General features: G+C 42.7%; 1 protein-coding gene across 1 annotated transcript; it reads left to right on the top strand.

Annotated features, from left to right (window-relative positions):
* The first annotated feature begins 25,882 nt into the window (after window positions 1–25,882).
* Window positions 25,883–70,114, top strand: LOC128491659 (cAMP-specific 3',5'-cyclic phosphodiesterase 4C-like). Its single transcript, XM_053463978.1, has 2 exons — window positions 25,883–25,933; window positions 69,594–70,114. The coding sequence occupies exons 1-2, from the start codon at window positions 25,895–25,897 to the stop codon at window positions 69,813–69,815; spliced, it is 261 nt and encodes an 86-aa protein (XP_053319953.1). The 5' UTR covers window positions 25,883–25,894; the 3' UTR covers window positions 69,816–70,114.
* Window positions 70,115–72,089: the final 1,975 nt, after the last annotated feature.

Below are 72,089 nucleotides of genomic sequence, written 5' to 3'. Positions count from 1 at the left end.
AGAAGGTGCAGTTGGCAATTCTCTCCAGCGGCAGTTATATTTTTTGGGAGAGGCAGAGGGCAGGCGGGTGAGTACTGCTCTTTTATTACATTGTTTTGGGGAGTACCAATTTGTGGCTGGCAGTGGTGGTCCAGATATACAGACTGACTTCAGAGTCAAACAGTGTGGGGTCTTATCAGACGCCAGTCTCCCCCAGAAAAAGGAGATATGTGATGGAGTGTGTGACGGAACCGTCCATCACTGGGGCCCATGGAGAGGACTGAAAGCAAGCCTGCTACCTACAGATTATGGACCCTGTCTCCCTGCCTTTTTGCCAGCCCCCTGCATCCACAACTCCAGGAGCGACGGAGCTGTGCTGTTGGACTGAACTGGATGCAGGTTTGGGTCTGGCCCCAGTTCAGTCTTCTTTTTAAAAGGGGAGATATGTGACAGAATGACCTGTCATACAGGGGCCCAAGGTACTCGAGATGGCTCGAGCCTGGCTGCCAAACAGGCAGGAACTCCATTGTGTAAAGTAATCCCATTAACAGGATGGCTACCAGGGGGAGATTCAGTAGCTAAAGGGGATTAAAGGTTGGGTGGAATACATGTATCTGCTAATTTATGTTAATGAAGGTCTGTGGCTATATCAGTCTATGTTTTACTACAATAAACTGTTCATTCCTGCTGTACTCAGTTCAAGGTAGTTGTGTCTACTTATTGGGTACACATAGCAGGGTTCCAAGGTGCGCATGCTGACTGGTGCTGGAAGTGATTCCGGGGACAACAGGAGGATACATGTGGTTGATCTCTGGGAGTTACTACAGCTCTCTTGGTGAACCCGTTACACAGGCTTTTTATTTTTTTCCTAAATTAACCCCTTGGCTGCTAAGCCATTTCACACCCTGGTGCTAAGCTAGTTTTCGGCATTTTGGTGCATCTCACGTTTAAACGTGTTTCAAGTAAATTTCTTGGGAATAAACTATACAAACCATATATTGTTTTTTTCAGCACACCCAGCAGATTCCAAATATACCATTTTTATATGTGTATGTCTCATTAGGTTTGCAAAATACAACCAAAAATGGAAAAAAGTGTAATTTTTCACTTCCAACTCAATAAAAACTAGTTTGTAATGTTATTTTTCTAAACTCTAATATCAAAACCTGTGTTGCTAAATATTTGTAGTAGGTAACCGGTCTGAAATAAACAGACATTGAGAACAGTAGACTGTGTTTTTCTAATATTTTATTGCTAAAAGTTAAATTTATTAGACTATCACAAAATTCATCTTAAAATTTAATGCATGGCTGCGTCAATTAAACAGCTCTAGCTGCCCGGGATGTTAAAATATGCCAACAAAACTATATATTTTTAGAAACTACACCCCCAGCCGCAGCAAATGAGGTCTTATTTGTATTTGTATCACAAATCTGACTTGCACAACAAATAAGTGAATATCACACAAATAAAAATAAAAAATAAATAAAATTAAAAGCGACAAGTTCATTTATGTCTTCCGCACTCCAGGTTTGTCCTAGAAACACATGCAGCCCCTCATTTGATGCGCCAAGGGGTGTAGTTTCTGAAAATATATACTTCATGTACCATAATTCAACTTCCCAGCTCTCTAGAGCTGTCTAAATGCAGGCATCACCCCTAAATGTTTTAAGACAATTTTTTAACAAGATTCTCCAATCTGCCATATCTGAAGTTAAAGTAGTCTAGACATCTGGGAAGTTAAATTAGGGTACATAAAGTACACATTTCAAGAAACTACACCCCTTGGAGCTTCAAATGAGGGGTTACATGTATTTCTAGGACAAAAGTTAAGTTCACAGATAATAATGGAATATGTCGCTTTGGCTAGAAAATATGTTTTTTCTAACCATAGCGACATGTTCATTTGTGTCCTGCGCACTCCAGGTTTGTCCTAGAAACACACGCAGCCCCTCATTTGATGCGCCGAGGGGTGTAGTTTTTGAAAATATGTACTTTTTGTGCCATAATGTAACTTCTTACGTGAGCAGTAATGCCACGTCAAGGCTTCAACCCTAATTACTGACCATTCACACGCTTTTCATATCTCCATTCACTCGCAGAAGCACACACCATACTTTCCATACATTCACTCGCAGAAGCACACACACCATTCTTTCCCCTAACAATCCCAAAGAGATGATCGTAAAGGGAGAAAAAAATCACTTTTACAGCAAAAATAAGTTTTGCAGTAAAAATGCAAGGGGCTCCAGGGATGACATGGTTAACTTACGTACTACAGGCTATACGGCTGATTTTTGCAGTTCATCTGGATTTCAAAAATTGGCTTCCTCTACCACTGGCTAAATTTAACCCCATGATCAAAGGGATCATGGGGTTAAAATTTAGTATCGGCCATTTTTAAAAAGGGAATGTGACTTTTTATAGCTGTATGATCGCTGTGGTAACATTGGCTACCACAGTGATCATTTAGCTAGAATACTTACACTTTTTTTTTTTTTAAAGTTAAACCAGTTTATGTTTAGATAATTTAATTTGGGGGTCTCTAGGCAATTTTGATCTTTATTTATCTGCCTTTAGAGACCCCCAAATCATTTTTTTTACTTTTTTTGTACATTTTTATTTTTGTAACATAATATTTTTTATTCTTTTTTTACAAGCATTATACCGTTGGAAAGGTGTGGCGATTACCTTTCCAACGGTATATGTTGGGGGTCTGTAGCTGCTCAGATGCCTAAGATACAGGCATCTAAGCAGCATGCCCCCATACCGTGAAAACTGACAATTGTCAGTTTTCAATAAAGTTGCGCGGTGACGTCATCGCGTCATTACGCGCGACGTCACCGGCCGGATCGGGTGGTCCCAGTGATGCCCTTCAAAATGAGGGGCAGATCGCCGGGGTAGGTGGTGATGGGGGTCCACAGACCCCCATCAAGGTAGGAGAGCGCTAGCGACGGCATGGTGCCGTCGTTAGCACCTGACTGGGACTGCTAGCGACGGCACCATGCCGTCGTTAGCAGTCAAGGGGTTAATATTTAGATTTTGGGGGGTCGTCTTATAATCAGGGTCGTCTTATAATCGAGCAAATACGGTATATATATCATATATATATATATATATATATATATATATAATTACACTCACTAGCCACTTTATTAGGTACACCTTGCTAGTACCATGTTGGACCCCCTTTTGCCTTCAGCACTGCCTTCATTGTTCGTGGCATACTTTCTACAAGGTGCTGGAAACATTCCTCAGAGATTTTGGTCCGTATGGACATGATGGCATCACGCAGTTGCTGCAGATTTTTCTGCTGCACATTTATGATGCAAATCTACCATTCCACCACATCCCAAATGTGCTCTATTGGATTGAGATCTGGTGACTGTGGAGGCCATTGGAGTTCAGTGAACTCATTGTCATGTTCAAGAAACCAGTTTGAGATGATGTGAGCTTTGTGACATGGTGTATTTTCCTGCTGGAAGCTGTCACACTGTGGTCCTAAAGGGATGGACATGGTCAGCAACAATACTCAGGTAGGCCATCGTGGTACTTAGGGACCCAAAGTGTGCCAAGATGTGTGCCTAAAAAGGTCCCCCACACCATTACACCACCACCACCAGCAGCTTGAACCATTGATACAAGGCAGGATGGGTCCATGCTTTCATGTTTATGCCAAAGTCTGACCCTGCCATCTGAATATCGCAGCTGGAATCGAGACTCACCAGACCAGGCAACGTTCTTCCAGTCTTCCATTGTCCAATTTTGGTGAGCCTGTGCGAATTGTAGCCTCAGTTTCCTGTTCTTAGCTGACAGGCGTGGCACCCAGTGTGATCTTCTGCTGTAGCCCATTTGCTTCAAGGTTCAACGTGTTGTGCGTTCAGAGATGGTATTCTGCATACCTTGTTTGTAATGAGTGGTTATTTGAGTTACTGTTGCCTTTCTGTCATCTTGAAGCAGTCTACCCATTCTCCTCTGACATTAACAAGTAATTTTCATTCAAGCAACTGCTGCTCACTGGATATGTTCTCCTTTTTTGGACCATTCTCTGTAAACCCTAGAGATGGTTGTGTGTGAAAATCCCAGTAGATGCGCAATTTCTGAAATATTCAGACCAGCCTGTCTGGCACCAACAACCATGCCACGTTCAAACTCACTTAAATCCCCTTTCTTCCCCATTCTGATGCTTTTTTCAGCAAGTTGTCTTGACCAAGTCTACATGCCTAAATGCATTGCGTTGCTGCCATGTGATCAAGTAATTGAACAGGTGTACCTAATGAAGTGGCAATTGAGTGTGTATATATAGTCACGCACAGCAAAGTGGGCGACACCGTAAAGTAGAACCACAAGGGTTACCAAATCTTTGTCAGAACAAGCTGAGGTCAGGATACCAGAGAACTAGCGTAAACGGAAAATAAGCCGGGGTCAAACACATAAGGAGTAAGAGAGGATAATGTGCACTGAGGACAAGCACTATGGCACATAGGCGACCATCAGAGGGCAAGGTCCACTGGTGAATAAAGAGCTTAAATCGGAACTGGAAAGATTGGGAGTGAAATTCGGATTTGGTGCCGAAATTCCAGTCCGAAACATCACTTCCGGTTGTCAGGACCCGCGGCCATCTTGGGTGTGGGGTAGTCTTCGACCACTAGAGAGAGAATCATCTGCTAACACTCCACGATTTAGCTGCTGCAGGGAAGAGGAATGAGGTTTCCCTATCCTGCGCGGCTGCTGCTGTGGCTGTTGCGAGGTGGAGGGTTGTGTCGCTCTTCTCCGCAGCTGCTGTGGCGCTTGCAAGGTAAAGGGGGTTTCCCTCTTCTCTGCGGTTGCTGCTGTGGTGGTTGCAAGGTTGAGGGGGTTCTCCCTCTTCTCCGCGGTTGCTGCTGTGGTTGTTGCAAGGTGAAGGGGGGTCTCTGCGGCTGCTGCCGCTGTGGTGGCTATGAGGTGAAGGAGGGTTTTCCCCTTCCTCGAGAAGATGCCGCAGAAGAGGAGTGCCGCGCTTACAGGTTTGTAACATATATATTGAATAAACAGAAAACAATTGGCTACCTTAGTAGTGAATTCATCAAGACAAGAAAATTGGAGTGTGATGAAGGATGTGAAGGCTGTGAAGGATCCCTGCAGTGGTAATCTTGAAAATCTTGAATTGTGCAGACAGAAGCAGACTGATAAAATCTGTAGAAAGATGGCAGGCTTCACAACAGAAACAAGCTGTTCCTATTTTAGGACTTCTCAGTCAACTAATATTATAAGTAGATAACTAGGGACATTTTAAAAAAGCAAAAAATGTGCTTTGTGCTGCCAACAAGACAAAGACAAAACATAATTTGTTATATTTTTTACACATTCATACACATCTCTTTCAAGTAAAGACAGCTCAGTTTTTATCACAACCACCAACCATAAAATCTTAGCAGAAAATAAGTTGCATGGGAAAAATATAACCATATGCTAGATTTTTCAAAAGCAAATTAAGAAGAAACATTTCTGACACACTATTTAAAATCAGGATAGTGTAAACAGAGAAGTTGAAAAACAAATCAGTGAACCGTTTTGTCAAAGCAAAATTACAAGTTTTAACCCCTTCGTGACAATGGCCGTTTTAACATTTCTGTGCTGCTCGTGTTTAGCTGTAATTTTCTTCTTTCCCGTTTACTGAACCCACACACATTATATATTGTTTTTTTCAGGACAAGAAGGGCTTTCTTTAGATGACATTGTTTTGATTGTATCGTATTATTTACTATTAAAAAAAGTATAAAATATGGTGAAACATTTAGAAAAAAATGACTGTTTCTAACTTTTAGTTGAAAAATCTTTTACTCATCTATAAAAGGTAATAAAAAAAACCTGCTAAATAGATTCTACTATTTGTCCTGAGTTTAGAAATACCCAATGTTTTTTTGCTTTTTTCTACACATTATGGGGCAATAAGTACAGGTAGCGTTTTGCTATTTCAAAGCCATTTTTTCCAAATCTTCCCCCCATGTGCCATTTCGGGTATCTTTGAAGCCGGCCAATGCAATTTACCCCATCAAGTCATATGTTTTTGAAAACTAGAGAGCCCAGGGTATTCCAAATGCTAGTATTTTAACCCTTTCCAAGCACTTATTCTACCATCAGCCTTTGTCAAACTTTATGGTAGTAATTTTTTTGCATTTGTTTTTTCACACACATTTTACTTCAGGTATGAATAAACAGGTTCTGGTATATGTCACTATCACAAAACACCCCAATGTGTGTTCAGCAACATCTCCTGAGCGCAGTGATTCCCCACATGAATGATTTTGCCTGGCTGTTTGGGGGCAAAAGGGCCACATTTGGGGCATGCACATTTTTCAATGTTGAACTTTGGCATTTGGGGATCCACTGCCCATGCCCTATTTGGTTCATCTTTGAGCCGGGCCATTTCAGTGTGCCCAACAAAACCATATATTTTTGAAAACTACACACCACAGTGTATTTTAAATGCTGGTATTTTAACTCTTTGCATGCACACATTTTACCACCAGCATTGTTTCAAAGTTTGCAGTAGTATTTTTCCCACACACACCTACTTTATGTATGAATTTACAGCTCCAGCTCCTGAGTGCAGTGATACCCCACATGCATGGGTTTGTCATTTTTTGGGGGAACTAAAAGGCCACATTTGGTACGTGTGCATTTTTTTAAATTGGAAATTAGATGTGTGGCCATCCTTCCCCCCCGTGTTAATTGGGACATTGTTGAATCCGGCCAATTCAATTTACCCCATCAAATCATAAATTTTTTAAAAGTAGACACCCCATGGCCATTTAATATGCCAGTATTTTAACTCTTTCCATGCGAGGATTGTTTTAACCTAATATGCTAATTTTAGGACTTGCTCACAAAAATATATTTTATATATATATATATATATATTTTTTTGCCTTTTTTTTACAATTTTTTTCAACTTGAAGGTTCCCCTGATAGTGACATCAGTGGGAAATTATTTTTACATTTTACTGGTTTTTTACTATTTTTTTCTAATTATTATTAATTTTATTTTATTTTTAATTTATTTTTACGAATCACACTGTGATTAGAAAGCTGAGCTCCATTGACTTGCATGGTTGAATGCAGTACCTGTATTCAACCTGCAAGTGGAGCCAGAGTTCTCTAGAGGGTCTGGAGACTGTCTAGCAAACTTTTTAGTCTTTATTGTTTTTTTTACAGGGCGGCCGCCATCTTGCTTGATGGCGAAGATCACCTGCAGCGGCGGCTGTGACCGCTCTCCGGAGCGGTCACAGTCCATCCCAAGGTAAGTGTTTGGTGTCGCTGGATGCCTCCTGATCGAGGCATTCCAGCGACACCATTTAAGTTTAGGAGGCGATCGTTGATCGCCTCCTAAACGCTTTTAAAACGGGCGTCCGCCGCCATACAAAGTATGGCGGATGTTGACGCCCCGGGGAGGGGCCAGAGATGGCCCCTTTGTGCCGATCATGGCGTTGCTGAATGCCTCGAGGTCGAGGCATTACAGCAACGCCGTTTCGGTGCAGAAAGCGAAAATAGTTCGCTTTCTGCACCCGTTTAAAGACGTGCCGGTCCTGGCACGTCAATTGTCGTCAAGGGGTTAAAACCAGCCACTCTACAGTACTCCACTAACATCCCTTGGTCCAGATTAGATAGGGCAAATGATTCTTATCTGTCATAAAGTATTATGTTTTTTTATGTTTTTATGCAGGGCTGAACTTAGGGTCACTGACGTCTGGGTGCGACAATATTGCTAACCCCTCTCCTTACCACACCCATTTTCTACTTCACCTCTTTGGGTCCCTGACTTTTACATCTAACATCACTCACTTCCCACAGTGCTGTATGGCAAATCTCCCATAGCTATATACTGAGGCAGACACTGTTAGAGCATAACTCCCAATATCACAAAAGTATATTAATATCACTTTTAAATTTTATATGCTGGGCCATTGGTTCAAGTCTTCCTAGTTTTTATACCACATAGCTGTATTGTGTCCAATAATGATACATTATTAAGGGCATGTTTATGTATATAAAAAGACCAGCTAGAAGTAACTATGAAAGGCTGGCCCATCAGAATGCATAATTAAGAAAATAACCATTAATTCATCACAGATTAACAAATTACATTTTTATGGTGTTAACAAAGTTAGAATAAAATAACAGTACCTAGATTGCATTCACAGGACTTGCCCCAGCACACAGATTGCACTCAGAGGACTTGCCACAGCACCCGGGTTGCATCCATTGGAGTTGCCTAGCATACAGATTGCCCACATAGGACTTACCCTAGCACCCAGTTTGCAGCACAGCACTTTGCCCAGCACCTAGGTTGGATCCACAGGACTTGCTGCAGTACCCCAAATTCACTCATAAGACTTGCAGCAGCACCCACATTGCACACATGGGAACTGCCACCTTTCTTTCTCCTCCTTATTATCTCTCCCCTATATGTTCTCTTTATTTATTTCAATATTATTACTAGCCCCCTTTCTCACTACCCCCCCTTCTTACCATCAACCCCTCTTTCTCACCATCTATTCCCCCCTTTTCTCGGTATTTACCACCTCTCCTCCATTCTCACTATCTACCTCCCCCCCTTTGTATTTCACTTGACGTCCTGCAGTGGGAGCACAAGGCCTCTGTCTTGCTGCTGGGACAGCGCTCCCAGGGCAGCGCTGAGGCTGGTGGCGGCAGGAAGCGGAAGAGACTGAGGGGCGTCAAGCAGTTGCTGAAAACATTTTCATAAGCAACAGCTGGGGCGCAGCCCTGTTTCTATGATTCTCTCTCTTGTTTAGCCTCTCATTCTTAAAACATATGATATGGGATTTGTACTATTCTCAGCCCATTGCCTTGAGCATTGCATGGTCAATATATCACTTTAGATCCAACTGTTCAAACAATCTTGGTATAACTAGACCGGGACATATAAACACAAATTATGTCTCCATTAGGGACTGGGCATAAGAAGTTGCCCATAACACCATTAAGGTCTATGGCAGTGTCCCCCAACTGTTCCTACAAAATTGGAATCATTGTCTAAAAATGACTTGGTATAGGTAAGCATTAAGTAATTCCCTCACTGGAAGTAAGGGGCCTAGTCTAATCCCTGATTTCAATAATTAAGAGATGTCCCAAAACCTTTGTCTATATAGTCGTGCACAAAGCAAGGTCCATAAAACACCATATAGTGTGTGTGTGTATGTATGTGTGTACAGTATCTCAGAAAAGTGAGTACACCCCTCAGATTTTTGTTAATATTTTATTATATCTTTTTATGTGACAACACTGAAGAAATGACACTCTGCTACAATGTAAAGTAGTGAGTGTACAGGCTGTATAACAGTGTAAATTTGCTGTCCCTTCAAAAAAACTCCACACAAAGCCATTAATGTCTAAACCTTGTGTGACAGTGTGAACCCCAGGGAGATGATTAGCATGGCATCTGGGTACAGCTGCTATGCAGAGTATACATATGGGTCCCTGGGGTGGAGCAATTGGAGAGCAGGGTGGGCCAATGCTCCATTCCCCCATTCTGTGGAAACTCCATGCCGGGTTTTTCAGCAGGCAAGAAATCTGCAGGATCCGGTCCGGGATTTCTATGAGGCCGGCATCAGGCACAGGTGCTGGACATTAAAAACCCCTGGAGCCTAATACTCAGGGAGACTGTTGGGGGAAGAGGAAGTTCCCTGTGCTCCCAGGGCAAGGAGAGGCCCTGAACAAGATCATCCCTGAGCCAAGTGAGGCAATACCTGCCTGGACATTGTGTGTGCTGTCTGGGGGAGGTTTTCCAGAGCCTGGTGTAGCTGGGTCTGGCTGGGAGGTCGAGTTAGTGAGTGATTGGGCTGGTCAGTTTAGACCAGCATAGTTAAGTTAGAGAGGGCTCCAATTGGGAGCTAGGTTTTCTTTTTATGATTTGGTTTTTGGGGTTTAAGTGGTTAAAATAAAGCGCTGTTTTTGTTTAAAGCTGCTGTTCCTGACTCTGATTGCCCTAGAGGACTGTGCTTAGGACCCCTAAAAGTGACACGTATGGCCCTCATGCTATAGGGTTTGTCACACTTGGCAACAAAAGTGAGTACACCCTTAAGTGGAAATGTCCAAATTGGGCCCAATTAGCCATTTCCCCTTCCCATCATGTGACTCGTTAGTGTTACAATGTCTCAGGTGTGAATGGGGAGCAGGTGTGTTAAATTTTGTGTTATCGCTCTCACGCTCTCTCATACTGGTCACTGGAAGTTCAACATGGCACCTCATGGCAAAGAACTCTGAGGATCTGAAAAAAATAATTGTTGCTCTACATAAGAAGATTGCCAAGACCCTGAAACTGAGTTGAAACACGGTGGGCAAGACCATACAGCGGTTTCACAGGACAGGTTCCACTCAGAACAGGCCTCGCCATGGTTGACCAAAGAAGTTGAGTGCGCGTGCTCAGTGTCATATCCAAATGTTGTCCTTGGGAAATAGAAATATGAGTGCTGCCAGCATTGCTGCAGAGGTTGAAGGGGTCTGGGTCAGCCTGTCAGTGCTCAGTCCCAGAAGGAAGCCCGCAGGCAGTTTGCTGAAGACAAGCAGACTAAGGACATGGATTACTGGAACCATGTCCTGGGGTCTGATGAGTCCAAAATAAACTCATTTGGTTCAGATGGTGTCTAGCGTGTGTGGCAGCAACCACGTGAGGAGTACAAAGTGTGTGTTATTGTCATGGCATGACATTAATGGCTGTGTTTTGAGTTGAGTTATTTTGTGGGGACAGCAAATTTACACAGGCTGTACACTCACTACTTTACATTGTAGCAGAGTGTAATTTCTTCAGTGTTGTCACATGAAAAGATATAATAAAATATTTACAAAAATGTGAGGGGTGTACTCACTTTTGTGAGATACTGTATGTATATATATATATATATATATGTATATAGATATGTATATAGATTATATATATATATATATATATATATATATATATATATATATATATATATATATATATATATATATATATAGTCTTTCACAAAAGGTTTCAGTATTATGAGATATTGCATTTATGCTGAAGTGGTACCTTGCTTTGTTCTGTGTAATCTTTACATGATGTTGTATGCCCCAAAAAGGAGGCATTTTCACATCAAGTCCCTTTTTAAGCCATATGAAAAGAAGACAATGCGTGAGAAAAATGTACCTGATTTTCAGGCTCTGTGGGACCCACTGAAGCAAAAAGACAGCATCTGCTGTTTAGACATCTAATGGGATAACAAGCTGTTCCTTGATAAGTAACCATATTTATCATGTGACTATTCTAGTTTATCAAATCATGTATTCAAGAACCAATGTTAAGTCAAGTGGATGGATTAACAGGTTAGTATCCAGAGAGGACTTGAATATGACTTGTTTTTAATTATACTGCCACCACACATATAGGTATCAAAATGGCTGAGGGGACCAGAGTACCCCATAAAAATAATATAATTTCCAACATGCTTCTATAGTTGAATAATGTAATTTTCTGTACTTCTGTATCATGTCTTCTATTTGCTATGCATGTTAGTTACAAATAAGAAGTGTTGTGATGGAAAGGTAGTGTGTTGTTGCTTTCAAATTTATAACCATGCCTTGTTGGACAGATTCTACTCTAGATACTTGTTGAGAGATATGGTTGGGGGGGATCCTTGCAGAAAATCAGCCATGATCATATGACTAATGAGATGAGAAAGCTGGTGATGATAACATATCCGAAGTATATAGCAATTCTGGGTGCCCTCTGACTTCAAAGACCCTTTAACTGATTTCCTCTAGCACTTTACAAATTTTCCCAACTGTCCCCACCAATTTAACCAACCACTGATTAATATTATTGATAAAATCTGTATCTGTAACTTTTACTGATGGTTCTCTTTAATGTCCCCTTTAATATTTTTAAACCTTCCCCACATGTAAACTCCCTAAGATCTTCTCTCACTGTTCCCTGTATCTGTTAATGCCACCCAAAAGTTATGTGTATACTTTTCCCTAACCTACTCTCTCAACATTTGACCATCTTTCTTATACAAAATTATTTTTTTACTAGGAAATTGACACTCGTAAATTATGAAAAGCAAATTAGGAGGTAACACAAATTCTATGAGAAGGAACAATTTGTTCCCATGAGGTAAACTTGTAAACAATAACAGTAGGAATTTTGTTAGGCTGTCTGATGTTTTGATGATTTGATGCACGAAATATTTCCACAGTTATATTGCATGTTGCATCAAGTGTGACTCAATCAGTGTATGTGAGAACTAAACTCACACATAGCAGAGATGCATAGCAGTTTAAGATGACCATTAGGACGTATACGTACATCTTGTTTGCAGTGGCAGGGAAATCTCCTTGCATTGCGAGCATCTTACACCCAATACAATTGTTTAGATGTCTCACCATGATATCGCTGGCGTACACAATATATAAGAGAGATCTCCAAGGGGATCACTATCCATATTGCATTGCAAACAGTGGGTAAAAAATAAACTAATACAATTTTTTTTTGGTACCTACTGTGTAAAAGAAATCCTAAGTGAATTTGTAAAAATGTTCCTTATTGCAGAGTAGGGAAAAAACCTTCTGTCCTGAAAGGTTTCATGCAGTGGGCAAGGAGCTGTTAAGTTTGTGATGATCACATGTGAGAAAGTGCTTTGAATGTTGGTCTGCCGGCCTACCTGGAAATGAGCGATTCGTCGCCGCGATGTGGGCCGTGTGGCCCAGTTGCTTATAGGCCACGGACCGGTGCCGGTCCGCGGCCCGGTGGTTGGGGACCCCTGATATATATCATAATACATTATTTTTGTTTTAAGAAAGGTTTTTAAAAAATGCTAAATAGTTTCATTAAGTCATAAATGCAATGTTCATATATTAAAATACCTTTTTCTTAAAAAGATGTGATACGTTTATAGGACAAGCTCTATGGGTACAGTTCACAAATATAAGAACTGCAGGTTGCATCTCTGCCACAAGAGGGCTCTGCTGTTTTTGCAACAGAAGTAGGGAAGATACTATTGCTGGTTGACTTCTCTGTTGTTTACTTTTGATCTGGAGCATTTGTCAGTATTCTACTGTCCCTCTGTTGATGTCTGAAGAGGCTGGGGTTGGAATTTGGCAGCAGTTGCAGTTGTTTGAGAGAGGAAGCCAGAGTTTTTAATTTGAAGGGATGATCCTAAGTGAACATGCAGAAAATAAATACATTAACATGCAAACAACTAGATGAGATGTTTTCATATTTCCATGAAAATTATAAAAGTGAAGCCTTAGAAATTTATCACACTAATCATAAATCAGAAAAGGTTTGCAGAAAAAGTCTTCTTGTGTTGTTGTCTCTTTGTCTTTTTCTTTGTTATCTAAAAATGAGTATACCTAGAACATGACCCAAAAGAGAAACACTCTGCATGACCACTAGCCATTTCCCTTTGCTTAGCCTGGCACTGTAGCAGCTGGGTTCAATTCTGGATCAAACCTCTTAGAACATTGCATAATAAGCTTGGGAATTTGCTGTTCCAATGCCTATGCACAAATGTATGTGTAGAGTACCCATGTGGCTTAAATACTTTGTGAAAGAAATCTGTGAAAGTAAAAATGTCTGTATTACTATCCCTTTAACCCCTTAAGGACAATGGGCGGTCCCTAAACCCATTGAAAACAATGCATTTTGAACCCGTACATGTACGGGCTTTGTCATTAAGGGGTTAATTATGTTAGTTACCACTAAATACTGATAGTTTATTAAAACTGCAAGCATAGGCCTCCAATGCTGTCAGGCTTAAACAGACCATTTAATTAATATGAAGTAGGTCCCGCTGAAGGGGACATACCAAGACATTTTGGACAATACCATGCTTCCAACTTTGTGGGAACAGTTTGGGAAAGGCCCTTTTCTATTCCAGTATAACTTTGCCCCAGGGCACAAAGCAAGATCCATAAAGGCATGGTTGGATGAGTTAGGTGTGGAAGAAATTCACTGGCCCACATGGAGCCCTGACCTCAATCCCATTGAACACTTTTGGGATGAAGTCCCTTATGGTGTAATGGTCAGCTGTCCCAATAATTTTGTTCATATAGTGTATGTCTTGGTACACCTTATGGGCTAGCTGGCCCTAATGTCCTGTCTTGGCAAACTCTACGTAGAAAGTGCCAGAATTAACAACTTTGCTATCTTAGGATGTACTATTACATCCTATAAAACAGGCCCTAGATAATGAGGCTGTATGTCCTAGGGTTTTTGCATCAGTGGAGACGTTTCCATGTTGGTACACGAGAGATTAGGCTGTTGTAGACAGCCTTGGGTCTCCCTGTTAGCAGAAGCTGGCATTGCTTCCTGATCTGGTGTAACTGCGGCCGTCGTGAGTGCTGGAGATTGTCCAAGCGTTCTCTGAAGGCAGTGTCAGTCCTGACACCGCTGGAAAAAATAAGGAAATAGTGTATGCAAGGAGGAATTTTGCCCCTTATAAAATGTAAAAAAAATGCATGTGGGGTTTTATTCCATTCAGGGGATGTTGTTTACCATGGACCAGGTTATTTTTACCAGTGTGACCCAATTTGTGGAAGAAATTTGTTCGAGCAACACCATACGTCACTTTGTAACTATTGATATGTTATGCTACAGTATGTCTCCTCATCTTGTACATTTCTCTCAACATTCGGATGTGCTGTATGCTGGAATTTCATTGTTACATACCTGTATGTATATTGATGTACTGTTGTGATTATACCTCGCTGCTCTATTATAAATAAAGGTGACTTGACTAAAAAAACTTAGGAGGGTGAACTCCCCAGGTCATGAAGATGTTAACATGGTGTTTACTGTACAGCATTATTGTGGTTGTCCAAAAGTGAACTGCATGCATTCTATCAGATAAAAATTCTACATATTCCTGGGCAGTGTTAGTCCAAGATTGCCTAGCAGCAGTAAGCTTAAGGTGTCCACTTATGTTTGTTACAGAATTGCTACATATAAGAGTGCATTGTTGTCACAGTCTGTTTCTACTAGCTTTAAGTTAATATTTTATTTTTACAAGCTCACTCAAAACAATTAAAGTATGCATCCATCCAGTCTGTGCACCATATGCTAAAAATTACATATAGTAAATCCACACACACAAAGTTAGTCTCTTTGACTCACAGAAATGCTATTTGCTTCAGTGACAAATCAGCTATCCTCTTAATCTTCCTGGGACTAAGGCCGATGTGTTTTGTCTTTTGTGTCTAGATTGGTTCCTGTCCTTTTAAGGTAATTACAGCTGAAAGGGAGACTGCAAACTTCCTATTATCATAGGATATAAATAGGTCTGTGTTTGCCTGCTGTTGAGTCCCACAATCATTTTCCAGTTCACATAGCTGTCCATATCAGACTTTTAAATCCACTATACAAGTGTGTGGAATTGTATAAATACTACCATTTGTCTCTCTATAAGTCTATGCCTCTTTTATTAGAGCATCTGTGTGCCCATCAGTTTAACACTAAAGTGTCAATATATATACACTGTGTGGGTATGTGTGTGTCTGTTTGTATGTGCTTTATCAACATTAAATTCCAAATAGAACTGGTGTTTTGTATTTTCTGACTAAGACTTGATTTAGGTTCTTACATGCTGCATTCCACACAGGGCCGGCCCAAGACATAATGCCGCCTGGGGGGGGCGGCATTTGAAACTTCGCCGACCCCATTATCTACCCTCCCTCCTTATTATCTACCCCCCCCTTTGTACTTACCTTTAAACAGTCCTGTGGCGAGTCTCCCTGCTCTGCCATGGTGCCGGCTTATAATGCTGAGCGCCGGAAGCTGACGTCACTTCCAGCGCTCAGCGTTCCAGGCCGGCACCGAGACCGAGCTAGAGGGCTCGCAGAGGAGAGAGAGGGGCGCTGAGCGGGTACTGACAACTTGGTAAGCGAAAACCACTCGGCACCCCTCTCTCCTACGGTAAAAAAAAAAAAAAAAAGCGCTTGGGGCGGCAAAGTGCCTCTTCAAAAGTGCCGCCTGGGGCAATTGCCCCACTCTGCTCCATTGTAGGGCCGGCCCTGATTGCACATTAAGAACCGAAATAGGAACCTCAGTGGCCATGAATGGTGATGGCTGTGCCACTTGGCATTTGGAAATGCTTTACTGCCTCAGGCAGTGGCATAACTACAGGGGTTACAGTGGTTTCAAAATTGTTTAGAAAGGCCCTTTCTGACCTACACTGCACCTCTCGACTCCCCAGCAGCCGGTCAGGAAGCTGCTGGTGAAGTGAGAAGTAAGCGTGGGCGGTAGGGGGGATATGTGTGTATATACCGTATTGGCTCGAATATAGGCCGCACTTTTCCCCCCCACTTTAAGTCTTTAAAGTGGGGGTGCGGCCTATATTTGGGGTCTAGCAGCGGGGTTACGATACAGATCCCCCAGCAGCGGTGCAGGGGACCTGTACCCTACTCTCGGTTGTGCCCAGACAGCCTCCCCTGCCAGCACTTCCCACGGGGGGAGTGCCGGCATGGGAGATTGTCTAAGGGCATCGCGCAGACTTTCACTGGCAGCAGCGATGTGCGTAAATAGCCTCCGCTGCCGGCACGTCTGCACGATGTGCTTTAACAATCTCCCTTGCCGGGAATTCCCACGGGGGGAGTCCCGGCAAGGGAGATTTTTAAAGCACATCTTGCAGACGTGCCGGCAGCGGAGGTTGTTTCTGCTCGCATCGCCGCTGCTGGTGAACGCCTGCGCGAACAATCTTCCTTGCCGGTACTTCCCACGGCGGAAGTTGAATAGGTGTTATGTGTAGATATCCCTGCCGGCCCTGCAAGACCCCGTGGAGTCTGCACCGGTAAGTCTGGTGGGGGGGGACATCTTGGGGACAGAGTGGCAGCATATCTCGGGGGGGAGAGTGGCAGCATATCTTGGGGGGGTAGAGTGGCAGCATATCTCGGGGGGGGAGAGTGGCAGCATATCTCGGGGGGGTAGAGTGGCAGCATATCTAGGAGGGGTTAGAGTGGCAGCATATCTCGGGGGGGTACATCTTTGTGGCAGCATATCTCGGGGGGGGCAGAAACTTTTTTCATTAAAAAAGCACCTGACTTTTAGGGTGCGGCCTATATTCGGGTGCGGCCTATATCCGAGCAAATACGGTATGTTTGTATAAGTGTGTGCATGTGGGCTTGGATGTGTAATTGTATGTTTGGGTGTGCAAGCATGGATGTGTAATTGTGTGTGTGTGTGTGAGCATAGATGTGTACTTGTGTGTGTGTGTGAGCATAGATGTGTACTTGTGTGTGTGTGTGTGAGCATAGATGTGTACTTGTGTGTGTGAGCATAGATGTGTAATTGTGTGTGTGAGCATAGAGGTGTATGTGTGTGTGTGTGTGAGAGCATAGAGGAGCGTGTGTGTGAGAGCATAGAGGTGTGTGTGTGTGTGTGTGAGAGAGCATAGAGGTGTGTGTGTGTGTGTGTGAGAGAGCATAGATGTGTGTGTGTGTGTGTATGTGTGAGCATAGATATGTGTATGTCTGTGAGCATGGATGTGTAATAGGGCTGCAACTAACTATTTTCATAATCGATTAGTTGGCCAATTTATTTTTTCGATTAATCGCATAAAAAAATAAATGTACATTTTTTTTATTTATTTAAAATAATGTAATAAACAATGTTAAAAACTAACAGCAGAATAAAAAACTTTGAGAAAAATGCGTTCCCAACCTGCCCCCCCAGTTATGCACATTTGAGCCCAGGCGTGCCACACTGCCTCCCAGATATGCCACATACCCCCAGATATGCCACTCTGCCCTCTCCACATATGCCTTGTATCCTTAGATATGCCACTCTGCCCTCCCCACATATGCCTTATACCCCCAGATATGCCACTCCGTCCTCCCCAGATATGCCTTCTATCCCCTGTATGCCTTCTATCCCCCGATATGCCCCTCTGTCCCCCAAATATGCCACTGTGCCCCCCTGATATGCCCTACTTCCCCCCTGATATGCCTTATACCCCCTATATACCAATGTGCCCTTGATATGCCCCCCAAAAAACGTACCCCCCCCATGCTCCAGACTCCCTGGTGTCTAGTAGGGGAAGCCGGTGAGCGTCTCCGCGATTGGCACATAACTGCCCCTAAATTAACCCCAAAAAACCACATTAACCATAACTGCCCCTAAATTAACCCCAAAAAACCACATTAACCATAACTGCCCCTAAATTAACCCTAAACACTCCATTAACCATAACTGCCCCTACGTTAACCCCCACCTCCCCTAACTTTCAGCAGCCCAAATATTAATTGTGTGCTTACTGTTAGATGAGTTGCTGAGCAGTGTGCATGCTATAAGGAAAGGGGTGGTGCCAATCATTAGTGTGACTGCAGGGAGGGACTGGGAAGTAGTAATTGCTGTGGGGGCTTTGGGACAGCATTTTTTGCCGCTCCCCTGAAATGTGCCACCCCTCTACAATCTAGAACCACTGTATAAGACGCACCCAGTTTTTAGACCCCGCATTTTTCGAAAAAGGTGTTATACATGGGGAAATAAGGTATTTTCGATATATAACTATTTTCATTATCGAATATTTTGGATTAGTTGTTGCAGCCCTAATGTGTAATTGTGTGTGTGCGGCCTTGGATGTCTATGTAAAAGTGTGATTGTGTGTGAGCAAGGATGTGTAATTGTGTGGGGAGGGGCATGGATATGTTATTGCATGTGTGTGGGCCTGGATGTGTAATTGTGTGTGTGTGTAAGCATGGATATGTAAGTGTGCATGGGCATGGGTGTCTCATTGTGGGGGCATGGGTGTGTAATTGTGTGTGTGTGTAAGCATGGATATGTAAGTGTGCATGGGTGTGTCATTGTGTGGGCATGGATGCGTATAAGTGTGTTTGGGCCTGGTTGTGTCATTGTGTGTGGGCATGGGTGTGTAATTGTATGTGTGTGGGCATGGGTGTGCAATTGTGTGTGTGTGTGTGTGTATGTGCAATTCTATATGTGTGTGAATGGATGTCTGTATAAGTATATGTGGGCAATGTGACGGAACCCTCCATCACTGGGGCCACTGGAGAGGCCTGACAGCCAGCCTCCTCCCTATTGACTATGGGCCCTGTCTTTGTAAAGACTTCTGTGGCTACCCCCAGCAGTATATCACCCCATCACTTGCTGAGGGGATTATCTCTGGCAGGATCTGCAACCAGGGAGTGACCACCATGGTTTTAGTTTAATGTTGTATAAGTCAGTAAGACCCCCCCCACCAGTTCCACCACTACAGACATTTACCCCGGCCAAACCTTGGAACTGATTTCGGCCGGTAATAGTGGAGGTTGGGACTACATTGTATTGTAAATCCCGTTACTGCCCCTGTTGTCTCTGGGAGGCATGTGTAATTGTGTGTGTACATGGATGTGTAATTGTATGTGTGTGTGGGCATGGATGTGCAAATGTGTGTGTGTGGGCATGGATATGTAAATGTGTGTGTACCTGAGTGTATGTTGGAAGGGGGTGGGGGAGATGGCATAGACAAGTTGTTTGGGGGCAATGATTGCACATACAAGAGGGCAATGCTGGGCAAAGATGGCACAAACAGTCTGGGGGTTAGGATTGCACTAATAAGCTGCTTGGGGCCAAAGGCACTTACTAGCTGTTTTGGGCAATGGTTGCACTGTAGGACATGTTGCTTGGTAAAGTTGGGGGGCCCTGGGGGGAATTTTCGCACCAAGGCCCTGTGGTTTCTAGCTACGCCCCTGGCTTCAGGACCTTGACAGTTCCAGAACCATAAATTCTGCTTTTGTCAGATAATTCTACAGGAGAATGTACGACCACCAGTTTGTCAGCTGAATCACAACTGGGTTAAAATACATGTTTATTTAAAACTCCAACATCCCTAAGTCTGTTTCTATTAAATATGCAGATTTAAGTACCGTATATTCCGGCGTATAAGACGACTTTTTAACCCCAAAAAATCTTCTTAAAAGTGGGGGGTCGTCTTATACGCCGGGTACTTACCAAGCCGGAGGTTCCCACGAAGCCACCAATCTCTCTAATCACTACGCGCCGGCTATTGATGCCGAGCGCAGGGATGCCGTCATGTCCCGGCGCCCGGCATCAATTGCCGGCGCGTAGTGATGAGGGAGCAGGGAAGCCCGAGGTCTGGCACTTGAGACCTCGGCTTCCCTGTTCTCTAATCACTAGGCGCCGGCTATTGATGCCGAGCGCAGGGATGACGTCATGTCCCGGCGCCCGGCATCAATAGCCGGCGCGTAGTGATTAGAGAGCAGGGAAGCCGAAGTCTGAAGTGCCAGACATCGGGCTCCCACAACTGCATGGAAGAAAGAAGACAGAAGATAAGGTAAGAGATGGGGAGAAAGGCACAAAGGGGGGAGAAATATATATATATATACACACACACACACACACTGGTGTGTGTATATATATATATATATATATATATATATATATATATATATATATATATATATATATATATATATATACTGGTGTATGTGTGTATATATATATATATATATATATATATATATATATATATATATATATATACTGGTGTGTGTGTGTGTGTATATATATATATATATATATATATATATATATACATATACATGTGTGTGTAAAGGCAGGGGTGTGTGGTGAGGGCAGTGTATAAATGTGTATGTATGGACAGGCATATGTGTAGATATATATATATATATATATAGATATATATATTATATATGTGTGTGTGTGTGTGTGTAAGGGCAGTGCATGTATGTATATGTCAGCAAATCAACCAGTAAATCACCGGTAAGGTACATCGCTTGCCGTGATTGGCTGGTTTTTGTACGCTGGGTAGAGGGGTAGTCTTATACGGCGAGTATAGTCCAAACTCTATATTTGGACTGTAAAAGTTGGGGGTCGTCTTATACGCCCAGTCGTCTTATACGCCGGAATATACGGTATATTTTTGAAAACATACTGTATAATGATCAGTGATAACACAAAATTGTCTTTTATGATAAATTCCATGTTAATAAAATGTTACAGTAAATAGATGTAAATAGACAAAAGTATACATTTCCTGAAATCTAACATCAAGGGCAATAACACAAGCAAAGTTTTTATCTTCCTTTTATTAACACAGTGAGTCATAATTAACTTTTACATTTATCATTTTTTATTTTTTCTTGCACAATAACTAACAGCATTGGGATATATATGTAAGTTTTTCTCAAATGTTACCTGAATAATAGAAAAATAAATATTACATATACATCTCCAAAGCCTACTAAATATCAAGCCACTTCAAGATATTTTCACAGTTGAACCAAAAACATGCACCTTTTGATTTAAGATTTGAGATAATTACCCCTAAACATCACAATAACCCCCACAAACTATATATGGCTTGAAGGCATACCCCTTGAAGGTTTCAAAGATGCCTTTCTATGTCACCTACAGCAATCACAGATTTTCCAAGAACAGGATTTTTGGTTACTTTCCCCCAACATTTCATGTTCCAAACATATGTGAGGATGGATCTTGTACAATGGTCTACCTGAAAAAAAAAAAAACACCTCCAGAGCACGTAGATACCACGTATGTTGGCATCATGAGTACTCAAAGTGGTTTCAAGGTGAGAACTTTGCACAGGCGAACCTCAAATGTTCCTGATTTTTAGGGTGTGTTTTTTTTTTCAATTTTTTATTTTATTTTTTTTATATTTTTCTAATCACATTGTGATTAGAAAGCTGGGCTCCATTGACTTGCATGGTTGAATGCAGTATCTGTTTTCTACCTGCAAAGATTTCTCAGGAGGGTCTTATTTGTTTTTAAAGGACGCTGCCATCTTGCAAGAGGCAAAATCGTTGATTGCCTCCTAAACAGCATAAAGAAAAACACAGGTCCTGCACTCCGAATGTAAGTAATATCAAATATATTTATTAGTAAAGTGCCAAAGAATCCATGCCTCCATGAATGCCTTGATGTCTGGCCCCTCCCCAGGGAGTCAACGTCCGCCATACACTGTATGGCATCAGACGCCCATCTTAAAAGAGTTTAGGAGGCGATCATATTTTATAGTAAATGATATGATACAATCAAAATAATGACATCTAAAGAAAGCCATTTTTGTACTGAGAAAAACAGTATATAACCTGTGTGGGTTCAGTAAGCAGGAAAGAAGAAAATCACAACGAAACACGAGCAGAATGTTAAAACAGCCATTGTCCCGAAGGGGTTAATAAATATATTTGCTATTACTTACATTTGGAGCGCAGGACCTGTGTTTCTTTCTGTAGTTCCTTAAATTTTGTTAATGAATTAATGAAAAGTTTTATAATATGAATCACAAGGGAATGTACTGATTAGTCAAACTGCACATATGAGATGACAGGCACTGTTATTATCCATGACAGGGAATAATTGATATTGTATTCAGATGTGAGGCTGCTACTGCAAGGAATGTTAATAGAAGGTGATTTTCAAACTTGATGGAATTTTTTTTTAAATGTATATATGTAAAGAGAAAATCTATATGAGACATGTGGAAAATGCTCTGCTAGAAACAAGAGGTGGGCATTTTGTTTAGCAGATTAAAAATGCAGTCACACAACAGAATGAGCAACATATTTATGGCAATAAACAAAATTAATAGGCAGTATGTTATTAGAAAACAAATACAGTAATCCCAGGGATTGTTAACTTTTAGTACCTCAGTTATTTTTTAGCACTATTCCTTATTTTCTATCTGTCCGTTGTGCTCATAATTATGGCCACATAGACACACTATATATCAGCCCTTTTTTTAATCACTTTGTCACACAGTTTTCACTTTTGGAAAAAAGCCAGATCAGGGAGTCATTTGATGGGCTGGGCATAATCATTAGTGACCAACAATTGCTCTGCTGTTGACATGCGTCAATGAATAACCTTTTGTGACGGTAGGAGAGACTATATTTCCATTTCAATGGCTGTCAGGTTTTTCCAGGTCAATAACTTCTTGTAACTATGGATGCACAGGCATCGGCCATTGTACAAAGAAATGATTGAAAGCAGGTTACATTCCTGGGATATAAACCTGCCCATATGCCATATTGCTCCAAATACGGTATATTGTATATCGCAGCATAATAAGTACGTTGTTGTTATGATCCACCATCACAATAACTCATAGCTAACTTATTGTGCTTAGATGGTCTTGTCTTGCTTGTTTATCTTCTGATTAATGCACATGTTAAAATTTTGGATAATTATGGATACAGAAGCAATCTCATGGTGATTAACTCTTGAACAAGAAAAATGAATCTGACATTTCCCCAATATTTTTCAATCTCTGCTGGCCTGACTGGTCCCAAGAATACTATTAGTATGGATCTGGATTTCTGTCAGCACATTTTAATATCATAACTGAAACATGGAGGCTATTCACTGAAGAAAAAGTTAGCCGGAGAGTTGTGGTTTCAGCTCCCTCGATTCACCGTACATTGGAAAATGTATCTGCAAGAAAAGCTGAGCTGAATAATGTACTGTTCAGTCAGTTCGGTTTAACCCCTTCGTGACAATGGCTGATTTTATTTTTTGTACCCTTCGTGACAATGGCTGTTTGTACATTTCTGCGCTGCCCGTGTTTAGCTGTAATTTTATTGTTTCCCATTTACTGAACCCACACAGGTTATATATTGTTTTTTTTCAGGACAGGAAGGTCTTTCTTAATATGTCATTGTTTTGATTGTATCATATTACTTACTATAAAAAAGTATAAAATATGGTGAAATATTTAGAAAATGAACTTTTACTTGAAAGATCTTTTACTCATCTATAAAAGCTAATGAAAAAACCTGCTAAATAGATTCTACTATTTGTCCCGAGTTTAGAAATACCCAATATTCTCATGTTTTTTTGCTTTTTTCCTGCACATTATGGGGCAATACGAACAGGTAGCGTTTTGCTATTTCAAAACCATTTTTTCCAAATCTGGTAATTCTTCCCCCCATGTGCTATTTCAGGTATCTTTGAAACCAGCCAATGCAATTTACCCCATCAAACCATATATTTTTGAAAACTAGACACCACAGGGTAATTCAAATGCTGGTCTTTGTCAAATTTTGTGGTAGACATTTTTTTTCACGCACATTTTAATTCAGATATGAATTATCTGGTCCTGGTATATGTCACTGTAATAAAAACACCCCAATATGTGTTCAGCAACATCTCCTGAGTACAGTGATACCCCACATTGCCTAGCTGTTTGGGGACAAAAGGGCCACATTTGCGGCATGCACATTTTTTTCAATGTTAAACTTTGACATTTGGTGATCCATTGCCCATGCCCTATTTGGTACATCTTTGAGCTTGGCCATTTCAGTGTGCCCTATAAAACCATATATTTTTGAAAACTAGACACCCCATGATATTTTAAATGCTGGTATTTTAACTCTTTGCATGCACACATTTTACCACCAGCATTTTTTCAAAGTTTGCAGTAGTATTTTTTGACAATTGTTGCCACATACTGTTCAGTCGCACACTACACTCTTTTTACACTTTGCACTATGCAGCCGAATATATCCTGTTACACAGTGCAAAATAACTGAATCTGCAAGTGGCAAGAGGGGTGCTGGTCAGGGTGTGGACTTGCAGGGTGCCCTACAGCGGGTCAGGCTTTGGGCAGCTCCCAATTGTAAGATAGTACCATGAAATACACTAATGAGCCTTACAACTGATAAATAATGATTGCTCAGTATGCTACTTAATCCTTATGGTTTACACCTTTGAAATGTTGTTAATCCCTGTAAGCTTGCAAACAGGACCAGCTTTATATAACGTACGGTCTGTGTTAGTCTGTCAATGTATAAACTTAAGGGGTCGGCAAACTTGGTTTGGATATAGGATTTAGAAGGATACTTTTTTTCTTCCTCAATCATGTTTTTTCTATTTTCATGCATTACCCCCTGGTTTTCAGTTAAAGGTTGTTTATTTTAGGCAATACAACATAAAACACAACTTTCTTCAGTGCTGCAACACTTTGTACTGCACTGCAGTTAACCCCTTTATGACAAACGGTATTTTGTACCATAAAGATTCAAGCTTGTATGTTTAACCATTATTCTTACACTAACAAATACTAAACCATCAGTAACCGACACCCTAACATTCTACCATCATGTACACACATGCTAACACTGTACACTAATACACACACTATATGCGGAAGTACAAACTCGCGCTAATGCCATACTGTAACATACACAACAAGCACACACTGGCTAACACTATACATATACCAGCTAACACTAACTGGCTAACACTATGCACACATACACACTGAGTCTAGTACTGCAGTACAGAAGACTCTGGCACTATACATTTACACACACACAGGCACTGCCTCTAGCACTATACATATACACACTGACTGAAGCTACAGTATATACATATATACGCTACTCCAGCCCACAAAACGCTGGATGCTAGGAAGTGGTTTCTAACCGCCATGAAAACCTGGTGCCCGGGGGTTTGGTGAGCCCTAATGTACTGTAAAAAGTTCTGCGTTAATTGTAGGCACTATATAAATAAGATAAATAATAAAACATGTAACAGGGATTCAGTATAAATCTGTAATGTTTATTTTATGAAATCTAGAATTTCCAGCATTTGTGCCTAGGAAAATTTAATTTCAGTCCTTAAGATTCAATTATGTGAATGTTTGTTTGTTTTTTTTAATTGAACCTTTAATTCCCTGTATCCAAGAGCTTCCCTTTGGACATGTATTTTTTCAAGTAAATGGTGTGAAAAGGCATGTTATTAGTGTGGCACTGTTTAAAGCTTTACAGATTCTATTGCCTATATGTTGAACAAATAAGAATGTCAGGATTTGCTGCCCTCATGTGGCAACAGTTCCAGTTCACATCTATTTTATTTATTTTTTTTGTTGCTTTATAGGAACGGAATATAACCAAGATGAGGCGGAGTAGGACTATGTCCTTCCTCACCAATGAGGTATGATAACATTTTTTAATCCCGTTCCCTTGTGTAAAGAGGTACTGGTTCCATCGCTTTTTTTTGCATAACTAAATACATGTAATAAAACTATTTAAGAGAGAGAGATCAGAAGTTTGCAAGGGAGATGGTGTAAAGTGATAACAGAAGGGGTCCTAGAACAAAGAGTAGAAACTCTTTGATTTAGGAATGAGTAAAGCATTGGTCATGTACAGTGAAGGAAAAAATTGTTTTATCCGTTCCTGATTTTGTACATTTGCCCACTGACAAAGACATGATCAGTCTATAATTTTAATGGTAGGTTTTATTAGAACAGCGAGAGACAGAATAACAACAAAAAAATCCAGAATAACACATTTCAAATAAATTATACATTGATTTGCATTTTACTCTTTGCAAAACATGACTTGGTGGCAAAACTCTTGTTGGCAATCACAGAGGTCATACATTTCTTGTAGTTGCCACCAGGTTAACACACATCTCAGGAGGGGTTTTGTCCCACCCCCCCTTGCAGATCCTCTCAAAGTCATTAAGGTTTCAAGGCTGATGTTTGGCAACTCGAACTTTCAGCTCCCTCCACAGATTTTCTATGGGATTAAAGTCTGGAGACTGGCTAGGCCACTCCAGGGCCTTAATGTGCTTCTTCTTGAGCGACTGCTTTGTTGCCTTGGCCATGTGTTTTGGGTCATTGTCATGCTGGAGTACCCATCCATGACCAATTTCCAATGCCCTAGCTGAGGGAAGGGGGTTCTCACCAAAAACTTGCCTGTACATGGCCCCTTCCATCGTCCCTTAGTGATGTTGTCCTGTCCCCTTAGCAGAACAACACCCTCAAAGCATAATGTTTCCACCTCCATGTTTGACAGTGGGGTTGATGTTCTTGGGGTCGTAGGCCCCAAACACGGCGAGTTGAGTTGATGCCAAATAGCTCAATTTTGGTCTCATCTGACCACAACGCTTTCCCTCAATTCTCCCCTGAATCATTTAGATCTTCATTGGCAAACTTCAGATGGGCCTGTACATGTGCTTTCTTGAGCAGTTCTGTGTCAAACAAGCCAGGGGTCACAGGACGAGCGGGTAGTCAGACAAGCCGGGTCGGAACACAGGTATCACGAACAGAGGTACAGAATCGTAAGGCAAAGAATCGTCAGGCAGGCTAGGGTCAATAAACAGGAAACAGCAGCACAATCTCTGGAACGCAGGTAAAAGACCACAACAGGGTGCCCGAGAGTAGCACTACCGAGTTTTTAAACCCACCTCCAACTGATGTCCTGGCCACGCCTCCAGCCATGCAGCACAGCTGCGCCCCTAAAGGATTGACCGACGACCGGAGGACAGGTAAGTGGAGCACTCCGGAAACTCCTGTGCCGATGAGCAATCATTAAATTGCTTGTCGAGGAGTTCCCCGAACAAGCCCTCCTTCTCCCGTGCCATCGGGAACAGTTTGCACTGGAGCCTCAGGCATCTGTGCGCCGCGAGCGGCGGGACGCCCACAGCCCTCGGAACCTGAGGTAGTAGCATCATGTAACGTTGGCAACAGAGAAGGAACCCAGTATGCAGGAGATGGTGGTGAATAAACAGCTTTATTAGAAAGCAGGACTAAAGCACTAGACAAGAAGGTTACAGCAAGTCAAAGTCCAGTAGTACGCTGTTTAGACACCCAGGCTGTACAGGAACACCATGCAGCAGATCAGGCCCACAAAGGTACAGGTACGTCAAGTTGAATAATGAGCGCCGTGTAGTAGACCAGACCCACAGAGGATAGGCAGGCCAGGCAGCAGAGCAGGATGCGGCAATGCAGGATACAGGATACAGGATACAGCAATAGCAGTCACAGATAATAACTGGTCACAGCAGTGAGCTCTGCACACACGATAACTGAGCACTGAATAGAAGTTAGTGCTCGGTTTTAAACCTCCTGCTCCCTCTCGCCCCTCCCCCAGTTAGTGACATCACATACTGTGCGTCCTTTCGTCGCCATGGAGGCAGGGGATAAGAGGGGGGCGTGGTGAGCGCGCCCACCCTCTGTTCCCATCCCGGTGAACGAAGAGGACACACAGAGTTTTAGAAGGGCAACTCAACTTGAGGTGTCTGGTGGACAGCCGGACCTTGTCACCTGGACTGTAAGAGGGACCAACCGAACGATGTGTATCCGAATAGCGCTTGTACCGTTGTTGGGCACAGAGGAGAGTGGTGCGTAACTGTTTGTAGGTTTCGGTCATTCTTGTGACCCGTTCAGTAGCCGAGGGGACCGAACTGGGCATCGGGGAACCAGGAAGCATAGAGGGGTGGAATCCATAGTTGGCAAAGAAGGGAGACATATGAGTGGAGGCATGGATGTGGTTATTGTTAGCGAATTCTGCCAAAGGAAGGAGATGGTACCAATCGTCCTGAAGGTGGGTGGTGAAACAAGGGAGGTACTGTTCAAAGGTCTGGTTTGTTTGTTCGGTTTGACCGTTGCTCTGAGGATGGAAGGCAGTGGAGAGAGAGCGGTGTTTACGTAGCTCATCGCAAAAAGCCTTCCAGAATCGAGAGGTAAACTGGGTGCCTCTGTCAGACACTATGGTCTTTGGTAACCCATGCAATCGGAAGATTCCGTTCACGAACATGACGGCTGTTTCAGCTGCGGTTGGCAGGCGTTTGGCGGGTAAGAAATGAGCCATCTTCGTGAATCTGTCCACCACTACCATGAGAGTCATGTGGTGCTCTGACGCCGGCAGATGTGTAATAAAGTCCATGGTAATATCTGACCATGGTTTCTCTGGGACAGGGAGAGGACACAACAGACCAGCAGGTTTCGTACAAGAGTCCTTGGACCTGGCACAGGTGTTACAGGACCATACATATCCCTGGACGTCTCTTTTGAGGCTTGGCCACCAGAATGTTCGTTGTATCAGGTCTGTGGTTTGTGTGATGCCCCCATGACCCGCAGCGCGAATGTCATGACAGTGCTGTAACACTGAGACGTACATCAGGCGGTACAAAGAGCTGGTTTTCATGGTTGAAGAACCCGTCTTTCTGGTATATGTCAGAGGTAATGGACGGGGTCCAAGCAGTGGTACGGAGGGCTTCCCATAAGGGTTGTGTGAGTGTTAGGAAGTGTCCCGAAGAGAACACCGTGTCTTGTTCCTGGGGATGTGACGTCGGTGTTTCGAACATGCGAGGTCGGGAGAAAGGGAGTCGGCCTTGGTGTTGCAGGAACCCAGTCTGTAAGTAATGTGGAGACGGAATCGTGAAAAGAACAAAGACCATCTGGCGAGCCTGGGTTGTAGACGTCTAGCAGTCCTGAAGAACTCCAGGTTTTTGTGGTCCGTATAGACCGTGACAGGATGAGGAGTACCCTCCAATAAATGGCGCCACTCTTCCAATGCCAATTTCATAGCCAACAGTTCTTTCTCGCCCACGTTATAGTTTGGTTCCACAGGGTTTAACATACGGGAGAAGAAAGCAACAGGATGTAGTTAATTATCCTGGTCAACCCTCTGGGATAATACTGCTCCTACTGCGGAGAACGATGCATCTACTTCGAGAACGTACGGTCTGTGTGGTACTGGGAGCATCAAAATAGGGGCTGTGGTGAATCTCTCTTTCAAGTATTCCAAAGCCTTTTGTGCCGCTTCAGTCCAACAGAACCCTCTTTTCAGGGACGTGAGAGCAGTGATCGGTTGGATAATCTTGGAGAAATTCCTTATGAATTTTCTATAGAAATTGGCAAATCCGACGAACCGTTGGACACCTTTTTTGTCTGTAGGGGGTGGCCACTGCAGGATGGTTGTCACCTTCATGGGGTCCATCTCGACCTTTGTAGGAGATAGGATAAAACCGAGGAAGTCCACTGATTCAGTCTCGAACACACATTTTCCGGGCTTACCATATAATCCATTCTCCCTGAGACGCATCAGCACTTTGGTGACGTGTTCCCTGTGCAGTGTGAGTGAAGGGGAGTAGATCAGTATGTCATCAAGGTAAACAACGACGAAGTTGTCCAACATGTCTCTAAACACGTCGTTCATGAAATGTTGGAAGGTTGCTGGAGCGTTGCACAGGCCATAGGGCATCACTAGATATTCAAAATGTCCATAGCGTGATCGAAACGCTGTTCTCCATTCGTGTCCCCCCTTGATGCAGACAAGATTGTAGGCTCCCCTCAAGTCGATTTTAGTAACATAGTAACATAGTTCATAAGGTTGAAAAAAGAACAAAGTCCATCAAGTTCAACCTATATACATATTGTGTCCCTACTGTGTTGATCCAGAGGAAGGCAAAAAACCCTTATGAAGCAGATGCCAATTGCCCCATACCAGGGGGAAAATTCCTTCCCGACTCCAAATATGGCAATCAGAATAAATCCCTGGATCAACGTTCTGTCCCTATTAATCTAATATCCATAACTTGTAATATTATTGTTTTCAAGAAACACGTCCAGGCTCCTTTTGAACTCTTTTATTGAGTTTACCATTACCACTTCCTCTGGCAGAGAGTTCCATAGTCTCACCGCTCTTACTGTAAAGAACCCCCGTCTGTGCTGGTGTAGAAACCTTCTTTCCTCCAGCCGTAGAGGATGTCCCCTTGTTATAGATACAGTCCTGGGTATAAATAGGTCCTGGGAGTGATCTCTGTACTGTCCCCTTATATATTTATACATAGTTATTAAGTCCCCCCTAAACCGTCTTTTTTCCAAACCAAATAACCCTAATTCTGATAATCTTTCTGGGTACTGTAGTCCTTCCATTCCCCTTATTACTCTGGTTGCCCGTCTTTGAACCCTCTCCAGCTCCACTTTATCTTTATGTACACTGGTGCCCAGTACTGTACACAGTATTCCATGTGTGGTCTGACTAGTGACTTGTACAGTGGTAGAATTATTTCCTTGTCGTGGGCATCTATGCCCCTTTTGATGCACCCCATGATTTTATTTGCCTTAGCAGCAGCTGCCTGACACTGGTCGCTACAGGTAAATTTACTGTTAACTAAGACTCCTAAGTCCTTTTCCATGTCAGTCGTCCCCAGTGTTTTCCCATTTAATACATATTCCCAGCCTGGATTTTTCTTCCCCATGTGCATAACCTTACATTTATCTGTGTTGAACCTCATCTGCCACATCCCAGCCCAAGCCTCCAACATATGCAGATCCATTTGTAATCGTGCACTGTCCTCTATTGTGTTAACCACGTTACAGAGCTTAGTATCGTCTGCAAAGATTGATACTTTACTATACAATCCCTCTACAAGGTCATTAATAAATATATTAAAAAGAATAGGACCCAAAACTGACCCCTGTGGTACCCCACTAGTAACAGTCACCCACTCAGAGTATGTACCATTAATAACCACCCTCTGTCTCCTATCACTGAGCCAGTTACTTACCCACATACACACATTCTCCCCCAGCCCAAGCATTCTCATTTTATGTACCAGCCTTTTATGTGGCACCGTATCAAATGCTTTGGAAAAATCAAGATATATGACATCCAGCGATTCACCCCGATCCAGTCTTGAGCTCACCTCCTCATAAAAGCTGATCAGGTTAGTTTGACAGGACCGATCCCTTGTAAACCCATTCTGATATGGAGTCATACATTTATTTTCATTGAGATACTCCAAAATAGCATCTCTTAGGAAACCCTCAAACCGTTTATATTCAAAAGTTAAACTAACAGGCCTATAACAGGCCTATAATTCCCCGGGTCACTTTTTGTCCCCTTTTTGAATATTGGCACAACATTTGCTATGCGCCAGTCCTGGGGAACAGACCCTGTCACTATAGAGTACTTGAATATCATAAATAGGGGTCTGTCTATTACATTACTTAACTCCCTTAGAACGCGGGGGTGAATGCCATCTGGACCTGGTGATTTGTCTATTTTGATTTTTTTTAGGCGGCACTGCACTTCCTCCTGGGTTAGACAGGCGACATGTACTGGTGCATTTATCTCATCCTGCTGTATATTACCTGGCATTTCCTTTTCCTCTGTGAATACAGCAGAAAAGAATATATTTAATAGATTAGCTTTTTCCTGATCCCCGTCTATAACTTCTCCCTCATTACTTTTTAAGGGGCCAATGCTTTCATTTTTAACCTTTTTACTATTTATATAGTTAAAGAACATTTTGGGGTTTGTTTTACTCTCTTTGACAATGAGTCTTTCTGTCTCCACTTTTGCTGCTTTTATCTGATTTTTACATATTTTATTTTTTTCCCGATAGCTTTTTAGTGCTTCCTCACTGCCTTCCTGTTTAAGTAGCTTAAATGTTTTTTTTGCCATTTATTGCCCCCTTTACATTTTTATTTATCCACATTGGTTTTCTCTTGTTCCTGACTCTTTTATTCCCATACGGTATGTACTTTTCACAGTGAGAATTTAAGATATTTTTTAAAAATCTCTCATTAAGTGTCTGTACTCTTGTTTTTGAGGACATTTTCCCAATTTACAGTGTTAAGGGCTTCTCTTAGTTGATCAAACTTTGCTTTCCTAAAGTTCATAGTTCTTGTGGCTCCTCTATAATACAAGTTATAATGTATTATATTGTGATCACTATTTCCTAGGTGCCCTCTGACCTGCACATTAGTTACTCTGTCAGGTCTGTTGGTTAATATTAAGTCCAGTAGAGCGCCCCCTCTGGTCGGGTCCTGTACCATTTGGGACAGATAATTATCTTTACTTATATTCAGAAACCGGTTTCCTTTATGAGATTCACAGGTCTCGGTTTCCCAGTTTATGTCGGCATAGTTAAAGTCCCCCATAATAACCACCTCATTGTGATTTGCTGCCTTGTTTATTTGCTTTAATAATTGATCTTCTGCTGCTTCAATTATATTTGGTGGCTTATAGCAAACCCCGATCAGTATTTTATTATTTTTCTTTCCATATATTTCTACCCATAATGACTCCCTTAGTGAACACGGTAGTTGAGCGAACACGTTCCATAAGTTCTGAAATGAGAGTCAAGGGGTACCGTTTTTTCACGGTTATGTTGTTCAGTGCTCTATAGTCGACACAAGGGCGCAAACCACCATCTTTTTTGGACACAAAGAAGATGCCTGCGCCTGCCGGGGATGTGGAAGGCCGTATGAACCCTTTGGCCAGGTTCTCATCAATATAGTCTTTTAATGTGGCCAGTTCTGGTTCCGACATAGGGTAGATGCGGCCAAAAGGAATAGGAGCACCTGGGTGTTGATCAATGGGACAGTCATATTCCCTGTGTGGTGGTAGTTGATTAGCGCCTTTCTTTTCAACATTCGCTTCACATCCGAGAAGTGGCTATAGTGAAGCGGTATCTGCGTCTTTGGGAGAGAGCAGTAATCATGCGCAACATTAATGGACAAGGAGGATGTTTTAGGGTAACAAAAAGTTTTATTCTGTGGAAACTGGACAGACCCCATCCTCCAATTAACAATCGGGTTGTGCTTCCTTAACCAGGGCAAACCCAAAATACCAGGAAATAAGGGTGAGGGGACCACGTCAAAAACAATACTCTCAGCATGGTTGGGTGTCATAGACATTTGCAGGGGTTCAGTCTCTTTGGTGATGGGACCGGTCTTCAGAGGACTCCCATCGACCAGCTGAATGGAAACGGATGTTGCCTTGTCACGGATGGAGATGTGCAAAAGTCGTGCAAGTGCGGTGTCCAGTATGTTGCTGCTGGCCACGGAGTCAATCATCGCTGAGAGGGTGGTGGAGTGTCCCTTCCACTGTAATGACATGAGAAGAGACACATGATTAGGGCACTGCAGGTTGTGTTGTCTGCGTGGACAGGTGCTGGGTGGGTCGCTTGCCCTTGGATGCTCGTGCCTTGCTGCGGCATTCCTTTGCATAGAGGCCTTTGTGACCACAATAGAGGCTTGAGTCAAGAGTCCTGCGCCGGTCCATCTCCGCTACTGGTAACGGACCCCTGATGAGGCCTATTTGCATGGGTTCTTCTGCTGTGTCTTTAGAAGGGGGTTTTACGGTTTGTCGTACCATGGACCTAGTAGACGAGGAAGCAGCATGGCGCTCAGCCATTCTCTCGTGTAGCCTCCGGTCTATTTGAATAGTCAGTCTTGTGAAGTCCTCCAACGATTCAGGCATGTGGATGCATGCTAGTTCATCTCTGAGTTCACTGATAAGCCCAGCCGGAACTGGTCGTGGAGCGCAGACTCGTTCCACGTGGTTTCCATGGACACTCGCCTAAAGTCAGCGATGTATTCTTCCACTGGCCTTTTCCCTTGTTTCAAAGCCCTTAACGTGCTTGTGGCAGAGGAGACCTTGTAGGGATCATCATAGTGTGAGTCCATAGCATGGCGGAAAGAATCCCAGGTCTCTAGAACTGGACTGTTGCTATGTAGCAAGTGATGCGCCCAGAGCTGTGGTTCTTCCGACAGCAATGAAATTACAGTGTGTATTTTGATGTAGTTGGATGAGTAAGTCCTTGGTTTCAATCTGAACATGATTTGACACAAAGTATTTCTGACGTTCTCCTGTAAATTTGTCGGGCAAGGGTATTGGTGGTTCAGGGGTGATTGCGCCCTGTTGGTTTCCCCTGCAGCCATCTCAGGAGGTGCTTAGTAGAGTTCATCAGGGACAACAGGAACCCCTTGTCTCTGGAGCATTTGCTGTCGGATCTGATTTTTGTCCGGCTTGGATTGATTAAAGACAGCCATCTGTTGCGTGAGTGAGGCAACAGCCTCAGCCAATCCTGCGGGTTCCATTAGGGCTCGGTTATCATGTAACGTTGGCAACGGAGAAGGAACCCAGTATGCAGGAGATGGTGGTGAATAAACAGCTTTATTAGAAAGCAGGACTGAAGCACTAGACAAGAAGGTTACAGCAAGTCAAAGTCCAGTAGTACGCTGTTTAGACACCCAGGCTGTACAGGAACACCATGCAGCAGATCAGGCCCACTGAGGAACAGGTATAACAGGTAGAACACGTGGCGCCGTTTAGGAGACCAGGCCCACAAAGGTACAGGTACGTCAAGTTGAATAATGAGCACCGTGTAGTAGACCAGACCCACAGAGGATAGGCAGGCCAGGCAGCAGTGCAGGATGCGGCAATACAGGATACAGCAATAGCAGTCACAGATAATAACTGCTCACAGCAGTAAGCTCTGCACACACGATAACCGAGCACTGAATAGAAGTCAGTGCTCGGTTTTAACCTCTCGCCCCCGCCCAGTGATGTCACGTACTGTGCATCCTTTCGTCGCCATGGAGGCAGGGGATAAGAGTGGGGCGTGGTGAGCGCGCTCACCCTCTGTTCTCCTCCCGGCGAACAAATAGGACACACAGAGGAGGAGTCTTCATGAGCGCCCGCTACATGCGGGTGCTCAGAAGAACGGCAGCGGCGAACAGGCGGCGGATGAGGTGAGTGCCGAGTACCCGCCAGGAGCGGGTACTCTGGTGATGAACTGCGCCGCGGGACATGACACATTGGGTCCCTATGAACCGCGGACGGACCTTCGCTTGCTGGCGACAGGACCCGAGGAGGTGACAGTCACCTTCTCACCAAGCTGCTTGGCGATGGTCTTGTAGCCCATTACAGCCTTGTCTACGATCTTGTCCCTGACGTCCTTGGACAGCTCTTTGGTCTTGGCCATTGTGGAGAGTTTGGAATCTGATTGATTGTTTCGGTGGACAGATGTCTTTTATACAGGTAACAAACTGAGATTAGGAGCACTCCCTTTAAGAGAGGATTTTTTTGTTCAAATAAACCTACCATTAAAATTATAGACTGATCTAGTAAAGAGTCGAGAGACCTTGTTAGATGTATATAATTATTTCAAGAAGCTTGGAGGTGAGAGGAAGTAGAAAAATTGAGAAATTGATGGAGTCCATTAAGATGGGAGTTTTAGTAGCACTTGAAGGAGAATGGCACAAATTCAGTAGAAAGTGAGAGTTTGAATGTGTGAGTTAGTTTATGGACAAGAGTGGATGAGAGAGACAAGGGTAAGATGAGAGGGGATAAGATCGAGTGGATATGTGGTTGGGCAAGAAGAAACGAAAAGCAGAAGCCTCCTCTTCAGTGAGGAGAGAGAACTGGTTTAAAGTATCGAAAGAAGGAAAGTTCAGTGAAGGGGCAGAGCCAGAAGCAGGGTGAAAGCAGGATGGAGACTGTGCTGATATTTTACCTCTCATTATCTCAGTTTTATCATTGAAGTAAGTGGCAATGTCAGAGATAGTAAGGCTAGTGGATAGGATAGTTGTGACAGGAGAAAGAAGGAAATTGAAGGTACTAAAGAGGCAGATAAGAAGCAGTAAAGATGGGAGATTGATAACATGGACCTCAAAGGAGGGGGAAAGTTATGAAGCAGAAGGAATAGGTTAAAAAGTGTAAGTAGAGGAAAGTAGCAAGCCTACACCGCCAGCTTTGGGAGTATGAGACTACCACGGGAGAAAGCCGCAGGAGAAGCAGTGTTAGATGAAGCTAGCCAGTTTTCACTCAAGTGATTGTTATGGCAATAAGTTTATTACACAAAGAAACTGCATTCCAGAGGGAAGTTTAAAGGAGGGCAGGAGAAGTGGCAGGTTATGTGTGTAAGATTATTGAGGTTTCTAGAGCTTTTATTGGCAGATAAAAGCAGGGAACAATACGGGAGGCCCAGTATTTGGGGAGATATTCCCTGCTGTTAAAGGCAGAAGAAGAGAGAAATTGAGGCTGGGCTAATATTCAGTGTTTTGCTATAGTCCCCTTACCTTGAGAAAACAAGTTTGTTTTAGGAAAAGTTAAGCTATTCATTGATATTCAGGCATGCCTGACATCCATGTTCAATCTATGTTAAAGGGTAACATCTAAGCACATGTGAGTTGTATTTCGTCACGGACGCCTCCATGGCCAGGGTCCTGGAGGGGCATGACGGCCAGTCTCCTTTCTACAGACTATGGGCCCTGGTCTTGGAAGGGGTTCAGTTTTTGGGGACGTGGGTACAAGGGTTCAGTCGGGACCACTTTTTCCCCCTGGTACGGGAGCCACGTTTCCCCAATTACTAGCACACGGCTCAGTATTTGCACTCAGCCCAGAAGGGGGGGTCGCTATTGTAGTCTGTGGGGAGGATGGTAAACACGGGTGGTTCCCTGACTTCTGGCTGAAACCTGCTGGTTATCAGATCCAGGTGCAAATACTGGTCATAGAGGTCTCTGTCCTGTAAGTCCTGATTCGAGAGTAAAAACAGAGGTAAACTGTGACAGGGCTAGGTTAGCTGGAGTTGCCCCGCACCTCCTGTCCCCGGGCAGAGACAGACATTTTCGTGGAACTCTGGGTCGGGTTGTCTGAGGGCAATTTATACAAAGTGTTTCTTTGTGTGAGGGTGTTTGGAGATCTTTGTTGGGGATTCGTGTGTGGGTTTAGCCGGGTCATAGAGCGCGTCTGTGTCCTGTTTCTGATCTCATGGCCCAGTAATATTTTATAGGGTGTTTTTAAGTTATAGCCGGACTGAATGTGGCTGCAGCTCCAGCCCTTCAAAGGGACAATCATGTAACCTGGCTGGAGCTCGTAATGGGCCAGCACAGCCCTGTTTGCCCAGACGGCAGCCTCACTACAGGGGGGATAACACAGGCGGGGGAAATCCATTGTATCTCTTAAGCCCCTCACCTTATCCATTGCCCGTGTATGCCCTGAGCGGATGGGATTTGGGGTTGGGTTCTGTGTGCATTGAGAACGTCTGTAATAGTGCATATAAATTACCCCCTGTAATACCGGTGTGTTTCCCATTAAACTCAGTTCCTTATTTTACCCCATCTATTTATCTAGTCGAGGCTGAGGTTTCTTGAAGGGAAGGTGCTAGCAGCAGATTTTCTGACGTCAGCGAATAACAAGCGAGAAGTTTTGTGGTCGGAGTAGCAGAGCAAGGCAACTTTAGATATAACCAGTCAGGGTATTGAGATCAATTACATGTTTGTGTTTTAAGGATTAACACTTGATATCCTGTTAATGTGGTCCTGCTAGTGCTCCCCCAAGTGCTTCTGTTTTTGAAGAGGCATATCCTCTTGTAATCATGGCAAAGGCACTTAAGAAAGCAACATGAGGTAAAGTTTTTCTCCTGAATGCTAAAAAACTTTCCTAGGGCAGTACAATATACATCAAATGTCCAGTATATCAATCTAACGTCATTACAGAATAGAATACCATCAACATCCACAAGTAAAGCTTAGGTGAATCAGGAACACAAAAGCACAATCCTGCTGGTGTAATGGTCAGGTGTCCCAATAATTTTGTTCATATAGTGTATGTATGTATATATTAGGGATGCACTGAAATGAAAATTCCCGACCAAAACTGAAACCAAAAATTCAGCATTCACTTGGCCGAAACCGAAAATGATCCCCCCACCAAAAACAAACAAACAAAAAAAAACCGTATTTTAATAAAAGTGTGGTTAACACACCAAAATTGGACAAACAAATCAATAACAATAATATAATTGCTAACAGCAATCACACTCCTATCATGCCCAAACAGCCAGTACATGCTGGAACCTGGGCATGATAGGAGTGTGATTACAGTCTCCCTATGCCATGCTACCACCACACACACTTACACACCCATGCTATCACACACACACTCATTCACAAACATTCATTCATGCATACTTGCTCATAAACCCTCCCCCACCCCTTACCTGAACTGCAGATCTCTCACTTGCAGACTTCTGCAGGCGCGCAGCTTCTTCCCTCTGCAACTTCTCTTGTCCCGCCCCCCAGGGAAAGAAGGAACGGAGCAGAGTCATGTGATGTGCATTCACGTGACTCGGCTGCGTTCCTGTTCTCCTGAACTTTACAAGAGACCCTGCTCGAACACTGGGTGCCTGGAAGTGGCCATGGCAAAGGGGAACAAAATAATAGTTTAACTAGAGACTAATGTATGTGTAACAGCAACATTGCAACTTCATTTTTATCTAATATTATAGTATATTGTTACTCTTCTTTAAGTAATTAGGAATAATTTTGTATAAAACGTACTGTCTGGGCCATTTTAGTTAATTAGTTGCTTCTGTGTAGGAGCTGACCTTAAGAAATGCAGCACTTGTAAAAAGGGCTTTATCAGATCATGGAAAGGCCTGTAATTAATGGCTTTTGTGCCTGTCTCTGTTATCTGTTATGAGGCACCTTACAATTACTGATTTATACAATTACTTTCAGGCATACTACTACACACAATTTTATTTCCCAAATACAGCTAATCCCCTTAACCCCTTTTCTTCTTTCTCGTTTACTGAACCCACGCAAGTTATATATTGTTTTTTTCAGGACACAAAGGGATTTCTTTAGATGTCATTGTTTTGATTGTATCATATCCGTTAACATTAATAAACGTATTAAATATGGTTAAAAATGTAGAAAAAAAATGACTTTTACTTGAAAATTATTTTACTCATTGATAAAAGCTAATGAAAAAGCATGCTAAATAGATTCTATGTGTCCTGAGTTTAGAAATACCCTATTTTTTCTTTTTTTCTCCATGTTATGAGGCAATAAGTGCAAGTAGCGTTTTGTTATTTCAAAACCATTTTTTCCAAATCTGGTAATTCTTCCCCCACGTGCTATTTCGGGTATCAAACCAAATATTTCTGAAGACTAGACACCCCAGGGTATTTCACATGTTAGTATTTTAACTCTTTACATGCACTAATTCTACCACCAGTCTTTGTCAAACTTTGTGGTAGTCATTTTTGCGGGTTTTTTCCCACACACATTTTACTTTGTGTATGAATTCATAGCTCCTGGTATATGCCACTGTCACACAATACCCCAGTATGTGTTCAGCAACATCTCCCAAGTACAGTGATACCACCCATCTATGGGTTTGTCTGACTGTCTGGGGGCAAAAGGGCCACATTTGGAACATGCACATTTTTCAGTCTTGAACTTTGACATTTGGTGATCCTGTGCCCATGCCCTATTTAGTACATATTTGAGCCTGGTCAGTTCAGTGTGCCCAATAAAACCATATATTTTTGAAAACTAGACACCCCAGGGTATTTCAAATACTGGTATTTTAACTCTTTGCATGCACACATTTTACCACCAGTAGTATTTTTTGTGTATATTTGTTGTACTTTAGGTAAGAATTTACATTTTTTAAAAGTAGACACCCCATGGGCATTTAACATGCCAGTATTTTAGCTCTTTCCATGCGAGAAGTAATTTAAGTTAAAGCGCTAATTTTATGACTTGCTTATAAAAATATATATATTTTATATATATATTTATATATATATATATATATATATATATATATATATATATTTTTTTTTTTTTGTGTGGGGGTGCCGATCTCAGTGTTGCTGAATGCCTCGACATCGAGGCATTACAGGAACACCCGTTTAAAGCCATGGCATGTCAATTGTCACTAACTGGATGTTAGTGCATGACGTGCCCGGACTGGCAATTGTCATTAAGGGGTTTAAAAAAAATCTGATGCAAATTTGAGATAAGCACAGTACACAACATAAAAATCCGTTTACTCCTGTATGTAATTATACTTTACATCTATTTGCCAGTCTTACAATTTTGCTAATTCATCTTTTTATTTATGCATTTTTATAAAGACATGACAATTAATTTTAAATATGCACACCAAGTGAATTGAAAGGGGGTAAATAGTGTATTGAGTGAGTGAAAGTGTTTAGGGTCTGAGGTGGCACAGGCAGGCTGTTTCAGGGGCAGGCTGTTTCATGGGCACAAAAGCTGGTAGTAGAATTTGCGCATGGAAAATGTTAAAAATACCAGCATACCTTGGGGTGTCTAGTTTTCAAAAATATAACGTTTAATGTCCCCGGACAAACCCATGCACGTGGGGTATCACTACACTCGGATGTTGCTGAATACATATTAGGGTGTTGTTTGGCAGTGACATATACCAGGAGTGGTGAATTTATATCTGGAGTACAACATGTGTGAAAAAAAAATACAAATGTTTTTTTCTACCATAAAGTTTGACAAAGGCTGATAGTAAAACAGTGCATGGAAATGGTTAAAATACCAGCAGTTGAAATACCTTGGGGTGTCTAGTTTTTAAAAATATAAGAAACCCCTCTCTCCTTGAAAAAAAACAATGTATAGTTTACATGGGTACACTATTCGCAGGAAAGGGGAAGAATGGCTGAACCGACATACCGCAAAATTGCTCCAGGACTTGAGGTACCAAAACCCCTGGGACTGAAGGGGCTAATAACTTGATAACAAATGTGTATATATAACAAATGTGCCTATGCCCAGAGCACCCACACTATTTAAGCACCTAGCCATACACCCTATAAGCCAGAAGGCATCACCTTACAACTTTTTAGTTCACCTCAAACTCCGTTTTTAGTTTACCTAAAAACCATTTGAGGTCCTACCCCACAAAACCACGGCCTCCTCCACATCCGATGTCTGATAAATTAACACCATCTCTTCTATACAGACCATCACAGAGATCTTTAAATTCTGTGTGTCGGAACCTAAAACCCCCTTCCATTACCATCAACTTCTCCATCGCTATGTTAAACTATCGACAGACTCTCTCTAAAGCAGGGGCGTCCAACGTGCGGCATGGGGGCCAAATGCGGCCTGCCAGACTTGGAGTGTGAGTTGTGAAACCGGGAGATTTCCTGGTGGGCCGCAACCAGAGATGCCATTGCGGCAGTTATATGGCTGCCTCTGCCGATTTAATGATTTTGAAGCACGCGGCTTGCAGGCACCATGCCCCCCAGTGTCTCAGTGAGGCTCTTCATCCCACCCCTTTGAAGACGTCACGCGATGCTCAAGGGGGCGGGCGTGCACGGAAGAGTTCCTTGTGATGGGGAGAAGAGCATGTTGGAGGAGAGCGGTCTACAGGGGAAGAAGCTAGCAAAAAGGTAAGTATTTTTTTTTAAAAAAAAACTTAGGGTGATAAGTGGAAGGGGGCCCATATTCAAATTGGGGGATGCTTTGGGGCAACAATTTAATAATACAAAATGGTGGCACAAATATACATGGGGCAATACACAAGGGTGTGGGGGGAGTACATTAATACTGGCTGGGGCATCAATACACAAGGGGGCAAACACACAAACATCAATGCAGTGTGAGGCTAGGTTTCCACTTGGTTTTTTTTTTGCTAAAAACGCCCATAAAAACGCCAATTCAGCCACACGGCGTGTTTTTAGTGAAAAAACGCTGCAGCCAGATGTTAGCTGTTCTTCAATAGGAAATCGCACAATGCCATATCCACTTGGCGTTTTTTTGTTTGGCGTTTTTTTTCAGTCCTCTTTGGCGCTTTTCTGCTTTTTTGGGCTCTGTGGCAGTTTTTCTAAATCGCAGCATGTTGACACTGGCGTTTTTTGCAAGGAAATCTTGGCGTTTTTCTCCAATACAAGTCTATGGGAGAGAAAAAACGCCATGAAAAAGCCATGTGGTTTTTTGCCTTGGCGTTTTTTATGTTGTTTTTTTCCACAGTTACAATGCAGAGAATGGATCCAGTATCTGTGTGTCCTACGAGAAATAGGCTGGAAACAAACAGTTTCACACAAAACAAAGTTCATATTGAATTTTACACCATTGGGAAAAAAATATGCCATTACAAACAAACATACCCAACTGGATCCTGCGTGCCAAAAGCAACAGCAAACAATTTGCACCATCATTTGGGGCCAATCTTCCTAGAGGAGCAGACATTCGGAATAAAGCATGCCTTACAAACCACAGAAAAGAGACAAAAGGGTCCGCTGGGGCGTGTTTAAGTAGAACTCTACCAAGTAAATGACATCAGGAGAGGGCAGATACTTGCCATTTATCCTAATCCCTTTTAGCTGGGTGAAACTTCTAACTTGTAAAGGCTGGAAAAACTGCCTAAGGTCAAAAAAAGCAATTTCCACAGAAAGGCTAAAACGCCAGAAAAAACGCCAAAACGCAGGAGAATGCAGTGGCAGTTTTCTTGGCGTTTTTCCTGGCGTTTTTCATCAAGAAAAAAACGCAGGACAAAAACCTAAGTGGAAACCTAGCCTGAAAAGCATATTTTATGCTTTGTGTAGCTTAACCCATCCTGATGCAGGTGTCGATATGGAGCCTATCCTGGTGTGTGTGGCAGAACCTGTCGTGGTGTGTGTCTTTGGGTGTCGATGTGGCAGAGCCTTTCCTGGTGTTTGGGTGTCGGTGTGGCAGAGCCTGTCCTGACGTGTGTTTGGATGTCGGTGTGGCAGAGCCTCTCCTGGTGTGTGTGTTTGGGTGTCTGTGTGGCAGAGCCTGTCCTGGTGTGTGTGCTTGGGTGTCGGTGTGGCAGAGCCTGTCCCGTTGTTCTCGCCAGACGTCTCCAAGCAACCTGCATGTGAGTCATAGGAGGGGGCGCGGCCAGGCTGGGAGATGACTGGGGCGTTCCTGCTTGAGCAATCTCCATGCGCAGTTCCGGGGGCGTGGCTTGGTGTGGCACCAAATTTAAAAGGCCTGCTGGTCTGCTGCACTTTACCCTTGTGTGGTCTTTGTGTCTGATGTGCTGCTAGTAGCTCCTACTCTGATTACTCTCTGTGTACTGAATCCCGGCTTGTCTGATTAACTCCTCCGTGTACCAAATCCTGGCTTGTCTGATTAACTCCTCCGTGTACCGAATCCTGGCTTGTTTCTTACGTTCCGTTTTGCAGTTCCAGTGCTACCTCCACTGTCTACGCTACAGCCATCTACTCCTCAGAGACTGCCTATATTTATTGCCTATATCCTGCCTTCTGGCTGCTCAATATCTCTTCTGCCCTTGGTGATCCCTTTGGGCCTTCCCATTCGGTATCACTCAGGGTGAAGTTGTGGATTTTTCAAGTTTCGGGGTACAGGTACATGACATTACACAAGGGTCATGGAACCCTCTGAGCTAGACAAGGCTTTAGCATTCCAAGGACAGTTGCTGCAATCGCACGAGGTACGCTTCCAGGGTATGGAGGACAAGATGGAACAACTATCTCAGGCTATGCAGATCCTGTTATCCAGGTCAGATCCAGGCATGACCTCTTCTGCCGGTACCATAGCCCCTGCATCTACTACTACCCAGACGCTTTCTTCACCGATTGTTCCCACTGCTCCAGCCTCCTTGAAACTTCCTGCACCTAGTTGCTACTATGGAGATCCTGATGCTTGCAGAGGATTCCTCAATCAATGGGCTATCCAGTTTGAGTTATCTCCTCAGATGTTTTCTTCTGAACGGGCCAAGGTGGGATACATCTTCTCCTTATTGTCAGGAAGCGCTTTAGCATGGGCCTCTCCACTGTGGGAAAATGACTCTCCCTTGATTTATCACAGTTCCTCGTTTGTTTCTGCATTTCACAAGACCTTTGACGTTCCCGGGAAAGCTGCAACGGCCTCTCTACCTTTGCTGCCTATCTCTCAAGGTTCCCGTACTGTGGCTGAGTTTGCTATAGAATTCAAAACCATTGCTGCAGAGGTTAATTGGTCAAGCGAAAGGCCCTTATAGCTGCTTTCTATGACAGTCTCTCTGAACGGCTGAAGGATGAGTTATCTACCAGAGATCTACCTGGAGAATTTGAAGACTTTGTATCCCTGGCTCTAAACGTCGACAATCGTATGAGAGAAAGAAGCCTTCAGAGGAACAAGAGGTGGGGACGTACGGTGTTCCCAACGTATAAACCCGTTACCTCTTCTGTATCTGGATCATCTACTGAAGAACCCATGCAAATGGGAGCTACTAAGCTGTCCATAGAGGAGAAACAACGCAGACGTTCCATGGGACTGTTGCGGTCTTAAGGGACATTTCGCCTTTCCTGCCCTAACAAACGGGGAAACTCCTCACCTGTGAAGGAGCCTAGCCTAGTAGAGCCTATTTCAGCTCCTACATCAGTCAAAGACCGTTTTTTGATTCCTGTCTCCATCTATTGGAATAACACCTCTGTTTCCAGCACAGCGATGATCCAGGGGCTGCAGGATCCTTTATTGACCGAACTTTTGCTTTACAATACCATGTTCCATATAGTTATGTGGCTCATCCTATTCCCATCTCTGCCATGGACGGGTTTCCATTACACCAGGCCACCATTACCCTTCAGACGTCTCCTCTCCTTCTCAGAGTGGGGCTATTACATCAAGAATCTGTGTCATTTTTTCTAATAGACTCTCTCCCAAATGTCCCATAATTCTGGGTCTGCCGTGGTTGCAAGCACATAACCCAACCATCGACTGGCTCACAGGAGACATTAGGTCCTGGGGGAAGACCTGCCTAATCCATTGAATTCCTAAAATTTTACCTAATAGGACAGCCATTGGATCCATACAACAGCAACTCATACCCACTCCATATATTGATTTTCAAGATGTTTTCGACTAGAAGCAAGCTGACGTTCTTCCTCCTCACCGCCCTTATGACTGTCACATTGAAATATATCCTGGCACGATTCCTCCTAGGGGCAAGACCTACCCATTATCATTATCAGAATCACTTGCCTTGGGGGAGTATATAAAGGATAACCTAAAAAAGGGTTTTATCCTTAAATCCACATCTCCTGCGGGGGCCGTTTTTTTCTTTGTATCTAAGAAATATGGGGGTTTAAGGCCCTGTATAGATTACTGTGGACTCAATAAAATTACCGTCAAAAATAAATATCCTCTGCTTCTCATCCCTGAACTCTTTGACCGCCTACGCAATTCTACTATATTTTCTAAATTAGATTTACGAGGTGCTTATAACCTTATCAGAATCCCTGAGGGGGGATACACGTATGGGCCATTAATACACGTATGGGCCATTATGAGTACACTGTTATGCCATTTGGGTTGTGCAATGCCCCAGCGGTATTTCAAGAATTTATTAATGATATCATCCGTGATATTGCTCTACAATTCGTGATTGTATACCTAGACGACATACTGATCCATTCTCCTGATCTAGAATCCCACAGTAAACATGTACGCATTGTACTTCAATGCCTTCGTCAGAACCATCTTTATGCCAAACTTGAGAAATGTCTGTTTGAAGTTCCTTGAATTTCATTCTTAGGATACATTATTACGGCAGATGGATTTGAGATGGACCCAGCCAAATTGACTGCTATCTCTGAGCGGCCTCAGCCGGCACTCTGAAACTCCTCCAACGCTTTTTAGGCTTTGCCAATTACTATCGAAAATTAATTAAAGACTTTTCCAAAATAGTGGCTCCTCTTACGTCTATGACCAAGAAAGGAGCAGATTGTTCTCATTGGTCAGAAGAGGCTATACAGGGCTTCCACAAGCTTAAAAGTATGTTTTCGTCTGCACCTGTGTTCGTCCATCCCGACATGTCCAAACCTTTGGTGAGCAACGTAGACGCCTCCGAGATCGGTGTTGGGGCAGTATTATCTCAAAGAAAGGACTCCCAGAGTAAACTGCATCCTTGCGCATATTTCTCTAAGAGATTCACGCCTCCAGAGATCAACTATGATGTTGGCAACCGGGAAGTCCTGGCTATAATTTTAGTACTTCAAGAATGGTGACATTATTTGGAGGGAGCCAGAAACCCTATTACAATTCTCACAGACCACAAAAACCTTGAGTATTTAAGTAAAGCTAAACGCCTGAATCCTCGTCAAGCCCGATGGTCCTTGTTCTTGTCCAAATGTAACTTTATCATATCCTATCGCCCGGGATTTAAAAATGTTAAAGCTGACGCCCTATCCAGGCAGTTTGTCAATAATACTAATGAAATGCTTGACCATGAACCTATAGTCTCTCCCTCTTGGATCGTTGCTACAGTCACTACTCGAGTATCTTCTCCACTGTTTGAACGAATACTAAAGAATCAAGCTCGCATGCCTGTACACAGCAAATGGCCTACTGGTTCCTTGTCGTACCTCGGGTCACCCTTTTGCTCTCCGCACCAGATACAGTGGGGCAAAAAAGTATTTAGTCAGCCACCAATTGTGCAAGTTCTCCCACTTAAAAAGATGAGAGAGGCCTGTAATTTTCATCATAGGTACACTTCAACTATGAGAGACAGAATGGGGGGAAAGAATACAGGAAATCACATTATAGGATTTCTAATGAATTCATTGGTAAGTTCCTCGGTAAAATAAGTATTTGGTCACCTACAAACAAGCAAAATATCTGGCTCTCAGAGACCTGTAACATCTTCTTTAAGAGTCTCCTCTGTCCTACACTCATTACCTGTATTAATGGCAACTGTTTGAACTTGTTATCAGTATAAAAGACACCTGTCCACAACCTCAGTCACACTCCAAACCCCACTATGGCCAAGACCAAAGAACTGTTTAAGGACACCAGAAACTAAATTGTAGACCTGCACCAGGCTAGGAAGACTGAATCTGCAATAAGCAAGCAGCTTGGTGTGAAGAAATCAACTGTGGGAGCAATTATTCGAAAATGGAAGACAAACAGGACCACTGATATTCTCCCTCGATCTGGGGCTCCACGCAAGATCTCACCCTGTGGTGTCAAAATGATCACAAGAACAGTGAGCAAAAATCCCAGAACCACACGGGGGGACCTAGTGAATGACCTGCAGAGAGCTGGGACCAAAGTAACAAAGGCTACTATCAGTAACACACTACGCCGCCAGGGCAAATGTCATATGGTCAGATGAAACCAAGGTAGAACTTTTTGGTAGAAACTCAACACGTCGTGTTTAGAGGAGAAAGAATGCTGAGTTGCATCCAAAGAACACCATACCTACGGTGAAGCTTGGGGCTGTTTTTCTGCAAAGGGACCAGGACGACTGATCCGTGTAAAGGAAAGAATGAATGGGGCCATGTATCGTGAGAGTATGAGTAAAAACCTCCTTCCATCAGCAAGGGTATTGAAGATGAAACGTGGCTGGGTCTTTCAGCATGACAATGATCCCAAACACACCGCCCAGGCAAGGAGTGGCTTTGTAAGAAGCATTTCAAGGTTAAAAGTCCATGTTGCCCCAAAACATTACTGCTCTAGAGGAGATCTGCATGGAGGAATGGTCCAAAATACCAGCAACAGTGTGTGAAAACCTTGTGAAGACTTACAGAAAACGTTTGCCCCTACTGCCCTTTTGGGGGAACCCAGACTTTGCGCCGGGACGTAGTGGGGGGAGATTGAGCTTTCTTGGGGTCCCTGTCCGGGCTCGGGCACTGCTGGGGGAGGGTTGCTACCCTTGGGGACCCTGGTGCCTGACTCTGAGCCTACCTGGCTGGAGCGCTTCACATATCATCAGATAATGCATCTTTCTACCTTGCCAAATCAAGATCGTCTCTACCGGGCCTTAACAGGCTTTGAAACCTGGTGCACGAGAGACTACCCACCGGAGAGGGCCATCTCCCTGCTTTTAACAGCGACTCACACGACAAGACCGTCCTTTTGCATGACTTGGGAGTCCACCTGCGACATTTGACTTTCTGACGAGGACTGGGACAAGATTTTTATTTTTACCCACAAGAGCTCTAGAGCGACCAAGACACAGGAAACTAACTATAAGCTATTGACCAACTGGTATAGAACACCGCAGAGGCTACACAGAATGTTCCCAAACACCTCTGATAGGTGTTGGAGATGCAATGCAGATGAGGGTACCATGTTGCACATATGGTGGTCCTGCCCACTCATACAATCATTCTGGAAGGAGATATACCAAGTGATCTCAGAGCTTTCTGAATCCTTTGCCACTGCTCCTACACCACACTTCACACCCTGTCTCGCATTATAAACGCTCTATATTCAGACACCTACTTGATGCTGCTAAAAGCCTTATTCCCCTGAATTGGAAGCGGCCCCATCCTCCTTCACGGCGGGATTGGATTGCTAGAGTAAAGGAAATCAGGAGGGTCGAGGATGAACTTTTGTTATTTTCCACCATAATGTGCAAGTAAATTCTTTAAAAATCAGACAATGTGATTTATGGCTGTCTCATTCTGTCTCTCATAGTTGAAGTGTACCTATGGTGAAAATTACAGGCCTCTCTCATCTTTGTAAGTGGGAGAACTTGCCCAATTGGTGGCTGTACATTATTTCTAGACACTTTTGGTGGCCACACTTGGTGACGGATTGCCTCAACTTCGTGGCATCCTGTATTCCATGTGCTACTGGCAAAACATCTCACACTCGCCCCCAGGGACTTCTTCATCCACTCGAAATCCCCACTCGCCCATGGACTCACCTGGCTATGGATTTCATAGTAGATCTACCTCCGTCAGAAGGAAATACTGTTATTTTAGTTATAGTCGATCATTTTTCCAAAATGGCACTTTTTTTTTCCACTATCCAAATTACGTACTGCCTCGGAACTAGTTCCTATATTCATCCGTGAAATTGTACGTCTTCATAGCTTTCCGCTTCAGATTGTGTCCGACCGAGGAGTTCAATTTACGGCTCGCTTTTGGAAAGCATTTTGTTCGTCTATGGATATCTCCTTAGCGTTCTCTTCAGCCTACCACCCACAAACTAACAACATCACCGAAAGAACTAACCAGTCTCTTGAACAATTTATTTGCTTATTTGTTAATGACCACCAATCCGATTGGTCTTGTCTTATTCCATGGGCTGAAAATTCTAGAAACAACATGCCTCATGAAGCTTCTAAGATTTCACCTTTTTTCTGCACCTACGGCTATTATCCCAAGGACTTACCTGTTTCTTTCCCCGAGTCATCAGTGCCTGCTGTGGACTCTTATGTACAACAACTTCCTACCCTGTGGAATAAGGTCTGACAATCCTTGGCTAAAACGGCTATACAATATCAACGCCAAGCCAATCGTCATCGCCAGATGGCCATTTCTTATTCAAGAGGGGACAGAGTGTGGCTATCTACAAGAAATATCAAGCTGAAAGTTTCATCTATGAAACTGGCTCCCCGTTTTTTATTGGTCCTTTTCGAGTTCTAAAACGTATCAATCCAGTGGCTTATGAATTATTGCTTCCTAATTCTCTTCGGATCCCAAGAGTGTTTCACGTCTCTCTACTCAAACCTCTTACCTGTAACAGATTCACAAGAAGAGTCTGTCCTAAACCCGTAATTGTTGATTCCCACCTTGAATTCGAAGTTCAATCTATCATTGATTCTAGGAGAGTTCGGAATTCCTTACATTACCTTGTCCATTGGAAAGGTTATGGTCCTGAAGAAAGATCCTGGATATCTAGTAAAGATTTACATGCCCCTATACTGCTTAAGAACTTTCATACTAAATACCCTACTAAACCTGGGCCATCTCCACCTTCGGTCGGCCCTCAGAGGGGGGGTAATGTCACAACTTACCTCTCCGGAGAAGCCTTGTCCCAACGCAGTTCCTCGCATTTGCGGCAAAGCAACAGACCTAGTGTAGCTGTTTCTCGCCACACGTCTCCAAGCAACCTGCGTGTGAGTCATAGGAGGGGGCGCGGCCAGGCTGGGAGATGACTGGGGGCGTTCCTGCTTGAGCAATCTCCAGTGCAGAATCCTGGCTTGTCTGATTAACTCCTCCGTGCACCGAATCCTGGCTTGTTTTTTACACTCCGTTTTGCAGTTCCAGTGCTACCTCCACTGTCTACGCTACGATTGTCCACTGTCTCTACTCCTCAGAGACTGCCTATATTTATCCTGCCTTCTGGCTGCTCAATATCTCTTCTGCCCTTGGTGTTCCCTTTGGGCCTTCCCATTCGGTATCACTCAGGGTGAAGTTGCAGCTTTTTCAAGTTTCGTGGTATAGGTACATGACAGGCGCAACAGGGAACAAGACAAGGAATACTCAAGATCTTACATGAACATGACAGGACACCCCTCTACCGGGGATGCACGACAGGACACCCCTCTACCGGGGATGCAAGACAGGACACCCCTCTACCGGGCATGCAAGACAGGACACCCCTCTACCGGACATACAAGACAGGACACCCCTCTACCGGGGATACAAGACAGGACACCCCACAGGTTTCATCACAGACTGACACACATAAATACAGGAACTAGCCTAGGACTATATGATAACTATTGGAGATTCCGTCACATCTTATGGCCATAGTATGCTTAGCCCACCACTACGCCAAAGTACTCCAATACACGGTGGGTCCTAATGCTAAACCCTGCTTACAGAGGTACTAAACAAACCAAACAAGAAATCTAAACACGTAGCAATGAGACATACCTTTAGACTGCAGACTGAGACAAACATAACGGGTGGGGCACACCTTATAAAGGAAACAGAGCTGAAGCAAAGAGCAGAACTAGAAGCAAGGAATGGACGATCAGAACAGAGCATTAGGAAACAAAGAAACTGAAGCAAGACTGAGATATGCAGTTCTGCAGCCTGGGTAGAACGTGACAGTAGAGCACTGATGTCATCTTTATCCAGTACACATTGATCCTGAGGAGTTAAGATTCTGTCTATTTTATTTATTTCCATAAAACGGCCACCAAAATCTTCAGCCCCGGGCCTGTGATGCACTTATCCAGCCCTGATCAACTCAGTGTGCATCAGTGTGCAGTTGTACCCGCAGTGCGCTCCAGCCTTGTGCAGTATTATTTGGCTAAACTTGCTTTAAATGGTTTGTAGACTATTTACTGTTTAAGTAATTTAGTATTGATAGAATGACATATAAAAGTTGGTAAAAAAAAAACTGTCCACTTCTTTTTTCATTATCACCAAATGAACCCTATATTAACATGCATTATAAAAAAAATGAGTGCGGCCCACGCACACAGACATTTCTGATGAAGTGGCCCACTGCAGAAAAAACTTGGACACCCCTGCCATACGGCCATTTTTTCAGATAAACATTTATGTTGTAAATTCCATACCACAATGAATGATGTATTTTTTTTTTCACTGCTCATTTACCTACTTTTTTTGCAGTAAACATTCACCTAAATTTGGTGTGAAGTCAGCATACAAAACAGAACTATATTTAAGCTAACACTGGGCTCAGGGTAGTTTAGTAGTATAAGTTCTGATGCCAGCATATTTAAATAAATAGCATTCTCATGATTAGTATATATAATTTTTTAACATTATTAATTAATTAAATGGCCATTGGAGTGAAACTAAAAACCTCCATTTGTCTTAATAAGCATAGGGATTTGGTAACTATTTTTTTGGTGTTTAATGTATGAATTATTAACTGAAGAGGGTTAAATAATCTGTAAAGCTTATAATGAACGCTTCACAAACATTGTTGTTCAAGCGCCATGAAATCTAAAACCTAATGGTCTAATGCAACAACTGCTCTCATACCACCTGTATACAGTATATCTGATGGCATTATGTACTGATAGGATTTATCAAGCAGAAATAATGACAGACAGATCTGGCAGGGATTTCTAAAGTGTTCAATGATTGATCATGTCCAATAGAGGAGGATGGGATGAGATCACATCAATGTCACATAATTGCCTGTCAGCTAGAATTATACCGCTTGTTCATTAGATTTTAATTTCCTTGGTGTCATGCAATAAGTGCAGTAGCAGTAACTATGTCTGAAGTTCACTTTTGCTATTGATTTGTACATTTAGAGACTAATGGTGCTAAGTTTTGTTTTTAGTTAGTCTACTTTCCAAAAATATAAAGGTTCACTTCATTCTTTCTCTAACATACGCGCTGCATTCTGGATCCCATCAACAGACTTCTACAAATTCTTACAAATTAGACATTTGATACAATCTAAGTCCACTGCTTTCATGGTTGATATTTTTTCGACTAACCCTATAGTTAAGTTATGTTATTGAATCTCTCCTAATAAAGGCTTGATTTCCGTATCTTATGCTTCCCTCTTGCCTGGTCTCTGGGAACACAAACTCACCCACATGCTAGCGTGGGAGAGAGAAATAAACTCTTCTTTTCCGCTCGAGATGTGGCTAGAATCTGAGGAGGCTATGAAGGGTGTGTCACATTTTACAAACCACATTGAGCTCCATAAGAAGATTGCCTGTAGGTAGTATCTCACTCCGAAGAGATTGTCCCACATGTTTACTTCCTGCTCGCCTCTATGCTGGAAGGGTTGCCAGGAGGATGGTACGTTGCGTCACGTCTGGAGGTCATGTCCCCCTATTTATGAGATTTGGAAAAAAAATAAATTAATTTGCTTGAGACCACATTACACATTCACCTCCCTCTTATGTCACAACTTGCGCTACTTCATATGTTTCCAGACAATATATACTCTCACACTAGGAAGTTGATTATACACTTTGTTTTTAGTTATGAAATTGTAGATAGCTCTTAATTGGAAATCAACTGAGATACCGCAATTACCCAATATATTACATCACCTAGAACGTTCATATTTTTCAGAATGACCAATTGCTCCCCCAGTACAAAAAAATTTTTGTCCGCTCCCTCTTTACTTTTTTTACCATATTGTACCTGAGGAAAGAATCTTAGATGTATATTTCTTTTGTTACAGATTTAATTTACTCCTTGCTTATTTCATGATTTAGATCACAGTCAATCTATAACCTACCCACTCCTGTTAATGTACTGGTAGTATATTAAAGGGACTGATTCCACTTTTCACGGTTCTTATTATACGTTGTGATATATAGGTTCACTTTGTTTTTTCCCCATAATGATGCCCAATATTTATTTTTCGATTTGATGCTGTGATAAAGAAAAAACAATGCAGTTCTATTTACGGGTCTCAATATTAGTTGATTTATGGGGGGGGGGTTGTCCTCCTTCCCTTCCTGCTCTTTTATTTGAGAACTTAAAACAAAAACCCATGTGTGAGGGTAATTTCTGTAAACTAGAGATGCATTTGAGTGCATTTCCGTGCCATTTCTTATAATATACTAATATATAATTAGTAAGGAACTTGTTTCTTTCCGTGTAATGTGTTGACCATAGTCAACAGTATTTTAAAAAAGTACCAGCAGTAAGTTAATGCTTATGAATACTACTAATAAAATACTTGGTCTGTAACTTTAGTTATAACTTGCTGGAATCATAAAAAAAAAAATTAAAAAGGCCCTTTATGCCTTTTTTTTACGTTTGTCAGCTTCCTTCACTTTATATTTCTGTATTCCTTCTAGGCTTAATGCATCACAGATCCCCCTGCTCCAGTTCTAAGGACTGGGGGAGGGTTTTCAGGTTAGTGCATGTGATTCCCGTGAAAGTGATACTTAATCTTGATTGTTTGGTTAAGGATGGACTCTTATTGCCTTCTTCAGACACAGTCACTGTAATTAGAAATCATTCTCACAACAAATTGAAGTTTGTGAAAAGAATACCCCAAAATAATGATACAGCTATGTTTTGTAAAGAAGCTTCTAAACCTTTCCAAATGAGACATAGGCCTTGTACCCTGTAACTTCCAAAAAACTATACAAAATAACACATGTGGGGTATTTTCAAAATCAAGACACGTATAGTAATATATTTTGTAGTATTTGGTCAGCTGAACTAGGTTAGGGACAATTTTTTTCCAAATATTTTCATAATTTGTATGTATTATTCATACTTAATATTGGAATATTGTCATGCTCAGCAAGATTTGGAGACGCTGAAGCAGGTAAGACTACAAGGAGCAGACTGGAACAAGGTCAAAGTCAAGCCAAGGTTGGGGTGCCAGAAGAACAAGCCGAGGTCACGAATCTGGAGGTCAGAATAAACAAGGTCAAGCCGAGGTCAATTGCTGGAGACTGTAACAGTATGCGCACTGTGGAGTAGGCACTATGTAACATACGCACGACCATCAGAGGACAAGGTCTGATTCTACTGAGGGCTTATATAGGAAGTGACTAGGCACCCTCCTGGCGGAGGAGGGTCTGGCTCTCTTCCACTGCGGCTGTTGGCTGATGGAGGGGGGTCTCCCTCTCCTTCGTGGCATAGTTGTCTCTTTATATATATTAATAATTATGTTGGCTCTGTTTTTCTTACACTTCCTCTTTGAACTTCCTCCCTTTATTATTAATTCTTATTCCCTGTGTCTTCGTGTTTTTATTCTGTTTATTTCTGCTGTCCCATGCTTTTTCTGTATTTAAGTCTGTACTTACCTTGTTAACAAGTATGTTAACAAACTGTGAAATATTGCATTTCTCCTCTCTAATATAAACCTGTCTCTCCTTTTTTTTTCTAAAGAGCAATAAATGTAAATTTTAAGGCAATCTATGAGAAAACCCCATGGGTCTTATCTGTTTTGCTAATATGTGTGCATTTTCAACAGCTACTCTATTAGTAACACGTCTACAAAATTAACCCCAATGAATCCCTCATGACGTCCCATGCTGTCAGAAATTTTATAAAATTAATATATTAATACACTGATATATGGATATATCAGGTTAAGCCCTACTTATCTTGAAGAAAAGAATATGTATTTTGTGTGGGTAAATTGATGAGAGAGAAAGAAATTACCATATTTGCTTTAATATAAGACAAGGTTTTTTTCAGAGCAACTACTCTGAAAAATACCCCTAGTTTTACATTTCAGGTTGACTATAGAGGTCTGACTATAAGACTAAGATCCAGATCCCCTGCAGCGCTGCAAGTAACCCGGATTCTCCTCTCTGGCAACCTCCACTGCTGGTGGCACTTCCTCTGGGGCTTCTATGACCGAGCGCCGGTGTGACATGACTTTCCGGTGCTCCATGACAGAAGCCCCACCGGTAGTGCTGGGCAGAAGGTTCCTGCATTCTCCTCTCTGGCTGCCAGTGAACATCTGTGCAATATGCGCAGACAACCTCCGCTGCTGCCTGCACTTTCGCTGGGGCTTTAGTGACGTATAGGGGGTATAAGGCATACCTGGGGGGGGCAGAATAAGGCATATATGGGGGGGCAGAGTGGCATATCAGGGAAGCAGAGTGGCATATAGGGGGTATAAGGCATTTTGGGGGGGCAGAGTGGCAAGTCTGGGGCAGATATGCATAACTGGGGGGCAGGTTGGCAAATAAAAGGAAATAAAAACGTCAGAATCATATTTTTTATTAAATATGAAAAAAAAAATATATGTGAATTAATCTTTACTAGTAAAACTTTTTTCCTATGGGGTAGTCTTATATTAAGGCTTTTTCTTTTTTCCAAAATTAATAATATTTCAATTTTGGGGGGTCGTCGAGCAAATATGGTATGTTTGCACAAAGAAAAAGCGAAAATGCAGTAAATGCTGTCTGTCCTAAAGTGTAAAAAGACTTAATCTTTAAGAGAGGACCATGTCGTGATGAATGATGTTCTATGCCGTACTCAATACAATGTTCATTTATGCAGTCGGCCATACCCCTCTGCCCCAGTGTCTTCCCCCCTCTGTCCCAGTGTCTACTAGGTGAGCAAGAAAGGTAGACGCCAAGGAATAAGGACGGTTTATTTGTATTTGCTGTACTCCCCCTGATTGCAGCTCTGCTTCGACCATCTCTTCCTTGGTAGTGGTTTTGTAAGGGGTAGGGCTAGCCCCACCTAGTATTAAATGGGTAATGGGTGGGAGGAAAATATGGTGGAAAAAATTCCCAGGTTTGTTAATTACATCTTATGTACCTCACTAGGCACTAAAGATCTTTTACTACTGGGACTAAACTTACATAGCTACTGCTAAGGAGTAAGTGCGACAAGGCAAGAGCACACCACATCTGTCACTTTCATTTAAATACCTTTGATATGAACCTACGTCTACAGCACTGTGTTAGTTTAAATTGCATTTCTTGCAAACACAAGCACATCAGTCTAATTCCCCACGTCTCCCTTGATATTTTCAGACAATTATTTGGCTTCATTTGGGACATAGTACAATTGCACACAGAGTGTTGCTTTATAGAATACAAAGTGTTTCTGGCATTTAGGTGTTAATAGGAGAAGCATTTGATGGGAGATACTGTCAGAGAGAGGCAACAGATATATACAGCCAGGTCAGTGTAAATATTTTCCTTAAATTGCAAAGTGAAATGTATGTTCAATTAAATTGAGGTCAGGGGACTGACTCAGCCATTAAACAATATTACACTTATTTGCCTTAAAAGCTTTTTGGTTGCTTTCCCAGTTTGTTTGGGGTCATTGTCTATCTGTATTGTAAAGCCCCATCCTTTCATTTTTGCAGCATTTGGTTGAATCTGAGCTGAAAGTGTAACCATATACACTTTAAAATTAATTCTGCTGCATCTGTCAGCAGTCATATCATTAATAAACACTAGTAACCCAGTTCCATTGACTCCCATACATGTCCATGATATAACACTATCTCAGTGTTTCAGAGATTATGTGGGAGGTTACGGATCATGATCATGATCAGTTTCTTTATACTCTTCTCCTCCTATCATTCTGGTATTGGTTCAACTCAGTTTCATCTCTACAAAGAACTGGGCAGGCATTTTTATGTTTCCTGGCCTATTCTAATCTGGCTTCCTACTCTCGAGACTTCCAGTGGTTTGCACCTTGTGGTAAATCTATTGTATTTACTTTCATGAAGTGCTCTATTAAAACGTCCTGATGTCCTGGAACGTGTTCCTGACATGGTGTCATTGTCCCTGCCAGAGACTCCAACCGAGTAACTCACCGGAGTACCTGTTAACCACGAGTTGCCTCTTCGTCTGCTCCTTCCTCTGCTTCTTCCCGAATGGCCGTTCCTGAGTGTGCGCTTGTTCTAAAATAACTTTATTCGTCCCCGAGTGAAGGCGACGGGGAAGGCGGTCAGATGACGTCGTACATGGGGGCGGGGTTCCCATGATCCTGATCATGTGAAAATGTTTCACTTTCCAATTAAATATGAACTAGTGATGGGAAGTTCGGATCATTAAAGTGAATCGTATCATTTCGACTCATTCACTGAAATGATCCGATTCATGATCCAACTCTTCGGATCACTCAGTGTGACTCATAGGAGTTACCCAATCCCTCCGGGCAGGCACACTAACGATTGGCCCCGCCCCTTTTATTAGTCAATGGACCCTCCCGCCTGTCTACGCTAGTGATGTCAATGAAGGCAGAGAGTCGTTCAAAGATCCGGATCTTACAGGGATCCGAATCTTACAGGGATTCGAATCATTCAGAGAATATCACCATACTTTTATAAATAAATACATTAATAATCACTGCCCCCAGGATTTAGAGTCCCCCTTTACCTGTAACTGCACCTTCAGTTAACTTTATTAAATTAAATTAACCCTCAGCATTATTTAACCATAACTGCCCCTAAATTAACACTTAAGACCCCATCAACCATACCAATTTATTAGGTAATTTATCTGGAGTACATGCAATTAATTTAGGGGCAGTTATGGTTAATGGGGTGTTTAGGGTTAATTTAGGGGCAGTTGTGGTTAATGGGGGTCTTTAGGGTTAATTTCAGGGGCTGTTATGGTTAATGGGGTGTTTAGGGTTAATTTAGGGGCAGTTATGGTTGATGGGGTGTTTAGGGTTAATTTAGGGGTAGTTGTGGTTAATGGGGTGTTTAGGGTTAATGTAGGGGCAGTTATGGTTGATGAGGTGTTAAGTTTTAATTTAATGCTGATGACTGAGGGTTAATTTAATTAATTTAATAAAGTTAACTGAAGGTGCAGTTAGAGGTAAAGGGTGGGCAAACTAAGGGGAATCTAAATCCTGGGGGCAGTGAAGATTATTAATGTATTTATTTATAAAAGTATTGTGTCAGTGATATTCTCTGTAAGATTCGAATCTCTGTAAGATCCGGATCCCTGTAAGATTCGAATCATTTGAATCATATGAATCATTGAATCGTATGAATCATTTGAATCATTCGAATCTTTGAACAACTCTTGTTGACACAACAATGCTGTGTCTGAGTGCTCTGCAGATGACACGCTCTAGGATCAGGTTACAACTGCATGATTCACAGACTGAACTGCTACAAATGAATTGTTCAGTCTGCTGAACCGATTCATCCGGATCACTAAAAAGATTCAGATCAAATGAACGATTCGTTCATGATCCGGACATCACTAATATGAACAAATACATGTGTCTGCATGCAGCGAAAACCCACAAATTCTATGAAGTAGTTAATTTGATGCTGGGATTTCAGACTATACCTCTAATGTCTAAACCAAAAATAATCTTACTGATAATAAGACATTAGCACGTATTATTGGTGAGTCATGCACTGCGTTGACATTTTGGGACTTATCGCTCATATTCGGCTGTCTGACTTGTCACTTTTGTCTGCAGATGTATGGTTAGAGCTGTTTGCAAGGAACTCCTTTGAGATTTTTAGATACTTTTGAAAAAACAATGTTATCTTGGTACTAGGAAACAACAAAACAAATTGAACAAGTCAGCAAGAATATCCTTATGTTATTTAATTATGCACAGTTTACATAGAGGGACAGTCTTAGAATGCAATAAAGTAAGCATATTTTAGGGATCTCTACATATAAAGCAGGGATGTCACTTTTTAAAGTTTTTTTTGCATTTTTTCAAATTGTTTTTTCATAAAGCATAAGTATTGGGCAATCATGTATTTTCATTTTCAAGTGACAGTTACCTGACAAGAAGCTTATGTCCCAAGTTTGCATTTATCACTGAAACTGTTCCATGAAACTTTCTTAAGGAACTTGTTTCTTGCCATGTAATATGTTGCCCATAGTCTACATTATTTAGAAAAGTACCAGCAGTAAGTTAATGCTATTAAATACTACTATTAAAATACTTGGTCTGTAACTTTAGTTATAACTTGCTGGTATCATAAAAAATAAAACATTAAAAAGGCCCTTTATCAGTCCCGGCCGACAATGGAGCCGAGTGGGGCAAACGCTCCAGGCGGCACTTTTGAAGTGCCGCCCTAAGCCCTTTTTTTTCTTTTTAAAGCCGAGAAGAGAGATAGGGGGGCGCCAAGTGGGTTTCGCTTACCAAGTTGTCAGTACCCGCTCGGCGCCCCTCACTCTCTCCTCTGCGAGCCCTCTAGCTCGGTCTCGGTGCTAGCTTGTAATGTTGAGCGCCAGAAGCCAGCACCGAGACCGAGCAGGGAGACTCACCGCGGGACTGCTGAAAGGTAAGTACGGGGGGGGGGAGGAAGGGTAGATAATGGGGGGGGCATTTTAAACATTTTGTCTTGGGCCGGACCTGCCCTTAATGCATTTTTAGGTTTGTCAGCTTCCTTCACTTTATAAAGTCTTCCTTCTAGGCTTTATGCATCACAGATCCCCCTGCTCCAGTTCTAACGACTGGGGGAGGGTTTTCAGGTTAGTGCATGTGATTCCAGTGAAAGTGATACTTAATCTTGATTGTTTGGTTAAGGATGGACTCTTATTGTCATCTGCAGACACAGTCACTGTAATTTGAAATCATTCTCACAACAAATTGAAGTTTTAACTTAATAAGGCAGTATTTATCCATTCAGCAAGGTTTTATCAAGTACCTTTGTTAGAGGCTAGCCTGAATAGCATGCAACTTATGAAAAAAGGAGCTGCTGCATGCAGAACAATAGACAACAACTGTTAAGGAAATTTGTTTACTAATTCAATCTTTAAAAAATTAGTCTTGGGTGTAACCTGTCCACTAGGCAATAGTACATTTGGCATCAATGCCCATATGTTTGCTTCTGACAGTGAGTATTGTGCATCTTATGGATACTACTGGTGACTGTACAGTTGGCAACAACTCTGCTACAGAGGACAGAAGGAGGCACACTACTTCTAGATTAGGTGCTGTTTTTTTTTTTGTTTTTTTTTAAGTTCAACCTATTAAGGCTATGTTTCGAAAACATTACTTTTAATATATATATTATTATTTTTTTTTTAAAAAAAACTGTGTAATACAACAAGAGTTACACCATCCAATAGCAAAGTATAAGCATGGAGGTATGATGTACGATACAGTAAAGATGACTTGTGAAAGCTGGGGTATAGTATGTATGTAGGAATCACACACTGCACATCACTGTTATAATATTATAAAAAAACATTATGCTTGAGAAAAGATGGCTTGTCATATTTTCATTTTCTTAGTTTGCTTACACAAAATTATTAAGTTAATCAACTCATCATATTACCGAAGAACTAGGGAACCCCCTCCCCAGGTGTGTCCATTACAGGGCTTGAAAAATTAGTTCTGAATCAAGGAGCCAGCTAAAAAAGTTAGGAGCCAGGATTTTTTTTTAACTAACAAAGTTTTATTTTCAACTACAAAAATGAATGATGTCCCAAGGGAATCCCCCCCCCTTCAATATAGGTCCACTTTTTTCAAACTCCTAACTATTTTTTTAAATACTTACATTTTGCTTTTCTTTTTTCCCCCGCTCTCCTCCTACGTGACGATCCTCTCCCCGTCACAAGGAACTTTTCTGTGAGCCCGCCCCCTTGAGCTTCACATCTTGAAGAGCCTCACTGAGGTACTGCCACTCAGCAGCACAGTGTGTGCAAGCCGGCGGCCTAACGCCTAAAAAAATTAAAGCAGCCGATGTGCTCACACGGCGGTCTTACCACCTCACCTCGCGGCCGCACTATGTGAATGTTGGTCTGCCAGCCCACCCGGTGGGCCGGTACGTAGGCTGGCAAACCTACGTTCGTGTGGTGCGGCCGCAAGGTAAGGTGAATTTTATTAGGTGGCCGGCTTGCACACACCGTGCCCTGCTCATGCGGGTCGCACATTGAAGTCCGGTGGGCCGCACTTGGCCTACGGGCTGCACGTTGGAAGCCCCTGACCTAGGCGCCAGGACAAAATTCTCAGTCGCCATGGCAACCTGGCACCTGGGATTTGTCAAGCCCTGCTCCATTACCACTGTCCTTTTCCCATAAATAATAGAGAAACAGTCTTACAACAGTAAGTTGTCAGGAATGATGAAAGGGGTCTCATAATAATTGGATAAAATACTACAAGGTGACTTCAAATGCCGACCAAATCTGCTTTTGGATTTCCTGGTCCAATTTTGGATTATATGTTTGGGGAAAAAAAGGTGCTTTATTTTACAGTAGTAGCCTCCAACAAGTCCATTCAGAAGAGAGGATTAATCATTTTTATTAAGGGTTTTTAAACTATTAAAACGCATGAATTGATCTGTTTCAATAGGGCTTATTTACATTCCTTGAGCCCAGTGACACTAGAGAGAGTTCTCAATTACAAAATTGGTAGCAGGCTCCCGATACCCAGGGTAATCTCAACATTTTGAATGCACAGATATGCAAAATGACTTTTGTGCTCTAAAATGGGGAACAGAAATTAAATTTACCTGCGCACCTGCTATTACGTGACAAAACATGCATATTTATTTAACGTAAACAGATTTATGTTTTTTTTATGTTCAACATCTGGATTCCATGTGGTGAGCAGAAAAAGTTATGAAAAATGCATGTTCACACAAAATCTCCATTAATAGTAGAGACAAACTTCATTAAGTAGAAGGAATGTGCTGAAACACTTCATAAACCAATGGAATCAAAGAGTCTCTTGGGTAGACTACAGATATTCAATAGAGAAATAAACTAGTTACTATAACAAATTTAGCACTAAGGGAATACAGCTGTTCTCAGGGTAAGTTTCATGCAGACAGTTTCATCCACTGGACTGATGTCTGGTGAGAACAAATGCATTCCATACATTGTGCAGGTTTTTTTTTTATACTGTATATGAGCAAGATAATTGGGGATTACTCTAGCCTTGGTGTAGAGATAATCTAAATTTTATTAAAGAGGCAAATATTTGCATCATCTTCTTTACTAAAACCTCCAACAGCAAAGAAATGGTTAATAACAGAAAAACAAACAACCAATCAGAAATATGCAGAAGGCCCACAGAAAACTCCACTTCCTCTTCTTTGATGTGGCACAAAACTTCAACCAAGAACAAGAACAGCAACAGTCCAGGAACTGGAGGATTCTCCTCCTTCTGATTTCAGTGGCCATCCAGGCAAACACAGACTATATGAGAAAGGAGGAACACTGTGAACGTAAACTGCATACAAAACAGCCTCAAAGCACAACTGATCACATAACCATCAATGTACAAAATATATAAATAGCAGAATACACATAGCCAAACCAAACACATAAACTGTGGGCGGGAGAAAAGAACCCAGGGAGGGAAATATTTGCCTCCTGTCTTTAATAAAATTTAGATTATCTCTACACCAAGGTTAGAGTAATCCTCAATTTTATGGCAAGACAGGAGACTTCATATTTGCAATTTTAAAGCTACCCCAACAGCGCAGAAGCAACACGTGCCAGAGGACGGTAATAAAACGTGCAAAAGGTCGATCCCCTGGACCAATCCGCAGTGGAAAGAATATCCGAGAGGGAACCACCCAGGTCAAGGGCCGCCGAGGCCGCAGTCCCCCCAAGCAAATGGTCCCCAAAAGACCCATCTACACCGGCCAAACGAAGGATTTGGAGAAACATAGGAAACAATCAAAGGACCCGGCGACGATGAGCGCAAGCCTGCCGTGGCCAAGAGATAACTAGGCCAACAGCATGCAACACGCAATCTAGGACACTCAGGCAAGTACGGGTAAGACGACGAAGAGGACAAAGATTTAGTCCTACGAGAAATAGAAACCACCATGCCGTTGGCCAAAAAGGTAAATGAATCGGTGCCAAAAGCAGTAATATTAGACACTCACCAAAAAGAAATCAAGCAGAGCACGAGAGCCAGCTTTGCAAAGAGTCATAATCCGGCCATGACTCCACGAAACAAAGAATGAGGGAGACATCCCAGAAAAACGAATGCCTCGCAGATGGCGGCCTAGAGATCAGATTCCCATGCATAAGGCGGCAGATTGTCGGATCTTTCCCGATACTCACACCAGAAATGGGGACGTGAGCAGCGGGAATGGCTGATTGGATTTGGTAACCAACTGAAGAAGTCCTTCACCCAGCGATTGAGACGAGAAGCATATAGATCCAATGCCAGTTGGCCCCAAGCCAGATCTAGGGCATGGAAGACATTGGGTCGCAGACGCAATCTGGGGCATGCCCAAAAATGGTCCGACCGTTACATCCCTTCATGTGGTGCAACTACCATCTCAACTCCAGACGCAAATTATCTGGTCGTAGGAACCCGAATGCATCGCTCGATAATGAAGAGGGCCTGGACAAATATCTTGAATGGACACCAAAAGTTGGCCTATCATTCACGCCAGGTCTCGCAAAGACACACATGAATGCCGAAGGAGAGGCCAAATGTCCCTTTTAATGGAGGAGAGTTTCACCTGAGGCCAGTGGCGACTCTAGAAACAATATATAGGGGGGGCACACAAGATACCACAGTCAAACTGGGGGGGCATTCATAATTTCCAAAAGTAATGTGCTATGGAATTATACTTTTGTTATTGGGCTAAAATAATACTTGATCATTCAACATGGGAAGCCTGAAGCCACAATTGAGTGCGACTAATCCTTGAAATAAATATTATAACACAATAAATAACTTTTCCACTAAATGATTTCAGGGCCTTGAACATTTTGTCCCCTGAAGTCACTACAACTTCAGGAGGGCATTTTATCTCTGGATAAATATAAATTAAATAATTCCTACTGTAAGTTAAGTGCCAGGAAACAGATGACCAAACACACACACCAACACCCAGACACACACATCAGGACAGGCTCTGCCACACCGACAACCAAACACACACACACACACAAACCAGGACAGGCTCTGCCACACAGACACCCACACACATCAGGACAGGCTCTCCCACACCCACATCCAAACACACACACCAGGACAGGGTCTGACACACTGACACCCAAACACACACCCTAGGACAGGCTCTGCCACACTGACAACTGAACACACACACCAGGACAGGCTCTGCCACACCAACACCCAAACACACACCAGGACAGGCTCTGCCACACCAAAACCTATACACACACACCCTAGGACAGGCTCTGCTACACTGATAACCAAAAACACACAAACAGCAGGACACAATCTACGTCACAGACGTCTACATCAGGATGGATCTTTCACACTGCATTGTCGTTTATACCCCCCTTAGTGTTTTTGCCCCTTGTGTATTGATGCCCCTGCTGCCCATATATATATTAATATTAGCCCCAGTTGCCGATAGGAGGTATAGATCAACACATTAACACACAAACCAAGCTTTACATGTATAGATCAACTGATATTCACTTGTGATCTCAGCACTGAAGGTATATATCAAATAAACAGAATCAGACATACAAATCCTGTATTTGCAGGTATACAATAGTATATGAAACGTAGCATTGCAGGTATAGATCAAATAAATACATGGAAACAGCATTGCAGGTATTAATCAACTGAATAAGACATACAAACACTGTGTTTGCAGGTATACATAAATAATGTATGGAAATATAGAGATATGGCTCTACAGAATAACGCAAAAACCCAGCTTTGCAGGTATAGCTCAACTGGAATTCACACACGTCATTAAAAGGTATATTTAAAACCCCCTAAATTACAGGCATAGATCACAGGTTGCGTCCACACTGCCCACACAGCAATCACACTCCTATCATACCCAGGCAACCAGTAAATGCTGGTACCTAGGCAAGATGGGACTGTGCTTGTTGTGATTGCTGTTAGCAATCACACTCCTATCATGCCAGGTCAGCCAGTACATGATGGTACAGGGTGGCTGTAAGTGATGTGTAGACCCCATACTGCTGGCAGCATCAATACACAAGGGGGCAGCTAGCTAGGTTTCAGCATGTACTGGCTGACTTGGCATGATAGGAGTTGGATTGCTAACAGCAATCAAAGTCCCATTATGGCCTAGGTTCCAGCACTTACACATCCAACCAGTAAATGCTGGAACCTAGGCATGATGGGACTGTGATTGCTGTTAGCAATCACACTCCTATCATGCCAAGTCAGCCAGTACATGCTGCTACAGGGTGGCTGTAAGTGATGTGCAGACCCCATACTGCTGGCAGCATCAATACACAAGGGGGGCAGCTAGCTAGGTTTCAGCATGTACTGGCTGACTTGGCATGATAGGAGTGTGATTGCTAACAGCAATCACAGTCCCATCATGCCTAGGTTCCAGCACTTACACATCCATGCTATCACACACACACACATTCATTCATATACTCATTCATTCACAGATTCATTCCCTCAATCACCCATACTCATTCAAACACCCTCCCCACCCCCTTACCTGCACTGCAGCTCCTCGATGCCGCTCCCAGACTTCAGTAGAGGGCGCGGCCTCCCTCTGCGTTCTCTGCTAGCTTCCGCTTCCTCAGTACAGTCAGTACAGAAGACCCTCCCACAGGTAAGTAGCAGGGCTCGAGGTGCGGCCCACGTAAGATCGGTTGCCCTGGCTGCCGATCTTACGCGGGCCGCACCCTCTCTCTCCTCCACATTTAAAAAAAAAAAAAACGGGATTTAAAGTCGCATTGCGACTTTATTCCAAATTCGGCAGGGGGCAACAGGGGGGGCAAGGATTAACCTAGGGGGGGCAATTGCCCCCCCTTGCCCCCCTGTAGCGACGCCACTGCCTGAGGCAGGTGAGTCCGGTACGCGTCCTTCAGATCCAACCTCAAGAACCAGTCCCCTTCACTCATCAGGTCTTGTAAGAAGTGAATCCCCTCCATCTTGAAATGATGGTAGACGATGAAGGAATTGAGCGCACAAAGATTTATAACGGGACGAAACTCTCCAGTCTTCCTCACGAGAAAGGTATTGCTAACATAAACTGGAGGGCCTGACACACGCTTGATCACCCGCATGTACCAGCGCTAATGCATCCCCCTCCATACAGGACAAGGTTGACGCGGATGGGAAAGGAGGGGAGGAGGGGTCCCAATGAGACATTCCGAGGCTGGGAAAAAATGAAATAACCTGCCCGCTACCGGGGTATGAGGCAAAATTGAAAAGAGTCTAACCTGATGAGGCTCTGGTCTTGAAGGAGGAGGAGGTCCCTCTGCCCCTAGCGGCACCTCTGGAGAACGAGGATCGGTATTGGAACCTCTGACCCGCGGTACTCTCCTGGAATCTGGGCCTGTTGCCATGAAAGGCAGCTCTGCTGGTGGCATGACCCTCTCTGCCGACCAGCACTCGCCAAAAATGATCTCCAGCCCTGAAAACCTTCCGCATTGAGGTCTGAGGGAGCGCAAGGTCTCTAACATCCACCGGGTCCATGATGTCGTCATGGAGGAGTGGCAGAGGACTCCAGGGGCAACCTGTAAAGCTTTGTACACTCACTACTTTACATTGTAGCAGTGTCATTTCTTCAGTGTTGTCACATGAAAAGATATAATAAAATATTTATAGCGCGGAAGCACGAAGGTTTGGGAAGGCGGACACACTGGATGCCTAGATGCGGCAGAAGAAGGAAAAGGGAGCAAACGCTAAACGGGAAAGGTGAAAAGAGGCCTAAACAGGCGGAGCCCGTAGGCCAGCGACACAGGGGTTAAAAACAGTAAGAGACAAACATATATATTGCAAAATATTAACAGAACATAAATACCATCACAAAACTGGATAGGAAAACCCCAACAATAGGTATTTTAATGAAATATACCCAAAATAAAGTCAACTGTGAAGCACACTAGTAAAGAGGGTGCTCACCTGGACGCTAGCAGCAAAGAAGTGGAAGTGGAGTGTTCTTTGGGCCTTCTTACGGACTCTGCATATTTCTGATTGATTGTTTTTCTGTCATTAACCATTTATTTGCTGCTGGAGGTTTTAGTAAAGAAGATGATATATAAATATAAAGCCTCCTGTGTTGCCAAAAAATTTAGTGATGTTGATGATATGATCCATTTACTTGCAATGAATAGCTGTTGCTTAATTATGAAGGGTTTTTAAAAATGCATCACATTCATTATTAATTATGTATTCAGGTAATATTTATTTACTTGTTAAATATTAGTCACTTCATTTTCTTAAATGATATGCATAGATGCATAGATTGTAACCGGGTGTCTAATTCACTATATAAACTGTTATAATTAGTTATTAATTAGCAGGTTTAGGCCGAGATAATGTGGAGGAGGATGTCAGATGAATCGCTGTGACAATAACCATTCGTGTACAAGCAATGCATAGAATACTGCATGGGGCATTACCAAAGTTTGGAAAAGCAAATGTAAAGCACATAGCTCATAATCGTAAATCAGAGGAATAGGGTGTTAGATGTAATTCAAGAAAGAACTACTTCACCGAGAGTTTAGTGGATTAATTGAACAGAACAAATTATATGGGATACAACTTTTTTCCACAAACATAACAAAAGGATATATCAACGTGATAAATCAGTACATAAGCAAATTTATATATCTGTGTTACAGCAGCCCCGAGTTGCAGACATGCAAGAACAGCAATCACCATCAAGTACATCGCCCATGTCACCAACTTAAGCAGTATTGTCCCCTTTCTTGTTGCAAGTTACGTGCAATAAAACAAGTATCTACATATAGGGTTTTCATGTTTTGTTTCAATAGGACCCATGTCCTCAGAGTTAAGCTGAGCTAATATCGCCCCCAGTCCTCATGTGATGCCCATGTAGTGTGTCAACCCCAGGTATCTGGTCTCTACCCAATAACAGTTGCATAGAGAACCATCCAGTGGTCCGAAATGTTCTAAAGAGGGATAGTTTGACTGGTTCTTCTACCTTTTTAATATATAAAAAAAACAATTGCGAAAGAAAGAGGAGGCTTTGATCTTTTTGTGTAAAGATGCCTTTACCCAATCCATCTGAAAGAGAAAGGTAAGTCTCACTACTGCCATTTCTCGGGCCGGTGAGCGGGGTTGTATCCAGTGGGAAAGTATTGCCTTCTTACCCACTGCAGACCTAAGTTGCAACAAATTTTTAACCCTGGCTGCCAACCTATTACCTGCGTCTGGGGGAAGGATTCCAAACACAGCCCACTGCAAGGAGGGCCTGAATGCTGTCGTAAGATTTACATAATGCAAGTGTCCATCTCCCCTTAATAGGATGTGACTGACAAACAGGACCAAAAGCAATGTACAAGATCTGCATTCGGTTGAACACATTTGTCACAGTTGGAACTAGGAGCTAAACCCATTTTATGTCTTAACTTTGGGGTGACATACGCTCTGTGTAAAACTTCAAGGAACATTTCTCCATAAGACCAACATCTTGGTTCCCAAAGATTAATCAGTTGATCAAGACCATAATCTTACAGGTCTTTTTGAGGCTAAGATACTCGTTCCCTGAGATTCTAAATTTATCCTAGGTCGAATGAGGGTGTAGATAAAGGCCATTGTAACAGGGTGTGAGCAATGTCGAATAGTTGAGTTATCTAAGGGATTATTGCGGTCACCTCCAGGGAGATGAGATAGCACCTTAGAAATATAACTCGAGAGCTGCATATAATGTAAGGAGTGAAACAGCCAACTCGGCCAAATTTATTTGAAAGTTTTCTTAGCGTGACTATTCCTGTTGCCTCAGCATTGAGAAAATCATTGACTAATCTGCCCCCTAGCGTGTATAGGGCCCTAAAGGAACAGTCTGCTTTTCTATTTTGGAACATGGGGTTATGGACTAAGTGTAGGAATTGCGAACAGGCGAATTGTAGGCCTAACCTCTTCCAAACTGCTTTCTAAGCTTTCCATGTTTGGGACAGCAGGGGGTTGCTGAGCAAGTCATTTGACCAGTTGGTACCAGCCATGTGCATGAGGGAGGCCATATGTAAGTCATGTGAACCTGGAGAGGTCTAGTATCCAGTCCAAGGCCATTTGGTAATTACCTGGAGTGGGATAGAACATTCTTATCTGTCAGATTGTTGGTAGACAGGTAGAGAACAGTGCCACTAATGGACACTCAACCATTAGAGGGCATTATTTATTTAGAAGTGATGATTGTCATAAAACATTAAATTCAACTGCTAATATTTGCAGATATTAGTATACTGAAAATAAAATGTATTTCTATTCTTAAGTTAATTATTTTTTGTTCGTTTGCTATTTCCAGAAATCTAGAGAATCTTTTGACTTCAGCTCCTACTCCAATGTGCCTTCCCTAAGTGCAATCAAGAGACGTTTCTCTGGTACCCCTCAGTTACCACCACTCACCCATAGGCAAGCTGGTGACCCTGGTAAATCTGATCCTGAGACTGGTTCCCGTGTGGTGTTCACTATTGAGGAGATTGAACCTGGGATATATGAAGATACTGTACCTGACTACTTAAGGTAAGTGTGCTTTTCTGCATATAGATTTGCATTTTCATTGAAATTTCGTTATACATATATACATATGAATTAAGGGTTTATTACATTCTGAATTTAAAAAGAAAGAAAACTAAGCACGTGAATATTTTCAGTTATTTGCCAAGCAAAGTTTAATTTAAAAGATATGTTGTTATTATAAAGAAAATATGACTTGTCAGAACAATGGCTGGATAAAGGTTAGTGAGGACTAAAACGTTGCCCACTTTATGCTGGAATAAATTACCATTTTCATTTAAGGGTCATGCTGTGTCCTCTCGATGGTGGGTATCTGGTATTGCCAGAACAAAACATGTTGCATTCTTTTGCCTTTATGATCACTCCCCTCTTCCGCAACACATATGTAGTGGGGCAGGAGAGGGTAATAAAACAAACCCTTGGGCACCTTATTCAGCCTGCGGTAAACAATATAATGATTCAATCTTAATTACCCAACCAGACACACTAATGAAATTCGATGGAATAAGTAGTGTTTGAGCAGTGAAAGTCACCCAAAATATCACATGACTGACAACAATGGCACCCTCTGGGTTGGCAGATAAAGAAAGTGCATGGAAACAACAAGATAAAATCAGGTTTGTGTAAATGCCGCCATACATTACTCTATGCGGCATTGTACTTTAGCCTGAAAGAGAAAAATATATATTTTTCCCTTTAACAGTTTACCTGCTATTGGTGTAGGAAGATATGCCAATTTTATCCTTATATTTCACTAATATCAGATTATGGCCATAATCTCTCTTTGGTCAGTTTTAAATTTTTTGGAAGTCAGCCAGAACTCACATGACCATTCTTCGCGTACTGCCGCGATCACGTGGTCAGCAAGGTCCAAGGAATAGCCAGTTCGGTACACAGGAATCAAGAATATAATATAGCACTAACGATAGGAACAGTAGGGAAGCACTGAGCAATGCTCAGTGCTCGGTTTTAAACTTGCCGCTCCGGAGACGCCCCGCATCTGAGCGTGACGTCACCCGAGCTTGTTCCCCGCCGTCTCCACTCGGGGACGGATAAAGCTGTGAGGGCAAGAGGCAGCCACGCGGGATGCGGAGGAGGAGAGAACTGGAGATGCAGCGCTGGACCCAGTACCTGAGGGTACGTCACTACATCGGGGTCTGGTACACGGACCCTGACAATAGGTTCTTCCTGAGGTAGAGCAGCAGTCTTGGGAGGAACAAATTGGGGGGCCATTCAAACCGAAGATCTTCTCTGACCATCTCTTAGGACCTGGCGCTCGTGTAGGCGAAGATCTATGCATCTGATGATGGAGATTACTGACTCCAGATAAGTAGGTAATTCTCTTTTAGCAATCTCTTCCTTCAATCTTTCGGATAGACCATTAGTGAAGGCGGCTACAAATGCTTTATTATTCCAGTTAATTTAAGAGGCCATTGTGCGGAACTCTATGGCATAATCTGATAAGGAACGTGGACCTTGACGAAGTGAGAGTAGATGAGCAGATGCAGTTTGTATCCTGCCTGGCTGGTCGAAGAATTGTCTGAAAGCCGAAACAAAGTTTGAATAATTATGGACAAAAGGCAAATCCCTCTCCCAGATGGGAGAATCCCAGGCCAAGGCTCGGTTATAAAGTAAAGACATTATGTATCTCACTCTGGCCTGGTCTGATGGGAAAAGTGAGGAGACATCTAAAACTGAATGGAGCACTGATTAAGGCATCCTCTGCAAGCACCGGGATCACCTCCATAACGAGGAGGTGGCAGAAGACGCATCATCTGGTTAAGACCATGATCAGGAAGAGCGGCCGTGGACAGTGGTACAGAAATCTGAGTATGGCCGGGATCAGTTCTGGCTAATAGTGTCTGGAGAACTTGAGCGAAATGATCCATGCGATGATTCAAACTCTGTATATGTGCCTCATAGGCTGACATCTTTTGCCCAATCTCTGCAGGATCCATGTTGACCCTTGGTACTGTAACGGTGAGATTAGAGGATCCCAGGGGCAGAGACGGACACAACTGGACAGAGGAAAAAGTTGGCAAGTGGACCAGCAAATAACTGGTACGACAGGACAAAATCAGCAGGCAGAAAACAAGGTCAGGCAAGCCAGGTAAAAGAGCTGAGAATCAGATCAAACTGAATGAATCTCAGTGTTCAGGTTTTGAATTGCCCGCTAGTGGATGCCGCGCCCATGTACGTGACGTCACTTGAGCGGGTTCCCCGCCGTTCGTTTTGGGGAATGCATAAAGTTGAGTGAGGGGGCACGCGCGTGCCAAGAGGAAAA

Source organism: Spea bombifrons, chromosome 1, assembly GCF_027358695.1.
Source record: "Spea bombifrons isolate aSpeBom1 chromosome 1, aSpeBom1.2.pri, whole genome shotgun sequence".
Lineage (NCBI taxonomy): Eukaryota > Metazoa > Chordata > Amphibia > Anura > Pelobatidae > Spea > Spea bombifrons.
This window is presented reverse-complemented; position numbering and strand designations above follow the sequence as displayed.

Bases quoted from the DNA above. Each gene is read 5' to 3' on its own strand.
- LOC128491659 (XM_053463978.1), top strand. From the start codon at position 25,895: ATGAGGCGGAGTAGGACTATGTCCTTCCTCACCAATGAG. The intron at 25,934-69,593 runs GTATGATAACAT...TGCTATTTCCAG, and splicing joins TGTCCTTCCTCACCAATGAG to AAATCTAGAGAATCTTTTGA.